The sequence below is a fragment of the Benincasa hispida genome, chromosome 3 (assembly GCF_027475165.1).
Source record: "Benincasa hispida cultivar pf3 chromosome 3, pf3_genome.v1.1, whole genome shotgun sequence".
In the NCBI taxonomy this organism is placed as follows: Eukaryota; Viridiplantae; Streptophyta; class Magnoliopsida; order Cucurbitales; family Cucurbitaceae; genus Benincasa; species Benincasa hispida.
In genome coordinates, this window is record NC_143480.1 from 52,751,873 (window position 1) to 52,823,961 (window position 72,089).

Genomic DNA, 72,089 nt, shown 5'->3' on the forward strand with positions numbered 1-72,089 from the left:
TATTGTAATTTCATACACTTTCCCCCTACAATATATATCAAATATACACTTGAATATATGTATATATATTATAGAGGAAAAAGATTACTAACATTTCAGAATTCTAACTTAAGAAATTAAACTCCATGAATTTTGTTTATTTCTTTTTAAATAATTTGATCTAATTTATACCATACTATATGAGGTATATATTTACAAAATAACTAAATGCACATGGGTATATATGAAAAAGTATGTAGAATATTTTGCTCAATAGAAACAAGACTAATTTATATGATATATTTTATTTTCTAACATATATTTAAAAATAACCATAAATTTAAACTATGGTATAAATGAGATAAAAACGCAAAATATAAACAAACTAAAAATAAACAATGGACCATAATAGATAAACTCAAATAAATTAGACTATCATCTAAAAATTGCATTACAATGACATACATATCGAACATCGGGGGAATATATTAGAAATGCATACATATAAAAATACTTGAGAGATATATACCAAATAAACAGTAAAATATATTACATAAAAATATTTAATACTCAAAATAAAAATGGAATATATCACATAATATAAAAAATCATGAAAAATGAAGAAGACACCAAATATGTGAAATGAAAAATAAAATCATATTACATGTATTTTCTCTCTCCAATTGAAAATTAAGAAAATATATTAAATTGCATTTTCTCTCTCCAATTAAAAATGAGAAAAAAATGGTATTAAATACATTTTCTCTCTCCATATAATAAATGTATTTTCTCTCTTCAACATTAAGTGAGGTTTGTAAATAGGGAAATATATATGAAAATCCGATATAAATAAATGGAAATAAATGTAAAATTGTCCAAATTAACAATAAAAGTCTTTGAAAAAATTCAAATTTAAAAATATTTATGAAGCATATGTGATGTAAAAATCCTTTTAAAAAATCTAGCTGGCTCATTTTAGGTCTATCTTTAGTTCAATTCAGTGGACTGGTAAGTAGATTTATCATTGGGCCACCCAAATATATATATATATATATATAAATTATTCATGTATTATATTTTATATATTAACAAAAGTAAAAAAAAATCAATATTATTTTAAATATCTCTAAATATATCCTAATTTCTAGTTAACGTAAATCTTTTTAAAGTGTTAAAAATAAATAAAAGAATACTCAATAAAACTTTACAATATCAATAGTTTTATAGAAAAAAATAAAAGAAAAATACAAAATAAATTTAATAAAAATAAGAAATGAATAAAATTTAAGAAAACTTCCCGAAGAAATCTAAAATATACATATATATTTTTAAAATCCTAAAACATTAATATATAATGGACTATTATAATGGGCCGGCCCAAGCTCAATCTCTAGGGTTAAGCCATGGTCTTGGAAATTGAAGGTTAGGCCAGCCTAATCCTAACAATGATTTGAGGTCCAAGGCTTGGGCCTTCATCTTTTAAAGTCGCAATTTTAGAGGAGAAAATAATGGAGAGAGAAAGAATGGAAGAGAAGATTAAAAAGGAAAAAAATTTCACGTGAATAAAACAATATAAAATCAATGCCTAGTCATTTAAAATTGGCCACCTCATCAGTTCTATGTCATTTTTCTTTAGTTGTCAACTTTTTATCCAAATACCATTTAGACCCATCTTCAAATTTTGGAGATTAAAGTATCTATATCAAAATACCAAGTGCTAAATAAACAATAATCTCAAACTTCAAAAACTAGAAGTATAATTTAATATTTAACTTTACATTTTTAATTGTAATTTTTATATCAACCAAAAGTTTATTTTGAATTATTAAAAATATGTTTCATAGCAATTATAAAAATGACAAAAATGATTTTAACTATTTCAGAATCACTCTCAAACATGCTCTTAGGAATCGTTTGGTTTAAGATTTGTAAATGTTTGGAAATCAGATTGCTGGACATAAGAGATTGTCGTGTTTGATTGTGCATAGAAATATTGTAAGACTAAAAACTTGTAGGGAATAAAATTTATTTATATTTATTGTATGAAATTAATCATGTAACCTCATAATTTTAATATGTTAATCGATAAAAAAATCAATCAATTAATAACATAATAATCATTTTTTAGAAAGCAATATAATCAATTTAATTGGATAGTTAATTATAAGTACTATTCAAAAATAACACTTATACTAAATTAATTTAACTGATACTAAAATTAATTTTATTTTGGTTGAAACTAATACTAAATTAACTAATTAATATTTTAAATGAATATTCTTAATCACATTAGTTTAATAGTATATTTTTACCAATAAAAAGGATTAAAGAAGTATACATTTATTTATTTACTACAATCAATTATTCAACTTTAATAAATTAGAATTCAAATATTATTAATTATAAATTATTTGAATCAATAAATTTTAATTTAAAGAAGTATATTTTAATAAACAATATACCAAAAAAAAAAAAAAATGAAGCTGAGAAAAAGAGAATAGAATATGATAGGTTAATGATGAAAGTTAAAAAGAAATATTAGAAAAATGCTTTAAAATTATGGTATGTTAATATTGAAGGATCTACATTCTTCTAAACAAAGAATAATCTAAAGAAAATAATTACTTGATTATAAAAAATCAATAAGTAATTATTGAAAAATGAATTTCTACTTAACTTAATTTAACTAACCTTAATTAACTAATTAAATATGTTTAATATATTGTTAGGTAATTAATTAATTTTTGTAATTAAATATATCTAATATATTGTTAGGTAGTTAATTAATTTGTGTACATAAATATTTGCATTCATTTAAAAAAAATTATTTGTATTAAAAATTGGGTAAATATTTTAATAAATTATTTTTTATTTATTAAAATAAATAAGTATATTCATTTTTTAAAATTAATATCAATTAGTTAATTGATTAATTAACTACTTTCAATATAAAGTTATGTATAAAATGGAAAATAGAGTGGATAGATAGAAAACTCATCTTGAAAGGGTATAGAAGACCCTCGTCTGGGGAAAAAGAGAATGCTTGAAAATAAATTATTTTAAGACGAAATATTGAAAATTGTGTGACAAACATGAGTTAAATTTATTTGTGGCAATTTCTATCCGAACAAATTTTCAATTAAAAGTTTGTTTAGAAGTTTCTTTTCTTTCTCCGATTTTTGCTTCTTCCATTTTTTTTCTTTCCTTTCTCTTGATCATAAGTGACTTAACATCAACAAGCTAATCATCAAGTTTGATTATTATAACGAAACATTAAATATAAATAGCAAATGAAAATGGATTTGAAAGAAACTACCTTTTTTTAGTCCACAAATTTTGCACCATTTTAAGAAACATTTCTGAAAAGTTTGAAATAAGAAACGTGACTAGTTATTAAACAAGTTTATTTCTCAAAAAATGAGAAATACGAATGATATCATATAGGCTATCATTTTTTTTTTCTTTTTATAGGATTTTAACAATATGATGTCTATCAGAAATAAACTTGAAAAAATGACATAGATGACCCAAAATGTAAGACACAAATTGAAATATTTATGTATTTTTGTACTGTAATATTTGTGTGTTGATAATATCAATTATTAGTGATATTAGTGATAGAACTTAGATAGATATCAGTCATATTCATGTATTGGTGATATCGAATTTAGATAGATATCAGTGGTAGAAGTCTATTATTGATAATCATGATAAAAGTTTCTCAATAATAGCCAACAATAGCTTTGAGTGTTAATCTTTCAAAATTGATAGTCACTAATGAAAGTCTATTAGTGATAGTCACTAATATTTTCTATCATTGATAGCTTAATCTTTGATGATTTTTTTCACAGTCAATAGCCACTTACAGAAGTCTATCATTGATAGTCAACTTAGTGAATTTAACTAATAAAATTGAATCTCGAATTTTATAAGTGGAACGCGTAGAAATTATCACTAATAGTATGTTATTAGTGATAGAAGCTATCAACAATAACATATTATTTGATGGTAAAAAGAGATGACAAAAGTTATCTCTAACAACATGTTATCAATAATAGAAGCTATCATCGATAACTACGATATAAGTGATATAAGTGATATTAGTGATAGAACTTAAGTAATATTCATATATGGATGATATCAATGATATAAAAGTCAACTCCATTTGATGAACGTCTATCATTGATAGCTACTGCTAAAGGCTATTAGAGAGATAACCACTAATTGAAGCTATCAGTGACATCGATATATTAGTGATATGACTTAGGTATATGCCAACAAAATGAATGATATTAATGATATTGGTGATGTGACTTAGGTATATCAGAGATAGTCACTTATAGACCTCTTATTAATAGACTTCTATCATTTATAATTTTAAGTGTTAATATTTGAAAGATGATAGTTTACTTTCAAAAGCTGACAACTACTTATAAAAGTCTATCATTAATATTCACCGATAGCCTTAGGTCTTAATATTTCAAATTTGATTCTAATTTATCATAGTGTATTAATAATAGCCATTAAAAACGGAAAGCAAATTGAAAGGTGATATTTCAAGTGTTACTATTTTAAGGTTGTATTAATATTTCTCAAATTGAAAGCTATCACTGATAGCAACTATCAATGATAGCAACTATAGTAGCTATCAGTAGCTACCACTGATAGCTATTATCAGTTACTATCATTGATAGTAGCTATCAATGATAGTTTTCAATTTGATAAAACTAGAAGAAAAAGCACGAAATGGTGGACTTTGTGTGGGTTTTTTAGTCATTTATCTATATAGCTATCATTGATAACTGCTATCAGTGATATCTGGTGCTAATTTTGTGTTATATCTCTAATATGTTTATCCTTGTTCTACATCTTTTATTATTTTGGATCTGATTGTTATTTGTGCAACCCTAAAAGATTAATAATTTAACTTTTTTTGAAATAAAAAATAAAAACATTTTACCATATGAGGTGAACTATACAAAAATAGGTGTAGCCCAACTATTTTTTGGGAAAAAAAGTCTAGTCATACATTAGTATGGAAGGAGTCCATACCTCCGTCTTTCCATATATGACATGTGTCCCCATCATATTTTTTTATATTAATTTTTTATAGGGCCTACTAATAATTTTAAACAACTATTGCTCTTTTTTTTTCCAACTAACTTTCTTTCTCCATCTTTAATTTATATGTCTACTTTTAATTTATTCCATTTTATCTTTCTTATATTTGTTTTCTAACTCTTCACATTCCATTTTATTTTTAATTTTCTTTTTTCACTACTCACTACCTTATTTTTAACTTTTATTTTCAAAGTAATTTCACTTCCCATCTCTCTTCCTAGTTTTATTTTTTTACCATTCTTTTAATTTCTTTTGTGTATTTTTAAAATAAAACAAACAAGAATAATGATTTATTTCAATTTATTTATTATATTTATGTTATATTTATATCTACGATTATCTATTATGATAAATTTTATTTGTAACTTTATATTTGAATATTTGAATAATTAAATAATTCTTTTCACAAACTAATTCACAATTCATTAAAAAAAGACTTTAATGTCTGAATAATAAATTCATATCAAGAGAAAACAATAAGCAATGTTGAAATCATAATTGAAATTCTACTCCCACATCATATCTCCACACATCAAAATCATTTGATTTTAACCATCTTGGCACTTCTCATTTAGAAATGGAGTTTTTTTTTTGCTTGAGTGAATTGCGTGCCGTTGTAATTTGGAGCGTGTTGATTAGGAATCCAATTCGGGTAGAATACCTATATATATCCAATATTTAAACATCAATAACAAATATAAACTAATTTTACAGTATAGAATATTAAAATAATAATATAATATAGCTTTATTTGAAAATAAAAATGCTATTGGACTATAGTTGGAGTGAGTATTGAAAAAAGAAAAAGAAAACGAAAATGAAAAATAAAAGAGAATGTGGAGAGTTAGAAATCAAATATTAAAAAGATAAAATGAAAAAAAATTAAATTTATTCATATGAAAAAAATAATATAAATTAGAGCAAATATCAATTTATACCCCTGAAACTTTGGGGTTTATATCCATTCGCATGATCGTGTAGTGCCATCGCATAACAAAATAACGCATCGTTTAGCTCCCGAGGTAGACGATCGTCTAGCGCACAACACCTAAACGATTAATGCCTGAAGCTACACGATCATTTAGCTTTTCCTTCATATCGTCTAACGCATGAAGCTAAATGATCGTTTAACTACTGAAGCTCAACGACGATATGAACAGAGGCTGATCGTCTGGAATCTGCAACTCGACCCCTTCGCTTGTTTCTTCGAATTACAGCTTAATTTCAACTCTAATGACTCCAAATAAATTATAGACCCTTTGGAAGACATTAAAGCTCATCAAGCAAGAGCTAAGTACAAATTTAAACGGGAAATCAAAGAGAAATTAAAGGCCAAAACTCAGAAAACTATATCATTATATCAGATTCATATTTTCATACAATACACCCACCAAACCAGAATTAATCCGAACTGAATACTTATAAGATGCTCTAATACCAATTGTTGGATGGACACCATCACACAACGGAAAAAATCAGGATCCATAAGCATCTAATTCATTAATTTTAGTTGAAAAGAAACATGCTAAAAACAGAGTATAATGGGTTTCATGAACATATCTTGGCCGAACCAACAAAATCTCCATTTTCAGCTGCAAAATCCTTTGAATCCTTATGTAGACCACCACAAGATCTTCCCTACTATCCTCTTGGTACTCTAGGTTGAGTTGTGGGACTCAAAATAAGTTGGAATGAAAGGGAATATGGAGAAAGCTCACTGAACAGAACCCATTGAAAAACACCTTCTTCATCCGATTTTTTCAACAAAAATTCAGTCGGTTCTCCACACCTTTCTTCACTCCAATCTCTTCAATATATTGCAGACTATCATGCAAAGAGATGTGCTGCATGGGATGTAGCTCATGCTTGGAGTAAAGGAAAAGTGGTGGGTTATTTGTAAGCTACTTGAAGATGACTTGAAAAAACCCATTTTTTCAAGTTTGTGTGATTTTTCAATTTTCAAAAATCTATTTTTGATTTTAAAATCATATTTTATTTCTAAAATCAAAATTTATTAATTTTACAAATTAATTTCAAAAATTAATTTTCTAATAAAATTAATAAATAATTATTTAAATAATTTAAATAATTCTAATTAATAAATTTTTACATAAATTCATCTTCATATATTTAAATCATATTTAAATATATTTTCTTCAATTTCGTTTGATTCTAATTTGAACGTTTCAAATTAACTTATCATGCTACACTAGAGCAATTCCATTTCTGAGCTAGTAGGGGGACCTCATGGACCTACGGATCATGGGCTCCAACGATCTGAGATTAATCGGCTAAACTCATTAGACCGATCTAATTCCCATTCGTTAACTAATGAGTCACTCCACTAAAGCCCATATTAGAACTCCCTTCACTGTAGATATATTATGTCCACTCGATATAACCATGATTAGTAAGTTAACCCTTCACAAGTTGTTCGTAATAACGACTGGGTCAAATCTCTGTTTTACCCTTGAAATTACCTCTTGCTCCTTAAGTCCCCACTGATCCCCTAATGAAAAATTGTTTTGTGATCCAATCACAAAACCGAGTCACTCTCTTGCCAAATGAGAGGGTGGCATCCCTTGTTCAAGCCTCATAATCAACGGGAACAACCTCTCTACTATCCTTAAAGCGGATAGGAGTGATTCCCTCTTGCACCCTATGTCCCCAGCTATCTATCCAGTCTTAACCCTAAAATGGCAGTCATATTGAGCCGGCACTGTTGAGCCAACCCTCACCTATGCAAATCTAAGGGCAATCTCAGGTAAACAGGATTCATAGTTAGCTCAGGATTAAGGTCATGTTACCTAGGTCATCGCTTTTAAATAGTCAGTCTTAAACAGTAAACAACATTATAAAGTAAGAGTGACTCATTTCGTGGTCCGATCTTGTACAAACTCTTTTGCACAAGGACACCCCCATTCTTCATGTCCAACATGAACGAATTAGGATCACTTCGTTTATAGTACTTTACAACTCCTTATAACAACTATAGAGCAGACTGTATCCAATAGTGTTACCAGAATAGGGTACCCAACCTTATCCATGTACTATAAATCATTTTGACTATTTACTCGAACCTGATCCACCTTCATGCCTCCACATACTCATCCAATAGTCAAGGAACTTTTAGGTTTATTGGATTTCTATTCAAGCAATAGATCTATTCTATAACATTATTGAATTTTCAGAATAAGCTCCATTGTTTACATACCATGAGTTTTAGGACATAAAACCCAACAATATCAATTTAAATCATAAACTTTTTGGGTAGTATCAATTTAAACTCGAACTTAATAATGATATCAATTTAAACCCTAAACTTTCATAAGCATATCAATTTAAAACTTGAACTTTCATAAATATATTAATTTAAACTAACTTTTATAAGTATATCCAAATAAAATATAATAGATGGCTTAAATTGACACACTTAAAAAATTCAAGAGTTAAATTGATATAGTTATAACAGTTCAAGGTTTAATTTGGTACAATTATTATTTGTGATTTAAATTGATATTTATGAAAGTTTAGGATTTAAATTGATCAAATGATTAGTTTAGGATTTAAATTGATACAATCACCAAAGTTCAAGAGTGTAAATTGATATTTGCCCTATAAATTAAAAATGGAGAGAGAAAATTATTAGTTGAAAAAAAAAAAAAGAACAATGATTGTTTCAAAATATTAGTGAAGCCCGTAAAAATTTAATATAAAAAATATGATGGTGACACGTGTCACATATGGAGATGGGAGGTATAGACTCCTTCCATAATATTGTAGGATTAGATTTTTTTCCCTATTTTTTTTTTGTTATATATATACATTTATTATGCCAAACAAGTATACGTCATAAAATCTGGTAGGCATTTATACACTAAAGTTTGATCCAGCGTACATAAAAATTCTCTGTGGAAGATTGGTGAAAAAACTTTAATTGATGCCTCGGTGCAATTAATACGAGAGGGTATGGTCACACATTACATAAATATACATTGTCTTAATATATATATATATATATATAACCACCATTAATTAAGATAAGCAGTTTGAATCTCAATCTTCAGTTTTTTTTTTTCAACTAAAAAAACCTATGAATAAAAAACAATGCGATTGATTTGATTGAATATGTATATTATGTTAAAAGTTAGTGTGGATAGTAAATGCATTATTAATGCTTCAAATCTATGTGGATTAAACTCACAAAGAAATTCACATAAGTGTAATGTTGTGTCTTAACACATTTCCAATGTTTAAGCGAAAGGTGTCGAATTGAGCAAAGATGGACTCGTGTACCTGCATATGAATTATGCTCCACTCTTTACAAAGTCCACTTTCATTAATTGACAAGTCACACCTGAAGCTATATAGCAGAGATTCCACTTGAATAGAAAGTGTGGCATCAATTATTCATACAACCTGGTACTTTCATAAAAATGGTAGAAATTTAGCTTTCACTTTTCATATGATCCCAAAGCTTTCTATGAATAAAATGACAACCTATGAAACAAGTTCATTTACTTATTATCAATTTGAGTATATCTCAAACTTTTTACGGTCTTTGTTGGCTGTTGTTCCGATCGAGCGTCTTCGAACCTCTCCCTCAGTGTCTTTCCACTCCCCTCGTGATGGAGTAACTACGGTTGTTTGGTGTCTCAAGTTTGTACCGAAGAAGAGAACTTGCTCACGCGTTCTAGGCCCTAGAGCGATTCCTGTGATTACCAAAACAAAGAAAAGGAAAAGAAGACGGATGCTTTCTTCGTTCGGCCCTCATTCTCTTCCTATTCGATAAAGAAGGTTCTTCAAGGCAGGAAAGACTAAAAGAGGAGAGTAGTCGTCTCATTATATAAGGTCGCTCAACCTCTAAAGTCGCGCACGCATGTGGGACATCCAACGAACCCATATTGGTTTATCTCCTCACTCCCTCCAAAACATGGGTACCCCTTAGGACCCAAACTCATAGCCTAAAGTTAGAGTACAAAAACGAGACTCCCTTTTCAAAATTTATCAATGTGAAATTCTCAACCAAAGATTGGTTCCATTAAATTTTCACCCGACACAACTTCAAGCTTTTGTAAAGTAAAAGTACTAAAATAGACATTGGTCTCATAAAGTATTTAATATTTAACAAAATTTTTTATTTTTATTCTATTTAATTCGTAAATATAATGTGTCAGAGAGAAAAAAAAGTCGTGCATAAGGACTCTATTTATTTTTGTGCGTAGCTGAGGCACATTCAAAGCTCAAAAAAGGGAGAGGGACTTATAATGGAAAATGGAAAAACTTATCACTTTTTTATGATTCAGAATCCACTAAGCTGCTAATGTAAATTATGTAATGTAACATTATTGACCTCTGCAAAATGCATTTCAAAATTGGGAAAACTTATTGCAAAATAGGACCAAACTTTTCAATGCCTTACAAAGACCCCACAAATCTTCCTCTATCTTTGCAATCTACAGCTACACAATACTGTCTTTCTTTGTTTGTTTTATATCCATCACTACTTTTTCTCTCATAAATCCAACTTTCCGTACATTTGGGAAAAAGCTTTCCTTTTATACAACTCTTTATTTATTTGCGATTCAATTCTCTAACCTCTTAATTATAAGACATATGTCTTTAGCTTCAGATATCTCGTTTAAGCATTGGTGAACTTGACATATGTGTTGGTATATGTAGGAAATTCGCACACATTTGTCGTCGTCATGTCTTCTGTAGCCTTGTCCACCGATCTGCTAGCTTTTCCTAATCTTCTCTCGCTCTCTGAGCTGACCTACACGAGAATTATTCCTTGCACTGTGAGGTATAAAGCCTACCAACCAATGCCTTAGTTAGTACATAGATTGTATAGTTAAGCTAAAACTATGACTTTCTTTTAGTGATTACTTACTCTTTTCTTTTGGGGTAGTCCAACGAGATTATTTATAATGCCCTTCCTCTAACACGCCTGTAATTACATGTAACTTTGAGGATATTAAGGTAGTTGTAGCGCTTAAGGCTACAGGGTGCTAGGTCGAATTCAACTCGGTTATTTCCTTATTAATATATATTTTCCAACTCAACTGATCAACCTAAAATTCAAGGCTTTGACATTTTCCTATCGAGACACACATTTTTCCATCGTCGCCTTTCCCAGGCAACAAGGCAACCCTCAACATACACAACATATGTTTGGCGAGTATGAGGGAGCAATTGATATCTTTGATATCTTGAGATAGATATGATCATCTATGGTCAAATTCTTGATTCCTAAGTTCGCTAATCTTCGCATGCAGTAAAATTACATTAATTAATTGACTTCGGCTTCTAGTTTATAAACAACGCTTCTAGTTTATAAACAACCAAAACCCTACTTTTTTAATTAATATAATTTGATTATTACCCTCAATTAGTTAAAATTTTGATCAATCTGAGCATTGTAACATTGGGTTCTAGCCTCTTATTCAATAACTTGCTTGATTTCATGGATATAACAATCTTTACAAAGAGATGATATTATCTCCATTTTAAGTCTAAGCTTTTGTTAGTTTACTTTTTTCTAATTTCATCAAAAAGAACTCTTTATAAATATAGATATAGTCCTATATTTTACATATTATAAAATTTACTTTTCCATTTCTAATGTGAGACATTTGTTTGCATTTTCAAAATTAGAACCACGATTAGAAAAGTAAAAATGAAAATTTATTTTTTATGTGGCCTTTATATCATGTAGTCTAATTTCTTTTAATAGAATCATTTGAAACCAAATGTAAAGATCTAAATTCCTAACTTTAAAAGGAAAAAAACAAATCAATTATGGCTAAACTATATTTATGGTTGTTATGATATGACAGAGGAATACAAACAATTTCAAAAGTTACTGCATAAAGAGAAAAAGAAACTAAAAGAAAATATTGGTATATTTTATGTGTAACCCAACGAAGAGGGCAAGAAAAGTCAGGTGTTGAAAGGATGGAGCTTTTAACATTTATTTTGGTACCAAACCATGCCCACTCCTACCTCTTGATTTGACCTTTACTGTATATGCCCACAACTTTCATGCAGAAATCTGACCCTCCCAAATAGAGATCATTTGACCACTTTATTTTAGTTTTTTTTATAAAAAAAAAAAAACAATAAAACATTTTGATTACGTTTAGCCCATCTCTAATGAAAATTGATGTAATTGTAATATAATTTCATTAATAGATCGTAGTGAATAATAAAAGACTTTATTTGTTTTGTTGAAGGCCCAAAGAATATAATGACAAAAAAGAAATGAAAGAAGTTGGACTGATGAGTGATTTTAATGAAGCCACGTAGCAGGGCAGATTATCACACGTTGAGGTGAAGTTATTCTCCTTATTGAGTTTTTCAGTTCATTCAGTATTAGCAAAAACGTTTTCTGTCTCTCAGATCTCAAGTTGCTTCTCTAATGGTGATGTACGTTCTCAGTCTTTGAATGGAAGAAGAAGAGAAAGAAGAAGAAGGAGCGTGAATTTTATTTCATGGAGCTTTTTGAAGAGGAAATCAAATATAAATAAACATTTAACTCTCTAATTCTTTTTTCTCTAAGCTTTTTGATATTTAATGGAGCTTTATATATAGGAGAGAATTAGTTACGAATAAGTTTTTATTATGTTTTTCTTACATGTTACTTTCATATAGTCTTAAGACTTCAATAATCTCCACCTTGAAAGTATCGTAAGAAATAATTGCTCCCTTTCCTGATGGTGTTCATCCCTTTTCAGGAAAATTGAAGCCTATCAGCTTCAAATACTTCAGAAATTTGAGCTGAGATGTAGGGTTTGTCAATATATCTGTTGCGTTATCATCGATATGAATCTTTTCAACCCTGATTTTACCGTATTCAATTTGATTTCTCACGGAATGATACTTTACATCTATGTGCTTGGTTCTGTTATGAAATTGATATATATTTTTTTTGTAGATAGATGGTGCTTTGATTGTCACAAAAAATAGTAACATTATTTTATTCAATGCCAAAGTCTTGTAGAAGTCCTTTTAATCATAAAGCTTCTTTAACTGCTTCAGATAAGGCTATGAACTCTGCTTCTGTTGTTGAAAGAGCAACAACAGATTGAAGAGTGGCCTTCTAGCTCAATAGGTTCTGACCCAATAGGAAGAAATATCTCGATAGTGATCTTCTTTTATCTAGATCACCTGCATAATCTGCATCAACATAGCCAATAAGTGTAGGATTAGTAGAGTTGTTGGGGTTGATACCCAAAATCTCGTAGGTTCTATAGTTTGTAATTGTAATGTATAAACAATTTTATTTATTTAATAAAATATGAGATGTTTTATTCGATATTTAGTAGCGTTAACCCACAAACCAATAAACTAACATCCAAGGTTATCTTCTGTTGCTTAAACATGTATGTAGAGACATACAGGTGAATCGTATTTAAGTGATAACATAAATGGTTTATTGTAGATGGATAAGGCTGGGTACCTTATTCTGGTGACACTACGAATACGACCCGCTTTGTAGATGTTACAATTGTTGTAAAATGCTATAAATGATCTAATCTTGATCATTCATGTAGAGACATGTGAGTGGAGGTATTCTATACAAAGAAGTTTATATAAGACCGGGCCATGAAATGAATAGTCTCATTATATAACAATATTAATAATAGAGACTTACATTTCATCATGATGACCATATGTGACATGACCTGAATCCTAAGTGAGACGTGAACTTATGCCTATGAAGACGGTCTTTTGATTTGTTTGGGTGAGAGGGGCCAGATCACCGACCCAATAAGCCTACCATTTTACAGATTCGTCTGATTAGGGAGCTAAGAACACAACTATACAAGACGAAATTCACTTATTCGCTAATGTTGGAGTAAGTAGATAAATTTCTCCTTTAAGGGTTGTTTTCGGGGCTTGAACAACGTGACACTACACCTTTTTTTGGCCCAAGAGTGGTTTAATCATAGTTGGACTATGAGTTATTCGTCATTAAAAGGATCAGTGATACTTAAGGAGTTAGATGCAACTACAGGGTAAAATAGTAATTTTGGCCCAGCTGTACTTACGAGAAATTTATGAAGGGTCATTACACTATTGACTAGTTATATCCAATGAACAAAAAAATATATTTGTAGTGCGAAGAGTACAGCTGTTGGTCTTTAGTGGAGTGATCAACAGTTAATGGATATTGAATAATTTAATTAAAGAAGTTTAATTAATATTCAAGCACCATTGGAACTTCAATCTATAGGTTTATAAGGTCCCATTTGCAGCTCAACATAGATTATTAAGAATTAATTTTGGATTAATTTGAATGGTTCAAATTAATTGAGAGAATTAATTATATGTGATATAATTAAATAAATTAGTTATGTGTGATAAATACATTATAATATAAAGTTCATTTTGAGAGGGATTAAATATTTGAATGTGATTCAAATACTAATTATATGGATGAGATTCATATAATTAAATTTAGTATAAATGTGATTTATATTAAATACCATGTATTATTGAGAGAAATAAAACTATAAGTTATATTGTATTTGATAAAATATCAAAACTATAGGTTATATTGTATTTGATACAATAATTATACATATAATTAACTATATGTTATATCAATAATTAATATATATATATATATATATATATATATATATATATATAATTATTATTTAAATGAAACTTTTTTAATTTAAATTTAAATTACAAAATTAAAGGGAGGGAGTTACAACTTCCTCCCCTTAATTATCTCTCGATGAATTGTGGTAGGGAAAGTTTTATTTAGTAATGTAATCTTCCCCTACTCTTTGAAGGTGATAGATAGTTCTCTCTGTGATTTTGAAAAAGAATACACAGAAGAAAATTCTTCTCTCAAACTTTCTCTCTTTCCCAAAAGAACACATAAACCACACTGTTAAGATTGGTGTCCTAAATCTCCTTGTAATCTCGTAGTTTGTAAACTTTGTATAAACATATTGTTGTTAATAAAAATAATTATTATTTTACAAGTATATACTCAATCCAATAAACTAGGATCCTAGGTTATTTTATGTAATTTAAACAAGTATGTAGAGATATACAAGTGGATCTTGTTTAAATAATAATATAAACGGTCTGTAGTAGATGGATAAGGCCGTGTGCCTTATCCTGGTGATATTATAGATATGACCCGCTTTGTAGGTGTTACAAGTATTGTAACTGCTACAAATGATTTGATCCTGATCAACCATGTAGAGATATGTGAGCGAATGTATCCTATACAAAGTGTTTGTATAAGATCGAACCACGAAATGATTAGTCTCTTTATATAACGCTGTTAATAATAGAGACTTACATTTCACTAGGATGATCGTAGGTGACATGACCTGAATCTTGAGTGAGTTGTGAACTCCTGCTCATGAAGGCAGTTCTTTGATTTGTATAGGTGAGAGTGGCCAGATTGCCAACTCAATAAGCATACCATTTTGAGGATTGGTTTGACTAGGGAACTGAAAACACAGTTACACGAGACGAAATTCACTCTTTCCTCGATGCAAGTAGATAAATTTCTCCCTTAAAGGCTGATTCCGGGGCTTGAACATAGTGGCCACACCCTCTCCTGGTCCGAGAGGGACTTGGTCATAGTTGGACTATGACTTATTATTCATTAAAGGGAGTGGTACTTAAGGAGTTAGATGTAACTATAGGGACAAAACGATAATTTTGGCCCAACTATACTTACGAGCAATTTTAAAGGGTCATCGTACTGTTGGTTATATCCAATGGACATAGAAATTTATCTATAGCACGAAGAGTGTAGTTGTCGGTCTTTAGTGGAATGACCAACAGTTAACGAATGTTGGGTAATTTAATTAAAGAGTTTAATTAATTATCCAAGTACCATTGAATCTTCAATCTAAAGGTCCATAAGGCCCCCTCTATAGCTCAACAGGGATTTAATTGAGAATTATTTTTGGATTAATTTGAAGTGTTCAAATTAATTGAGAGAATTAATTATGATATAATTAATTAAGTTAATTATATATGATATAATTAATTAAATTAATTATATATGTGATATAACTAATATAATTTATTTGATACATTATAATATAAGGTAATATGAGAAGAATTTGAATATGATTCAAATACTAATTATATGAATGAGATTCATGTAATTAATTTAACAAAAATATGATTTATATTAAATACCATGAATAAATTTAGAGAAATTAAATATTTGAATATGATTCAAATATTAATTATATGAATTAGCTTCATATAGTTGAATTTAATATAAATGTGATTTATATTAAATGTCATGTACTATTGAGAGAAATTAAAACTATAGGTTATATTGTATTTGATACAATATAAAACTATAGGTTATGTGTTATATGGGATATAACATATAGTTTATATATACAATAAGGTTGTTATTATATATAATAATAATAATAATAAAAATAAATTTTATTTTATTAAAGGGAGTAACTCCATCCCCTCTCCCCCCATCTTTTCTCTCATAATGATCGTGTAATGAAAGGGTGATCTTCTTCTTCCACATTTGGTGGATCTAACTCTACAGACTCTCTGGATTCACCCTGCACAGAAAAGTACAAAGAAGAAAAATTTCTTCTCCTCCCTCTCCTCCTCTCCATCTTCTTCCCTCTTCCAAAACTCTAAGGCAGAGCCCACACCCCTTGCCATTCTCAATCCATAAGGAGAATGCAGGAGGCTCCGTTTAGTTGGGGTCCCTTTTGGAGAAGAAGATCCGTTCGTGATTTTGTTCGAGGGAGTTCTTGAAGAAAGGGTTTTTCAAAGGTGAGTTTTTTCTTTCTCCCTTTCTTATAGAAAAGCATGTTGTAAGTTTTATTTAGAATGCATAATCTTTCTTTCTTTTAATTCTGTAATTTTGGTTTTTTTAAAAAATAAAAATTAGGACGATCCTCGCATTCCGTTGCGTAAACCTTCAATGGTTCTTCCTTCACACACCTCCTGTGATTCTCATCCCCTACAGAGAATACAAAGGAAATTCTTGTGGTGGTGGCCATTGTGGTTTCTTGTTCGTGATTATTCGTGAAGAAGGGGGATTACGTGAAGAATGGTTCTTCAAGGGTAAGCACTTTCTAACCCTAATTCTTTTCATCTTGCATGCTGTAAAATTATTTATGTTGATGTATAGTCTTTTTTGTTCTGTAAAATTTGCACTTATGTGTAAATTATGAATTGGAAACGATCTCCGCTTCCACTGTGAACCTTAGGGTTCCTACAGTCATTTCTTTTGTAAATAAGTCTAGCCTTTCTAGTACCATTAAGGTATCTGAGGATCCAATTAGCGAATTCCTAGTGTCTTATCCCATGATTTGATATATAACGGCTGACTAGGCTAGCTTTAAAGGAACCCTGAGGTCTGTAGCGAAAGCGGGATCGGTCCTAAATGTTATTTTCATAGAAATCCATATTTATAGTACATAAATTGAATATTAACAGTGAAATTTATAGCATGCTAATTAATAGAGGAAATTAAGGAAAAGGGAAATCTTACCCTTGAAAAATCAATTCTTCGCGTATTCCCTCCCAATTGATCATGAATACTTCAAACCAAGAACTGTCAATAAGGATACCACCACAAGATTTTCCTCTGTATTCTCTGTAGGGGTAGAGAATCTTCAGGATTTGTGAGATCTTTTTGGGAGAGGGAGAAAGTTTTGTGAAAAGAGGAAATTTTTTTTTGGAGAACACACACTGGAAATTGAATTATACAACAAACCTTATGTATCTTTTTATCGTGAAGAAGAAGAAGATAAAAAACCAATTCCCAACTCCCATCCCACATTTATGAGTTTTGAGAGATTTAAGGGGAGAGAGTTAGAAATAACTCCCTCCATTTTAAAATTTCAATAAATTTAAATTCAATTTATTTAATATATGTATATATATAATTATAAATTAACTACCTTACTATAAAACACACACACACACAGACATATATATATATATATCCAATATAACATATAACCTATGGTTTACGTTGTATCAAATACAATATAATATATAGTTTGAATTCTCTCAATCATTTGTGGTGTTTAATATAAATCACATTTATATTAGATTTAATTATATGAATATCATCCATATAATTAATATTTGAATCATATTCAAATATTTAATTCCTCTCAAGATAAACTTTATATTATAATGCACCAAATATATTATATTAATTATATCATATATAATTAATTTGAACAATTTAAATTAATCCAAAATTGATTCTCAATAATCCCTGTTGAGCTATAAAGGGGACCTCATAGACTTGTAGATTGAAACTCCAATGGTATTTGAATAATTAATTAAACTTCTTTAATTAAATTATTCAACATCCATTAAATGTCAGTCGCTCCACTAAAGATCGACAGCTACACTCTTCGCACTACCGATATATTCCTGTGTCCATTGAATATAATCAGTCAACAGTGCGACGACCCTTTAAAAATTGCTTGTAAGTACAGATGGACAAAATTACCATTTTGCTCTTATAGTTACATCTAACTCCTTAATTACCATTAATCCCTCTAATGAACAATAAGTCATAGTCTAACTATGACCACTCTTCTTGGGTCAAGGGAGGGTATGGTGCCACATTGTTCAAGCCCCAAAATTAGCTATTAAGGGAGCAATTTATCTACTTACCTCGACATTAGGGAATGAATGAATTCTGTCTTGTGTAGTTATGTTTCCAGCTCCCTAATCAGATAAATCTCCAAAATGGTAGGCTTATTGAGTTGGCGATCTGGCCACTTTCACCCATACAAATCAAGGACCGCCTTTATAGGCAGGAGTTCACAACTCACTTAGGATTCAGGTCATGTAACCTATAGTCATCCTGATGAAATGTAAGTCTCTACTATTAACGAGGTATATAACGAGACTAATCATTTTGTGGTTCAATCTTATACAAACTCCTTTTTTTAGAATACCTCCACTCATATGTCTCTACATGAATAATCAGGGTCAGATCATTTTTAGTACTTTACAACAATTGTAACATCTATAAAGTGGGTCGTATTCGTAGTGTCATCAGGATAAAGTATCCAGATTTATCCATTTACTATAGACCATTTAGGTTATCACTTAAACATGATCCACCTATATGTCTACATACATGTTTAAGCTACAGAAAATAACCTTGGATGTTAGTTTATTGGTTTGTTGGTTAATGCTACTAAATGTCGAATAAAATATCTCATACTTTATTAAATAAATAAAATTATTTGTACATTACAATAAAAAACTACAGGACCCACGAGATTTAGGGCATCAACCCTAACAAACTCCATAGGCTATGTCAGGTGTGGTTGAAATTATCAAGTACATCAAAATTTTTACTGCTTGGGAATAAGGAACTCTGACATATAGTCTGATTTGCTGTCGACAATTTGAAGTGATGAGCTATTAGAGTGGTGACTGGTTTTGCCTCTTCCTTACAGAATTTCTTTAGGACTTTCTCATAATAGCTGTGTTGGCTAATAGGTAGTTCATCCTTATTTCTATTTCTAACAATTTCCACTCTAAGAATCTTCTTCGATTCTCACAAATCTTTCATTTCAAATTTCCTTTCAACATAGCTTTGATTTCATTCAAGTCACTTTTAGAATTCCCTACTAGGAGCATGCCATCTATATATAAGAGTAAGTAGACTTTGTCTTTGAAAGAGTTTGAATTGATGTAAATACAACTTTCATAGTTGTTTCTCAGGAATCCAATATTTAATATGAACTCATCAGATCTCTGATACCAGAACCTAGGAGCTTGCTTCAGTCCGTATATGGATTTATTTAATTGAAAAATTAGGTCCTCTTCAACTTGTTTGATGTAGCCTAGGGGTTGTTCCATATTGATCTTTTTTGTTAAGTGGCCACGTAGAAAAGTTTTTGTCACATCCAACTGATCAAGTTCTAAGTTATTTTGAACCACCAAAGACATAAACATTCTTATAAAAGTTTGCTTGGCAATAGAAGAGAAGATCTCTGTGTAATCTATTCCATCTTTTTGAGAAAACCCTTGGCTATTAGCATTGTTTTGAATCTAGGTTGTCCAACCCCTGGTATTTCTTCTTTATATCTATATATCCATTCAGAAGGAATTGTTTTGAACCCCTTAGGGATAGATGTTAAAGTCCAGGTTTCATTCACTTTAGTAAATGCATTTCATCATTCATTGCTTCAATCCAATTGTGAGCATTAGGTAAATTAATAGTTTTATCAAAGGTGCTTGGTTCCATATCATTAGTCTCATCAGCTATGCAAGCAAAATCTGCTTCTCCATAAGAAAAGACAACCTAATTATATCTCATAAGAGGTGTTATTGTTCTTCTTTATCTGTCATTGGCCAATTGGTAATTTTGTAGGTTATTAGTATCAGAGATGCCCTCTGATTCATTCTCCTCAGTTGTATGAGTAGGTGACTCTTCTTTAGGATCTTCTTGAGTCACTGAACCCTTTATTTCTAAGGGTAACTCCACCTCAAAATTAGTATTATGACCTTGAAATATCTGGTCTATGCTGTCATTTTTAAGCATGAACATTTCATCTTCCTTGAAAATTACATCTTTACTGTGAACACATCTCTTCTCAATAAGATGCCTTAGCCTGTAACCTTTAATACCTTCTGTGAAGCCACAAACATATACTTTACTGCCCTTGCCTTCAATTTTCCTTTGGACTGATGTACGTAACCCACATTGCCAAAGACCTTAAGCATGTTTAAGTTTGGAGGGTGATTAGACCACTTTTCTTCTGGGGTTATGGAATTTAGAGAAGAGCATGGGCATTTATTTAAGGTGAAGATTGTGAAGGAGGCAACTTTAGCCTACCATTTTTCAGACAATAAGGCATATGATAAGAGGCATCTAACATGCTCCATAATTGTTTTATCAAGTCTTTCTACAACACCATTTTCTTGTGGGGTATATCTCACAGTCTGCTGTCTTGTAATGCCATTTTTCTATAAAATTTATTAAACTCTTCTCAACAAAACTCCAAACCATTGTCAATTCTAAGAAATTTAATTTCTCTAGAAGATTGTTTTTCAATCATAAGCTTCCATTCTTTAAATTTTTCTAGAACTAGATCTTTATTTTTAGGAAAAATATCCAACTTTTTCTAGAAAAGTCATTAGTAAAGGTTAAGAAATACATTGATCCACTCAAAGATGGAGTTGAAGATGGTCCCCATAGGTCAAAGTGTATATAATCAAGTACTCCCTTAGTTGTATGTTGAGATTTAATGAAGCTTCGTCTTACTACCTTGCTAAGTATGCAATGTTCGTAAAAATTCAGTTTTTCACAAATATTTTTAGGCATCACACCTTGCTTAGACCGTATTTGCAGACCCTTTTGACTGATATGAGGCAGTCTTTTGTGCCATAATTCTCCTACTGTAGGATTTGCATATGTAGCCATAAGAGTAGTGTGAGAAATCTCCACATCACTAATGATGTAAACACCATTCCTTTTCTTTCCAGTTAGCACAACTTTGGAGTCTTTTATGATTTGAAGAGTGCCCCCTATTCCTTTGTATTCATAGCCTATAACATCTAGCATACTCAATGAGAGTAAATTTCTTTTTTCGGCAGGGATATGTCTTACATTTCTTATAAGCTATTCTGTCCCATCTTTCATTTTAAGACAGATTGACCTAATGCTTATGATTTTGCAAGTATTGTTATAGCCCATATAGACAGATCCTCTTTTATAGGGCTTGTAAGTTGAAAACCAGCCCTCAGAGAGTGTCATGTGAAATGACCACCTTAAGTCTAAGACCTAATCTTGAATTCTTTCTTCAGTGTTCTGAGTTCCCTTATCATTTGAGGTTGCAAGAGCATCTCTAAGGTCAAACCATTTTCTCCTACTGCAGCTTCTCCTTGTTGATGGTTTTTATTTTTCTGGTTTTGTTTCTTTTTCAGAAACTAGCAATCTTTCTTGCTATGCTCATCTTTTTTGCAGTAGTCACACTTTAATTTATGTTTTCCGTTATCATTAGGTTGTGTTTTGTTGTCCTTCCCACTGTTTTTTGATTTCCCTTTTGAAAATATTCCTTCACCATTAATATTTTCTTTCTTTTGAACATTTAATTCAAGTTCCTTGATTCTTAAGGTAGAAATGATAGAGTTTGAGTGATTGTTTCTCTACCATATTTAAGAGTAACTTTCACATCTTTGTAACTCTTTGGTAATGAATTCAAAAGTATAAATGCCTCATTTTCTTCTCCAATTATATATCTTCAATTTTCTTGAATTCTGAGGAAATTCTTCTGAATTCATCTAGATTCCTAGAAAGAGTTTTGGAGACATCCATCTCATATGTGAAAAAACGTTCTCTTAGAAAGACTTTATTGGGTGGATCTTTAAACTGGTACAAAGATTCTAATTTTTTCCAAATGGTATAAGGAGTACCTTCATCTAGAACTTGTCTCAGGACATTATCATTGAGATCTAGAATGATTGTACCATAAGCAACTCCATTCATTATCTCCTTATGATCTGTCGTAATTTCTGGTGGAATTTTTTTGAATCAAGAATTGCCTTGGTTGCTTTTTGCTGTCCAAGAAGATCTTTGATTTTTGCTTTCCAGAGCTCAAAATCTCTCTTACCATCAAACTTTTCAATATAAAATCTTGCTACTACCATCATTCAGTCAAGAACTTGAATCTTGATCTTTTAAGAACTGATTTCTTGAATTTCTCTGCTCTGATACCAATTTAATAGGCTTTATTTGTTTTGTTGAAGGCCAAAAGAATATAATGACCCAAAATAAATGAAAGAAGTTGGACTGATGTGTGATTTTAATGAAGCCACTTAGCAACACAAATTCTCACATGTTGAGATGAAGTTAATCTCCTTATTGAGTTCTCAGTTCATTCAATATTAGCAAAAGCATTTTGTTTCTCTCAGATCTCAAGCTGCTTCTCTAATGGTGATGTTCTCAGTCTTGAAGGGGAAATCAAATACAGATAAATATCTAACTCTCTAATTCTTTTTTCTCTAAGCTTTTTGATATTTAATGGAGCTTTATATACAAGAGAGAATTAGTTACAAATCAATTTTTATTTTGTTTTTCTTACATGTTACTTTTATATAGTCTTTTGACTTCAACAAATCACAGTCGGAAATGTAATTGGATTGTTTTTTATCACATTTACTTAGAATTATGAATCTGCCACATTTACTGTTACTGTTACCATTACTATTACCAGTTAAAATCAAATGATAACGGTAACAATAACAGTAAATGTGACAAATTCATAATTCTCAAGTTGTAATAGTAACAATAACGATAATTATAACGGTAACGATAACAATATCAATATAATTTTTCAAATGCATTTGGATTGAGCACCCTCCATTCGTCAATCAATTTACGTTTCTTATTACAGATTTGGAAGTGAGCTCTAGATGTCAGTATGTGTACGAAATACAAGTAAACAACACTAAATATAATCAAACTAACCCACTTTTCAGATTTACTATTGATTTATTACGTTTTCCCTGCCGTAAACATAACCTCATTTCATTAAGATAAAAAAGCATAAAGGTTAGAGATTGCAAAATCTAAAGATCTTGGTCAACCAACTAAAAGGGTGTTTGGAGCTGAATTGGACATCTAAAGTTTGAGAATGTTAAGACCTGCACGAATGGTGTAACGACTGCCCCGTTGTCTCTGACATGGACCCGGTGAAATTTAATTCTCAATGAGATTAGGGTTAAAAAAAAAAAGAGTGAGAAGGTGAGATTGGATGGAGTAGATTTGTCTAACGAAACCCTAGACTAGATGAGGATAACACAAAACAAGTATAGTTTTTGACATCTTGAGTCAAACTGTATATACATTTCCATCAATTTCTAATTCCTTTTTATATATAATAGCTTAAACTCTCAACAACTTTGGAACTAATAATATCAATTTCTAGCTCGAATAATTAAGCATGTATAGTTAGGTAGAATAAGTAATTTTTAATCTAATCTCCTTATTAATGATGTAATATACGTATTCTTATATTAATAAACCACATTTCCTTTTCTTTTATTTATGTATTTTAGGTTAAATTTCTTTTTTTTAACCATTATTAAGTACTTGGTCACACATCAAAAGAGTATCAATTTTGAGATAGTATTAATAATTATTTCATACTTTTGATTACTTCAAAATTATATATTTTTAAAATAATATTAAATTTTAAAATAATAATTAAATGCTACAATATTAATTTATTCTAATAATTTAATTAACTAGAATAAAACTATTAGATAATAATCAATTCTTAACAAAATGTAATAATGAATTAATAAAAAAAACGTTGGGTCCTTTTCTTCTTTTTAATGCATTTTCCTTAAAAAAAAAAAAAAATACAGAGTTTAAACCTGTTTGCTAACTAAAAATTAATCAATAAAAATATAATATGAGTTTGATTTTAAAAACGCCCCTAAATTGTGACAATAAAACATAGAAAGTAATAGATGAAATCTATATTTATAAACTTAATTAATTTTCAAAAACAAGAAGTCAAAAATCAAATTATTATTATCAAATGAGGCTTTAATTATAATTTTGAAGGTGACAATTCGATATCTACCAATATGTTTGTTGTATTCCCAAAAAGAATTTATCAAGATGAAAATTAGAAATCAAGCCTCGTCCTCCATGAGGATAATAAAACCAAAATCTACCATCACTTTTTCACCCGTTGTTACTTTGGGGTGTTTGGGGTGCTGAGATGATATAGAATGTGGGGAGCTCTGATGTCTGGAGAGTTCTGATGTATGGAGAGTTCTGATCGAGTTTGAACGATCGAGTATGATCGAGTATGTTCAAGCACTGAGATGATATACGATACATGGAAGGAAAATGATGGTGAGATACGAAACACGTTCCGAAAATGGGCCCACAAACAATTAAAATCGGTGAGATAGGATAATGAGCCTCCAAGCACCGAAATAATATAGGATGTGGGATATACCATCTTATATTGGGCCCCCAAACAACCTCAAATGGATAATAATTGTCCATGCAAGAACCCATCTTATCTATAATGAAACAAGTAGGTAAGAATGGAAGTATCCTTGATATATAAATATATCCGTCAATATACCTATAAATCAATGGGTTTGATATCGATATTAAATATTCATGAATATCTTCAACATTTTTTTCATTAACGTTGGTAAAACATAAACAAAGTGTCATCTATTCAGTCCAATATGAACAAGAATATAAATAACAATATCTATTACTTAGTTGAGGAATAAAAACAACTTAATTATTAATCTACATAAATTCTATAAAATTTGTGATTTACATAAATATTCGTCAATATCAATATTTTGTCGATATATCCGTAAAATTGAAATGTTGATAGCAATATCGACATCGGTATTTTAATCATTACAAGCAGGTACTTACCAACATGAACATACCTCAAATGATATATATGAACTATCGATTAAGAAGTCAGAATTTCAGATCCTCCACCTAACATACCTCAACTGATATATTCAAACTTGACTATTTGAGGTAGGCAAAAAATTCAGAGTTTCATCACTTGGCAAACTTGCATTTATTATGATAAGGGGTGGGGTGAGAAATGTATTAAATTTTTATCGATATTTTCATATATTAATATATTCAATATAGACATAAGGTTGAATCGATATTTTTATTATAGCGTAAAAAAATGATAAAACGTAAAAAAAAAAAAAAAAAAAACTAACTGTTATTAATGTGAATGTAATATAAATTATAAGCAATTTTGCTCTTAATAAAATATAAAATATTTATTTATTTATTAAAATATATTATTTTGAATTTTTTGTTTTTAAAATTTTCTTTAAAAAAATTTATTGATTACACCAACATTTTAAATCTCCACAACCAAAAAGAGGAGATCACTGTTAAAACTTAAAATAGAAATTAAAACAAATCCACACCTTAAACAACTTTTATCTATATATGTATGTATATGTATATATGTATGTCTGTATGTATGTATATATGTGTGTATATATATATATATATGTATGTATATATACACAAAAGTCTCAAACAATAATATTAAAAATAAATAAAAAGTGGAGGCTAAAAGTAAAATGCACAAACTTTGTCCCAAAAAAAAAAAAAAACTTTTGTAATGCTATTCTCATTAGTTTAAATATGGACCATTTATGTAAGTAATCCATCAATCAATTTCATCATATTATCTAGAATAAAAAAGAGAAAAAAGAAAAGAAAAAAAAAGAAAGAGTAGTTAAAAACCATCCTCACAAATGCAACACTTATAATGGATCCCAACCTCCTATCAAATTTGGAATAAAAATTGGGATAGGTTCAACCCTGTGTCCAATCACCCCACTTTCTCTCTCTATAGGCCACATTTATTAAGGATTGGAACATAAATATTATAGTTTAAAACGTCGATGTTGACAAAAAAAAAAAAAAATCGAAATTTTAATTTTATGAAAATGTCAATAAAAATATAAATAAAATAACATCTGAAAAAGTATAAAAACATAAAAAAAAAATTAAATTAAATTAGTAAATAAACATTCAATTATTTTTAAACAAATTTACATTTCTATTATTTATATTATATTTACATTATTCACATCGTGTTGTTTATATTTTATTTTTTTTTTAGATTTTTTTACAATATAATAGAATCATCTATTTATTTCTCACATCAATATCAAATCTATGGAAATGTGAAAATACTAATAAAAATATCCACGTGTTGAGGCTATAGTTGTAGACAGAGATGTTCATATTCTCATGGAAATTCTCAATTTAGACATGAAGTTGAGGAGAGTGAGAAAAATAATTTCCAACAAAAGCGAGGATGGTTCTCACTGTCCCGTTTGCTTTTTTTATTAGTATATATATATATATATATATATATATATATATATATATATATTATTAATAGTTATTATATTATAATAATTGTTGTTATGTTATTATTATTGTTATATAAATATTATATTTGAATTTCAAATTTTATTTTTTACTCATCAAGATAATGTATATGTTTCAGCTCAAAGATAATCAATATGTTTGAATTAAGAACATTAATATTTATATAAAATATATAAATAATTTGGTAGGTAATTATCTCATTCTACGAAGAAATTTGGGTAATTTCTCTTTAAATTCAAAATTTTCTTGTCAAATTAAATCATCAAAATCATCAAAAAATTAGTGAAAAATTTAACTATTTAATTAAAAAATTTCAATAGTAATTAAATTAATTAAAAAAATGAAAAATTTTCCGATAAGAAATCTGATCTATGCAAATTTCCAGAGAGAAATCCCCCTTCCTATGGACATCTATAGTACTAGGGGAATATCATGCTTACTATACTATTACTAGAACTTTGTTTTCTGTAAATAATTTTGAAAATATTAGTAGACTCTCCACACTATTTTTAAAAATATTCTACCATGGCAGACAATAAATCGAGATAGTATGAGAATTCTTTTCTTTTGACTCTAGTAGGATGAAATGTGTCCTCATTAGGCCCCTTAGGTGTAATATGAGTTCTGTTCTAAAACAAAAGAAATAAAAGGTTATTATATTAAATTTACTTCGACTTTTGAGCTTAAGCTTTTGGGTTAATCAGTGATCTAAGAGAGTATCAAAATCGGTAGTTTTAGAAGACCTTTTGTTCAAACTTTTGTAATGTTATTTCTTTTTCAATTACTATTGATTTGTACCTAGCTTAAACTTTGTAGCTTTTGAAGCAATGGATGTCTGATGTATTTTTTCACTTGTAATTTAAAGAAAATTAGTGTTCACTCAATTTTAGTTTTTAATTTAAACTTGAAAAAGGAAGCAACAACACTACTCGGTAAATAAATGCTAAGATATTGGGATTTAGGTATATTCACTAAAATATATATATTTGATCTTAAAATTTTAGGAACCAAAATATACTATTTAAAATTTAGGGATTAAAAATGTCTAATTTTTCTAACTGGAAGGAAAATATCTAAATACGGATTCTTGGATTGTGTGTCAAGTAATAATTTAGTAATACATCAAATTTTGTAAAATAATTTTATGGACGAGCAGAATGCTAAGACAAAGCAGCTGCCTAAGTCAGTCAGGTATGGCTTTGCTCCATCTGATATGATTCCCAACAGTCAGCCTTAGACTAAACTCCCTTGAATAAGAACCTAATAGAGGTCGACCGATAGGGAGAGAAGCGAAGCATTAAAAAAAGCTCTTTTTTTTTTTCGTCAGCGGATTTCGCTCATCAAGTTCTTGTTTGATCTGCCACTCTTAGAACACCACAATATTCGTTCTTTTGGGGCTAAATAAAGAATTGCTTAGAAAAATTAAGATAATGAGAGCAATACTTGGTTGCACTTCATTATGTGCATTCCTTTCATTATAAAAGAAACAATATTTAAAAAGTATCTTTTTTAAAAAATAAAAGTTTACTACATGAAAATTTATGATTGAGCACTTTAGTGGATTGTCATATTTCAGTATTTTTCTTAGAACAATTTAGTATATCTCAAAAAAAAAAAAAAAAAAAAAGAGTAATTATTAACTGGATTTAAAAGTTAGAGAAAATTATAATTTCAAATTTTGAATTTCCTTTTCCTAATGTTTAAAAGATATTGGGAAAAATATTAATTTTCACCCTTCACTTGTCTAAGTTATAGCAATGTTAACCAAAAATTCTCAATTTTATTAAATTACAACAAGTATTATATTTTTAACTTAAACTTTAAAGTGTGTTTCAATTCTAACTCTCTAATAAATTCTTGCACAAAATATCGTTAATTTTTTTATTATGTATTGAATGAATTATAATATATATATATATATATATATATATATATATATAATATGAAATTAATAAAATTTTAGATAGAAAGACATGTTAGAGTTCTTTTTCGTTGGTTGAATTATGAATTTTGATTAATAGGAACATAACTCAAATAGGATAAAATATATACCCTAACCAAAAGGTAAGGAGTTTGAGTCCTTCCCTTTACATCATGTTTAATGCAAAAAGGAAAAGGGAGAGAGAATAGGAACGAACCAGAGCACAAACAAGACTAACGAAGGGAAAGAAGAACCAATTTTTTATTTTTTAAATTTGAAAATTAAACTTGTAAACTCACACATCTATCTTTATCAATATGTTTAAAGATCAAGTCAGAATTTGAAAACTAAAAGGAGTAGTTTTTAAAAATTCTTTTCTATTTTAGGAATTTAGTTACAAATTCAACTATTGTACCTAAAAAAGATGCATGTTATTTTAAGAAATTGAAAGGAAATAGGTTTAATTTTCAAAAATAAAAAACAAAAAACGAAATGATTACCAAACGAGGTCTAAAAGTTCGACCACTAAAATTGATTTTGAATCATTGTACTTATGAAAATATTTTAAATATAACAAAAGTAAATTTTAATTACTTTCAAATATGGCCAACAAAAAGAACACATAATCGAAAAGATGGATGTATAGTTATTACCTTGAGAATCCTATCATCTCTTTATTTAAAAGTTCATTATTCTTCATCCAATCAATTGAGCTAGGATGAATATCTTCCTCAATCAAGCTTCACCAATAGCCAACTTGATCCCATCCTTCTCTACTAGACAAATACCAATGAGATGCCACATTAATACTCTCTTTCCAACCATTCAAATATATATATACTCTTTCCAAGTCTTTTACTTTATTTATTTATTTATTTTACTTTTCTTAAATACCAAGTTATAATATTATTTTGGTTATTATATTTTGAAATTTATTTGAATTTAATCTTTATAAATCTTTATATTTTCAATCAGTTTTCAATTCAGTCTTTTGAAGTTAATATTGGTCAAAATTGGTGAAATGATAACAATATTTTTCATTTAAGAAAATATACATGTAAATATAATTCTAAAATTTAGAACAAAAATATTAATAAATAATAATTTTTTTAAAAAATATCATCAATGAACTATCATTAGAAATTAAATTTAAGATTTATCAGAAATACATGTCTAAAATTGAATTATTTCTAAATTATAGATATCACGATGATGTTTTAACCAAATATATTTTTTTTTCAACTTATGGGGGTGTAAGTACACACTAGTGTTGGCTATATTGTTTTTACTTCTACCAGCAATGATGTTGTCCATTATGTTCTACAACTTCTTCTCTATGATGTCAAGTATGATGTTCCACCCTCCACTAGTTTTGTTTGGAAATGCTTTTATTTTGTATTTTTGTCTACACAATCTTATTTTTCTAGATTCTTTCTTTTCTTGATTGATGGTTGATCTTAGTCCATATTTGCTACTTTACTAAAGAAGTGAGTAATTAGTTGGACGTTCTCGATGCTTTTAGGCTAACACTTATTGTGAGAAGAATAGTTGTGGTTCGAAGGCAAGTTTTTGTGTAAGTTGTGTGTATATCTCTCTGTACGAGATTGTGCTCAACAAACTATACTTTTCATCTGTGCTTGAGTCTTTTGAGAAGCTCATTTACCTACTTGTCAAGAGGTGATCTCTACACTTCTTGTCGTGAAACAGTCTTTTATGAGAGAAATTTTTATAATTTTTTTCTTTTATCTTAATTTTAAAAACTTATTTTGTTAGATTTTTCCAACCCTATCTTGACATTTTATTTCTTTCTATTTAATAAAAAAAATTCAGAAAGAGGCCATCATAAGGTTTATACATTCTCTCTTATCCCAAATTTACATTCTCTCTATATCCAAATGACTTTTTTTTTTTTTTTTTTTCCTTTTTAAGAATATTACATCACATTAAAGATAGAGAATTAAATTTGCTATGATTTCTTAAAGAAGTAGGAATGCTTAAGTGTCTTAAGATTCTAAGTCAACAGATGTCTCCATGCACGACCATGAATACTTTAATAAATTTATATTCTAAAATGTTTATCACACGTGTATAAGACTTTTATTTTAGAAGAATATTACATTAAAGATAGAGAATTAAATTTGCTATGATTTATTAAATAAGAATAGATGCTTAAATATTTTAGATGGGTTTAGAATATATTTTCAAGTGTTTAATTTAAAAAATAATTAATTTTGAAAGAAATCAGAGTGTTTAATAATTCATTGAAATAAATTTTTAACACGAAGTTTTTTTTGAAAAACATTTCTACACAGCCCTTTCTTCTATGCTCAATCGAAAAGTCAATTTATATCATAGAACTTTTTTACACATGTATAAGATTTTCTTTTCTTAAATACTATATATATTATTTGGAAATAATAATTTATATCATTAAAAAAAAAAAAGGAAAACCTTTTATGGCAGTTTGGTCTTTAAAGCTGAAAAGTACAATCAAACGTTACTACCATTCGTTTTCAATTCTTATTTGGAAATCATTAGCTATTTCATTGGGAGAGGAAAAAAAACCTCTGAACAACTTCAAACACCACACCCACTCTTCTAAGTTCTCCTCCCATGGCGGCGGAGACGGCGGCGGCTCTACCACCACCACCGACGCAACAGAATCCATCTCTCCCGACCCGGCTTAACTCTTTTGTCGCCACCACCCGCATTGGACAGCGATTCAAACTCGCCGAACGAAACACAACCTTCACAACGGAGCTCCGTGCTGGCACCGCCACTTTCCTCACCATGGCCTACATTCTCGCCGTGAACGCCAGCATCCTAACTGACTCCGGCGGCACATGCACTGTGTCCGACTGCACACCCCTCTGTTCCGACTCGACCATCCCACTCGCCACCTGCACCGGTCCGATTCACCACGTCGTCAAACCGGACAACTCGTGCAAATTCCGACCTGTGAACCCGGGTTACGCTGCCTGCCTTGAAACCACCCGGAAAGATCTAATCATCGCCACCGTCGCCTCCTCCCTAATCGGCAGTTTCGTAATGGGCGTTTTTGCAAATCTCCCTTTAGCCTTAGCGCCGGGAATGGGAATTAACGCTTATTTCGCTTACGCCGTCGTCGGGTTTCACGGCTCCGGTCAATTACCATACAGAAGCGCACTAACCGCCATTTTCATGGAGGGATTAATCTTCCTTCTGATCTCCGCCGTCGGATTACGAGCGAAAATCGCTAAATTAATTCCAAAACCGATCAGAATCGCTTCCTCGGCCGGAATCGGATTATTCCTCGCCTTCATCGGATTACAGAGCAATGAAGGAATTGGGCTCGTCGGATTCAGCGCCTCGACGCTCGTCACAATCGGAGCCTGCCCAAAAGATTCCCGGGCAGCGTTAGCTGCAGTTGTAACTGCCCCAAATGGAACGGTCAGTCTGGTCCCAAACGGCGCCGTTTCAGATCAGATTCTCTGCCTTAACAACCGAATGGAAAGCCCCACGTTCTGGCTCGGCGCGGTGGGATTCGTGATAATTGCGTATTGTTTGGTGAAAAACGTGAAAGGCGCGATGATTTACGGTGTCGTTTTTGTCACGGCCGTTTCTTGGTTTCGCAAAACGACCGTTACAGTGTTTCCCGACACGGCGGTCGGCGACGCGGCATTTGGGTATTTCAAGAAAGTCGTCGACGTACATTTGATTAAAACCACCGCCGGAGCTTTGAGTTTTGTGGATTTAGGAAAACCCCATTTCTGGGAAGCTCTGTTTACGTTTCTTTACGTCGACATTCTCGACACTACCGGAACTCTGTATTCCGTCGCCCGTTTCGCCGGATTCGTCGACGCAGCCGGGAATTTCGAGGGGCAATATTTCGCTTTCATGTCGGACGCTTTCGCCATTGTGGTTGGGTCTCTGCTCGGAACGTCGCCAGTGTCGGCATATATAGAATCATCAACGGGAATCAGGGAGGGGGGAAGAACAGGACTGACAGCAGTGACGGTGGCGGGATACTTTATGATGGCGTTTTGGTTTACGCCGCTTCTAGCGTCGATCCCGGCGTGGGCCGTGGGGCCGCCGTTGATTCTGGTGGGAGTTTTGATGGCGAAATCGATGGTGGAGATTGAATGGGGAGATATGAGAGAAGCAATTCCGGCATTTTTGACGATGATTTTGATGCCGTTGACATATTCGATTGCTTATGGATTGATCGGAGGGATTGGGACGTTCGTGGTGCTGCATCTTTGGGATTGGTGTGCCGTCGTTTTGAACAACCTCCGATCTGCTAAAAGTTCTTCATCTTCTTCTAACACAAGTAATGCTCCAAAGCACAACCAATTCCCCAATGGTAATTCCAGTGCTTCATCTAGTGGACGTCCAAAAATAGTTGAAGTTTGATTTTTTTTTCAAGGCTACAGAATTTTGTGAATAGTACATATGCTAGTTCATCTAATATTTTTTAGTTCAACGATTGTCGGGTATGAATATTGTTAACCCAGGGTGTTGGATCCAAGAAGTTGAAGTTGTGAGTACAATCGTGAACTTCGCCCACTAATTTGATAAGAAGAGTTCACCAATCCCACAACTAAAATATCATCATTTCTATATGCTTCATTAACACATTAAGTTGTTGTGAACCCACGATTTTACAATGTAACTCTTTTACTTCAAACACCCCTTTATTAGTCTTTGGGAGTAATATTAAAATAGTTAAAATTACTTTTACTATTTATGGTTAAAATCATTTTCAAATATGTAATCCCCTAAAATTATTTTTATGTTGGTACTATAACTTTCTTTTAAATACAATTTTTATAATTAAAATTGATTTGGAAGGATTAAATACATGTTTAACAAACAGATTAGGTTTTGAAATGGAATGTTAGGAACATTAACGAATGGAATAGGAACTAAACTTGTTTTTTTAGAATTATCTATGTCAATTGTATATTTATTTTTAAAATAGTTCATGGTCCTGATTTTTATTTTATTCCATAGAAAGAAGACCTATAATATTGTAAATCACGTAGGAAGGGACTTACAATATTGTAAAATAGAGGTAGATAATCATCATTTGTATCCAATCTAATGCTCTCTTTTTTTTTTTTAACATAGTAAAAATAAGATAAAATAAATCAATTTAAAATACTTTTGTCACATGACACATTTTGATTGAGTACATATATAGTGTATAAAAGATGGGTTGCACCCAATTTTTTTCTCATCTTTGTTGATGTGAATTCTTTTTTAAAAAGAGAATATATATATATATATATATATATATTAAACGACTTAAGTTTTATGACAGTGCCTTAAAAAGTCTAGGTTTTAGTCATAAATAATTCTAAAGATAGAGAAATAAATAATAAAAAAACTAAATATACATAAGACAGATATGAAATATGAGAATTTTAACATTTAACTTGAAGATAAAGAATAAATATTTTCATGTTAGGTTATTAAAAAAAATAACTAATATAGTAATTTTATTTGTAAGAAATGATGTAATAGTTTTGTTTCATTTCCTTACTTTCATGTGATGCATGAGGTTAGCAAACAAAAAGTTAGATGATAAAATATTGTAAATTGAATTTGCATCTTATATAATGGACCACATGAGATGGCATAATATATTTTAGGGTTACGAATGTATCTCTTGTTTTCAAATAGGTTTTCAAACATTTAACTTGAAGATAAAGAATAAATATTTTCATGTTAGTTTATTAAAAAAATAACTAATATAGTAATTTTATTTCAATCATATGCGTTTTACATGTTATATAAATATATGAGATATGAATAGAGTTGAATCATCAATCTTAATTCGTTAATGAGTAGATATTAATTACCATCGAACTACACTGATATTGGCATGCAATAAATAAACATATATATATATATATACATTATTCCTTCCAAACAAGGCATGTCTACGATCAGATTTTATCTGCTAAGGTTTTTGTACGTATGACTGTCTCAGGAGGATTTTTATGATTAATGACCCGCCTCTCACAAACTTATGATTTATCACCTTTTGCTTACATCATAATCCACTATCACATTTTTTAATGTATCACGTTAGGGATAAGCATGTGTATCATCCTAACGCAATGGAGCCATCCCTATCGCGATATCTTTTTTTAAAAAAAATGTAACAAACTTTGAGAAAATAGGAAAATACAACAAACATTTTATAACATATCGCGTTAGGGGTAACCACGTAGCTCGATGACCATCTATATGGAAATATTCATTTTTCTCGATCAAATAACTAACGGTGAGAAAAAAGGAAAACACAATGGAAAAATACAAATTGTGTTAAAAATGGTTATCTCGTTAGGGCTACAATACATATAGCCATCCCTAATGTTATATATTAAAAAGATGCGATAGTAAGTTATGATGTAAGCAAAAGGTTATATATCATAAGTTTGTAAGGGGCGAGTCATCAATCATAAACACCCTCCGCAGCCATGGTAGAAGAAACCATAAGGGTTTATTTAACACTTTTCCAAGATACAGCTCCTCCAGCCAATATAAAGATATAGCCTAAAGTGGATCGCAAAGTGTCTTGACATCTAACATAATCAGAATCAGAATACCCAATGATCTCCAAAACTTCTGATCTCCGATAAGTGAGCATATAGTCTTTTGTTCTCTGTAAATACCTCATAACCCGTTTGGCTGCTTTCCAATGATCCATCCCTGGGTTACTCAAATATTTGGCTAACACTCCAACTATGAACGCAATATATGGATGCATACATACTTGAGCATACATTAGACTTCCAATGGCCGATGCATAGGGAACCTTTTGCATCTCCTTAGTCTCGAGTGTGGTCTTGGGGCATTGGCCTAAATGAAATTTATCACCTTTAGTGATTGGAGTATCTCTTGGTCTACAATCTTTCATGCCAAATCTACTCAAGGTCTTTTCAATGTAGTTCTTTTGTGACAATCTTAAAATACCTTGAGAACGATTTCGCAATATTTCAATTCCTAATACAAAAGAAACATCACCGAGATCCTTCATCACAAGATTCCTTTTGAGAAATCTCTTAGTGTCTTGCAATAAACCTACATCATTACTAGCTATGAGTATGTCATCGACATATAACACCATAAAGATTGATTTACTCTACTGAACTTGTGACATACACAATCTTCCACTATATTCACCTTAAAACCAAAGGAGGTTATCACTTCATGAAATTTGTTATACCATTGATAAGAAGCTTGCTTGAGACCGTAGATGAATTTCTTCAATTTGCACACCATAGACTTTGAATTACCAAACACAAAGTTTTCTTATTGCACCATATAAATCGTCTCATCAATGTTCCCATTGAGAAACGCAGTTTTTACATCCATCTGGTGTTACTCTAAATCAAAGTGAATACCAGTACCATGATTACCCTAAAAGAGTCTTTCGATGAAACCGGAGAGAAAGTCTCTTTGTAATCGATGCCTTCTTTTTTAGTAAAACCCTTTGCAACAAGACGAGCCTTATATCTTTCGATATTTCCATGTATGAATCCCTTTTGATTTTAAATATCCATTTACAACCTATGGGTTTCACTCCTGATGGCAGTTCGACAAGTTCCCAAACGTCATTGTCTTTCGTGGATTTTATTTCCTCTTCCATAACATTTATCCACTTTTGAGAGTTAGAACTTTGTAAAGCTTATTGGAAGTTGATTGGATCATCTTCCATTACGCCCACATCATCCTGATGTTCTCGAAGAAACACAATAAAATCATCTGGAATTGCACTTCTTCTCTCTTTAATAGATCTTCTTAGTGGCACTTCTTGAGGTTGTTGAGTTTGAACTTCAGGTTCAACAATGAGGACTTCAATGTTGTTTTGTTCAATAATTGGTTCAATAATGAAGTCAGGAATTGGAGCCTGAACATCATTTATAACCACATGAGGAAAAGAAACCAATTTTTCTTCAAAGAAAACTTTCCTTATATTTTCTTCCCCCCAAACTCAACATCCTCAAGGAATCTAGCATTTTCTGTCTCAAACAATGATCTAAAAGTGGGATCATAAAACTTGAAACCCCGAGAGTGCTCAAAATACCCAACAAAATAGCAGCTAATAGTTCTTGAGTTCAATTTTCTTTCATTAGGCCTATAAGACCTAGCCTCAACTGGACAACACCAGATGTGAAGATGTCTAATACTAGGCTTCTTTCCTGTCCACAGCTCATAAGGGATTTTGGCTACTGTTTTACTAGGTACTCTATTAAGATATGCTGTAGTCTTTAGTGCCTCACCCCAAAGGGATTCTGGTAGAGAAGAATGACTAATCATACTTCTTAGCATATCTTTAAGTGTTCTATTTCCTCTCTCTGCTACACCATTCATGCTGGGTTTACCTAGCATAGTGTATTGTGGGACGATTCCACATTCCTCTAGGTATTTGGTAAAGGGCCCTGAACGTTGTTCACCTGATCCATCATATCTACCGTATTATTCACCACCACGATTAGATTTGACAGCTTTAATTTTCTTTCCAAGTTGAAGTTCAACTTTAGCTTTGAAAAACTTGAGAACTTCCAAGGATTGAGACTTCTCATGAATTAAGTATAGGCACCCATATCTTGAATAGTCATCTATGAACTTAATAAAATATTGTTGTCAATTCCAAGAAGCCATAGGGAATGGACCATAAATGTCTGTATGTATTAGTTCTAAGACATCTGAGCATCTGTTGACACCTAATTTTCTTATGTTTGTCTGCTTTTCCTTAATATATTCCACACAAACATTGAAGTTACTTAAATCAAGGGAATCAAGAATTCCATCTAACACAAGTCTCTGAATTCTCTGTTTAGATATGTGACCTAGTGCCATAACATAGTGGAATTCTCATTTAATTTACGCTTTATACCACATGAATTAGATAACAAGATCTTGTTAAATGAAGCAAAAGAATCAAGCATATATAGACTATCAATTAAAGAATCGGTACCAATAAGCTTAGAATCTTGAAAAAGACTAACTTTATTATTTCCAAAAGAACAAGAAAAACCAAATTTGTCCAAACTGGAAATAGAAACTAAATTCCGTCTAAATGATAGTACAACAAAAGTCTCATTAAGATCCAAATAACATCTAGTTTTTAAAAGTAATCTAAAATTTTCAATAGCTTCAATTGGAACTGCTTTGTCATCGCCTACATAGATGAATCTTTTAGCATCACATGGCGGCCAACTCCACAGGCAACCCTGCATTGATATACTTATGTGAGTAGTAGCACCAGAATCTACCCACCAAGTATCTGTAGGAACAGAAGCTAAATTAAATTCAGAACAAACCAAAGTAAAAAGTTTACCCTTCTTTACACGCCACTTGGCATACTTGGGACAATCTTTCTTGAAGTGATATTTTCTTTTACAGGAAAAACAAGGATTTTCAGTAGCTTTTTCTTGTTTTTATTATGCTGAGATATCCTTTCAGCATCCACAAATTTCCTTTTCTTCTTATCACGAGAGTCTGTTGCCAAATGGGCACTTTTTGTCCTTTCTCTCTTAATTCTATCTTCTTCTTGTACACATTGTGAGATAAGCTCATTAATACTCCATTTATCCTTCTAAGTATTATAGCTTACCTTAAACTGAGTGAATTGTGCAAGAAGAGAGATAAGTACCATATGCACAAGTAAATTTTCATTTATCTCGATATCAAGTGTATTTAATTTACCTGCGAGATTGGACATTTCCATAATGTACTCCCTTATATTTCCATTGTCCTTATACCTCATAGAAGTTAAAGAAATCAAAAGACTAATTAATTCCCCTTTTTCATTTTTAGCAAAATATTTCTCAATTTGAGCGAGGAACTTATTGACATTTTCACTTTCCGTGATAGAGCCCCAAAAAGACTCCGGAATGGAGTGCCTAATGATTATCAGACACATGCGATTTCACTATTCCTACTTATCTATATTAGTCGTATTTGGTTGTTCCTCAGTAGAAGTAGGTTTATCGGTCCTTAATGCAAGGTCCAAATCCATACACCGAGAAGTATCTCTAGGCTTTCCTTCCAAATCTTGAAGTTCGATCCATTCAACTTAGGGATTGAACACAAATTTTCATATATTTAGTAAGATCAACTGTAAATGGTACTCTCAACGTAGTAATTAAGTACTAACAATTAACTCTGTAAAAAATAGCATTTTTTTGGACCGACTATTTTTCACATGAGCAATCCTTATAAATGTCACATACTCATTACCACATGCATACCTAAATTTGGCCAAATAATTATCTTCCTTTGGGCCGATAATTATCTGCATAAATTCATGAATATGCACATCTTATATTTTAGAATTAAATTAATCTAGATAACAGAGGCTACTTTGGTAACATATTATTTTGACCAATTCAATCAAAAATATAAGACACAATAATATAATAATATTATTGTATAAAAATAAAAGAGGAAGAACACCAAATAGTCTTGACCAATATTCACTTAATAATTGTATACACATAATACAATTAAAGCGGCATAAACATGTGAATATCGCCAAATATCATCAATCAAATTTAAATTTAAATTCACCAAATATCAATCAAATTTAAATTTAGTCCACAACATGATCAATAAATCTTGAATCAACAACATGATTAATCACATTTAACTTAAATTGACAATATTTTCACCCAAGTTAAAACCAAATTCACAAAATTATCAATTAAAAATCTTGATTTTAAATTCACTAAATTATCAATAATTAAAATCAAGAATCATCGGCAAGATCAAAGAATAACCGCCGGTAAAATCAAATAGATTTATTCCCAATAGATGTTGGATTGGAAAAATTGGATCAATTAATTATTAACAAAATTGATTAATCAGTTCTTTGGACTTGAGTCTACCACACTCATCGATTAAAAGAAAAAAAAAAACTGTGTAAGAACACAAACTGCCTACCCAAGAACTTGCACAACTTGCGAAAAACATTAAAAAAATTTGAAATAAAAATTGTGTTCTTGCCAATTTTCAATCACATTAAAATGCTAAAGAACACAAATCAGATTGTAAAAAAACACAAATCCACATGAAAAAAATATGAACATTCATAAAATTGTATTCAACCTTTTTTTTTTCCTTTTAAATAATCTTTAAATTCTTTAACAAAAAATTAAAATCTCAATGGAAAACAAACCTAAACCAACCATCCAACATAAAATTCATGATCTGATACCACTTATTAGCATAAATTCTTAATATCTATATTGAATAAATAAACCCTAGGATCATTGATGCCAAATTGTCAAGAATAACATACCGGATTCCATTGCAAAATTGATGATAGCTTCAAGCTGATGATGGATGACTATGGTCTTCCTCAACCAAAACTCCGAATACCCTTAGTAGGATCTCTCTAGATGAGATTCAAGAAAGGCTGAGTGCTTATTGTTTTGGTATATTGGGGGCTATAGCCTAAGGTCTCTTTATATACTAGTTCAATTAGGGTTCCCATTAATTGAACTAGGAATAGGCTTCTACCCACTAAGACCATACTCAATTAGGAATCTAGAACCTTAATTAATTAGATCACATAATAGGGCCAATCTAATAAAATAAGCCAATGTGATAAATTATTAATCCACATACATAGCCCATACTTTAATTAAACATATTATTATTTAAATATGTCTAACAATTGGTTGATGAAATTATAGATCTGAAACTCGAATTCAACATTGAAAATCTAGAAAAATAACAATAATCTCGCTCTACAATCTTAAACCAAATCGAAAAGTATCTAGTGAGTTTGGTTTTGGCCCTAGAGCAAGAGCGAGAGCAAACATAAAAGAGAGCCACATCAAACATGAGGTAGAGATAAAAAAAAAAATGCAGAAAAAAAGTGAGGGATTCAGAAAAAGGGCTAGGATTGAGTGTATAAACTTTGTTAAGTTTGAGTTTTTCTGGTCTTAGAGGAAGAGTAGTGTACACCTGAGTTTTTTTCGAAAGAGAGGATAGAGCAAGATACATACTTCCGGATAACGTAAATATCTTTGATTGCTAAGTAGAATGTGTGAGCTGTAAACGGTGAGGATGAAGAAGAAGCTTAAACCAAAGGTGTAGAGGCCCGAGTCCCATGTAATTCAACAAAAGTAATCAAATTCCCACCTCAAATGGAAGTAATTGATTGCAGAATTAGAGATAATGTAATTACAGAAGCCCACAACTCCTTTCCTTCACAGAATTGTGTAAAAACTACAAAAATAATGAGGTGGGATTCGCTTGCCTAAATTGCGTTATATTCACTACGATTGTGAGAATAGTAAATGCACCGTGCATTTTGTTTCTAAAAAGTTTTTTTATTGAAACACAATTTTGGTCCTTGAGATTTGTTCTACTTAATCTATGTATTTTCAAATGTCCAAAATTTGTCCCTATAGGTAAATCTTAAAGTTGGTCCTTATTATTAATTTGAAGTTAACTTTTACCAAACAATTTTTATTAAAAAAAAAAGATACAATATGAATATATTTCATAAAGTTAATAGGGAAGACTAATGGAGATTATTTTCTTTTTGAAATAGTCACCAATTTCATAGTATATACTATAAGATCTATTGAATCACTAAATTTGAATATTTGAAAGTATTAAAATAGAAATAATCAAAAAATATAAAAGTACGATAATCAAAATTGTATTTTTATCCTTTATTTTTAAGATGTGGGTATAAATAAATGATGTCTTAGACATAATTTTAGTGGAAGACCAATAAAAATGTAATGGTTTGATGTTACACATTGAAAATAACAATTAGGGTACTAGAAAAAATTGTGTTATTGGTGATTCTAGTTGGGTCTATCAAATTTGGAGAAATTAAAGTATGGTAAAGTTGAGATAGTCTTGTTGACCATAATGAAAAATGGATATACTAAAAAGTGAGATTGTCCCCCTTTTAAAACTAATATGATGTGTCTCTACTAAAGGAAGCAAGCAAGATACAATCTTTTTCACAAGCAATTGGATTTTGAGTAGAAAAGGTTTTTTTTTTTTTTTTTTTTTTTTTAGAGTGGGAGAGGTTTTTTTAGAAGTTTGAGTTTGAAATGAGGGAGGGGTGCCATTAAAAAAAACATAATGAAGATAAAACAAAAGGCTGTGTCCATCTAAAATGACAAGAGGCTTGTTTTGGTCTGCCTTAGACAGATATCATGAGAATTTGAAGAAGACCAAGGTCCAAGAACTTTTAGACAGTGATCTTTTTTCACATGAAAATGGATTTTTTTTTTCTAAAAAAGTTTTATTGAAAAGAGGACTAAGATACACTTTAAATAATAAAGAAAGTATGCTCTGTTTACTCTTTTTTTGTTTTTGGTTTTCTATTTTGTGATATTTTTTTTAGGGTTTCATTACTATTTTTTAGAACTATTTTTTTGTTTTCTATTATTTTACAATTAGAGAGAGAAAAGAGATATTTTATAGAGAAAAGAGATATTTTATAGAGAAAAACATATGAAGGAACAAGAAAAATAAAAATTTAGAAACGTAGAGATAAATGTTTTAAAGAGAAAAAAAAAATTAAACATGGTAAATTTAGAAATGTGAATGAAAAGTATTTCAATAGTAATTAGACTTCATAAAAAAAAAACATTAGATAGAAAGAAAAAAAAAAAGACAAGTTAAGGGGAGGAGATAATATGTTAAATAAACAAAATATAAATGAAAAGAAAAGTTGTGAGAAAATTTAGAGGAATAGGTTTCTAAAGAGAAATGTTAGACATGAGTTTAAGAGCAAGAAATGTTAGGGAAATTTTTTTGAAATAGATACGTAAGACAGAAATACAAAGTTTAGACGAAATTTTAGAAAAGTATTTAATTTTTATAGAGAAATGGGAGAGGTATGCTAGGGGGAAAAAAAAAGAGAAATAAAAGTTAAATAAAGATCGACAATTTTATTCAAAATAATGTTAGACATTTGGTGTTAACAATATTTTTTAAGGATGTTGTGGTAGTTGTCCCCTGAGATATTAGTCTATCTTGTCCCTTAGATTGTTCTTCAAGATGTTCCTACGAGTGATGTTCTACACACAATATAAAAGTTATGAGCGATTTTTCTCAAAGTTTTATGGGTTTGGTTCTCATTTTCTATTGTGCATATATTTAAGTGGGTATTGTACTCTTTTTAGGGTTTGAAGAAACATTGTACCATTGTCTTGTGTTTGAGTCGTAAAACACAAGTGCATCAATACATGTGATTGTAAATCTTTTGCTATTGTCGACCTTGAGGGGTTCTTTAGACAATATTAAAACGTTCTATCACATCTTGAGATAGGATTCTCACACTTAAAGGGAGTCTAAGGTTTCCAAGTGAAGTGGTCTTCATTTAAAGATGAAAAGATAGAAGTTCTTGTTGAGAGAAAATCTCACACTTAGGGGAAGCCTAAGTTTCATTGAGGGGAGCCTAAGTAATATTTCACTAAGTTAGGTTATTCATGTTGTTAGGTTGTATGTCTTAAAACTCGCAGTTTGTAATATTAAATGTTTCTAGTATCAATAAAGATGTTATTGACATTTATTCAATAAAAACTGTTATTGAATATGTGAATTGCACTTGTAAAGTCTAAATCCGATAAACTAAAGTTCCATGGTTATTATATGAATACATAAACTTTATGTGGAGACATAAGAGTGGATCAAGTTCAATAATAGCCAAAATGGTTTATAATATATGAATAAGGTTGGGTACCTTATTTTGGCAATACTATTGGATGCAACCCACTCTGTAGTTGTTACAATTTATTGTAAAGTGCTACAAACGAAGTGATCTTGATTTATTCATATATTGACTGAGGAGTGGGGGTGTTCTATGCAATGAGTTTGCATAAAATGGGACAAAAAATTAAGTAACTCTTACTTTATAATGTTGTTTACTATTTAAGACTGACTATTTCAAAGCAATGACCTAGGTAACTTGACCTTAATCCTAAGCTAACTATGAACTCCTGTTTAATCGGAATTATCCTTAGATTTGTATGGGTGAGGGTTGACTCAACAGCACTGACTCAATAGGCCTCCTATTTCAAGGGTAAGACCGGGTAGATAGCTGGGGACATAGGGTGCAAGACGGAATTCATTCCTACTCACTTTTAGGGATTGTAGAGAGGTTGTTCCCCTAAGTGCTGATTTCGGATCTTGAATAAGGGGCCCCACCCTCTCATTGGCCCGAGAGGGATTCGGTTTAGTGATTGGATCACAAACCAATTTTTCATTAGAGGATCAGTGGGGCTTAAGGAACAAGATGTAATCTCGGGGGTAAAACAACTTTTGATCCAACCATTATTACGAACAACCTGTGAAGGGTTAACTTTCTAATCATGGTTATATCGAGTGGACATAATATATCTATAGTGAGGGGAGTGTAACTATTGGGCTTTAGTGGAGTGACCCAGTAGTAACAAATGGTAGTTAATTAGGTTAAAGAGTTTAGCCGGTTAATCGTGGATCGTTGGAGCCCATAATCTGTAGGTCCATGAAGTCCCCCTACTAGCTCATAACGGACTAAACCTTAGAACAGTGTGACAACGAATTTGAAGTATTCAAATTCGATTTTTGGAGCAAAGCGTTAAATATATACGATATATTTAACCTAATGTTTAATTGTGAATTAAACATAAAGAGAGAGAAAATAAGAGATATTTAAATAAGATTTAAATATCAATATTATGAATAGGGATCATATAAATTGGGATAAGTGTTGGATTTAATATTAAATTAAATTAATTATTTAATATTAATTTAGTTTTTAAATTTGATTATTAGAATTAATTTTGGAATTAAATGGGTTTGGTCAAGATTTCATTATGATTTAATTTGTTGACTAGGTAAACATGCAATGAAAGTCAAATTGTTGACTTTTGATTTTTGAAAGTCAAAAAGTCAAATTTGTTGACTTTGGACTTTGAGAGTCAAACTTTGACCAAATTAGTGGAAAGATTCAACATTTATGAGTGGGAAATACCAACTTTTGTATGGCTAAGTGTTGTCTTCATTTGAAGACACTTGTCCCACTAAATCCCACATTTTGAGTTAGTGGAATTTTGAGTGTGAAATTATCATCAAACTAAAAGTTGCATGTTTGCATGTAGTGGTCTTTAAAAGGAGTGTTTAATGCTTTTGAATACTTTTGAAGACTTCTTGGCCAGAGTGGGTTTAGATGAGATTATGTGATAATCTCATCCTTTTTCTCGCAAAGCTTTTGCTTTTTCTACTCCAAATAAGTCGCTCACCGGATACCACCACCCCGTTCTAAGGCCGGAGAATAGTCGAGAAGACTCTCGTGGTAGTCTATGAACCGTTCGCGAGGAGATTGGAGCTGATTTGGAAGAAGATTCAAAGACTACAAAGGTTGTATTCTTTTCCCTTTTTACTTGTTTGATTCCTTGCATGCTTATCTTTATAATTAATCTAATTAGAGTACTTTAGATCCGTTTTTCTTCCACTATGCATATGTTCGTTCCATCACATGTGTCACTGTCATATATTTATAGATAAGCATAATATTGTAATCACTTGATTTTATATTAATGAAATTATCTTTTCTAGACACACTACCCCCAAATGTAGATGGTATTGTATTCAACTGGGTATGTTGTATGTTTCACTATTTTTATTTGCATTTTATTATATGTCTTTAGAATTGATGTAACATTGTGCATAACAAATTTTATCGTGTATCAGATAACCCTTCTTTCAAATAATATAGATTTAAAAAATTTAGGGAGAATTTAAACTTAAAATTACATAGAGGTAGAAAGTTTTTTTTCTTGGAGAATAAACCTTGTATTTTATTTAGAGTAGAACGTTTTAGGGAAGTGTTAGAGAAGTAAATTTGTTGGAGAGACAGGTAGAGATGTCCACGGGATGAGGCAAGGCCGGGGATGCCATTCCCCATCCTCATCCCCATTCCCCATTTCATTCCCACGGGGATCGGTGCGGGGATTTCCCGCGAGGATTTCGTGGGGATCGGGTTTCCCGCGGGAAATTTTTCCTGTTACATTTTTTTTTTTTTTTTTGTAAAAAACCAATAAATTTAAATCACTAATGTGAGCAAATTTTAATTAAATAATTAACATTATCACTAAATTGTTTATTATGGTTAGTTTTATATGAAAATTTGAATTTAAAGATAAAATAATGAAATTTTGGCTTAAAAAAGATATTGATTTTTTTAGTAGAAAGAAATAAATATAAATCAAATTATTCACATATATAATCTAAAGTTAAACATTCCATTGAAACATATTCATTCTCTTTCCCAATAATTAATCAAATTAAATTTAAATGTAATGTTTATATAATAATAATAATAACATAACATTAGATAACTATACTAAATAAATATGTAAAAGCTAACTGGGGCGGGGCCTAGGCCGGGGGCAGAGATGGGGAATGCATTCCTTATCCCCGTTTAGCTTATGGGAAATTTTTTCCCCACTCCCTCCCCCATCCCCGCCTAATTGGGGAATCTCATCCTGTCGGAAAATTGGACATCTGTAGAGACAGGTCAAGGAAAAAGATCAGCATAAGAAATATAATAAGTTTTTGAAAAACAGAAATTTCCTTTTATTAAATATCTATTTTAAGCTTCGTTTCTTCATCATTTGATTTTTAGTTTTTAAAAATTAAATTAGTTTTTCTAATTTTCTTAAAAAAGTGAAATTTGAAATTTTGTTAAGAATTTAAATATTTAATTAGGAAAGATGAAATTCATGGTAAATAAGTTATAAGAAAACAAACACAATTAAACAAAAAACATCAAGATAGTTATAAAATTCATCGAATTTTCCTTACTTGATTGTTATTTCAACTATATCACTTGATCTTTTCAAATTAATAAAGATTCTCTAGTTTATGGTCTCCATAGTACTAGTTGTTACTTCATTGGTAGTTTTTGATTCAACTTTAATCGTTATGGATTCTAAGTTCTAGTCCTAGACATGTAGACTTAATTTTAATAGCAGGCGCGATAACAATGAAAATGGGTCCATAATAGCGAGTCTGGTAACAATTGAAATAAGCATAATCTCTCCAAAAAGAAGAAAGAAATGAAAAGAAAGCAAACACAACTTTCCAAAAAAAAAAAAAAAAAGACTCCGTTTGGCAACCTTTTGGTTTTTTGTTTTTGAAACTTAAGTTTATTTTCTCTTGATTTTTTACATTTTTCTTAAGTACAATGGTTGAATTCTTACTCATATTCCAAAACCAAAAATAATTTTTTAAAAACTATTTTTTTTTCAAAGTTTGACATGGTTTTTTAAAATATTGATAAGAAGCATATAAAAACGCAAGAAATTAAAAGGTCGAAGACATGTTTATAGGCTTAATTTTCAAAAATATAAAAAACTAAATGGTCACCAAACGAGACCTAAGGATCTAATTATCATTTGACTTCGGTTTGATAATCATTTGATTTTTATTTTTGATTTCTTGAGAAGTAAGCATTTAAGCACTACTTCTACCCATAAGTTTTCATGTTATGTTGTTAAAAAAAAAAAAAAAACCAAAATTTTAAAACGAAAAAAAATAGTTTTCATTTTCTAAATTATTTTTTTTCTTTTAGTTTACTTAAGGTTGTTTATTTGGTAACTATTTCATTTTTTGTTTTTAATTTTTGAAAAATGGGTATATTTGATATCTAATTATTATGTTTTTTCAAATTTAAAAACATTTTTAAAGTTGAGAAGGAATTTTGAAAATGAAAAATTGTAGCTTGTTTCCGTTAACGAGGTAAAGGTGCTTGCCATCTCGAATTCTTGGTTTTGATCCCTATGATTTACAATTTTTTTTTCTCTTTTTGTTGTTTATGACTTTTTAGAGGTTGTTTAATAGTCCAAAAGAGTTGGGTTAGGGGAGCTTAAAAAGTCCACCCAATGTTTGTTGCGTGTTTAAAAGAAGACGGTGGGTTATAAACCCACTATTTTACTCTACCCCTTTTCTCTCCCTGTTTCACACCGTTTTTCCAGGCATTTATATTACTCTCCCCCTTTTTAATGAAATGTACATATGCCTAACGAAAGCAATTAAGGATCTTTAGTACTCTAATTAGGTTAATTTCATAAGAATAAACATGCATTTTAACATAAATTAAAGGGTTTAAGAGTACAACCTTCGTAGCTCCAAATCGACTGCCAATTCCGCTCCAATCTCCTCATAAATGGGTTGTGAACCACCATCAGAGCTTTCCCAACTATTCAACGGCCTTAGAATGGGATGGTTGGATCTGATGAGTGACTAAATTAGGGATGAATTTAGAATAAGAATTGAGAGAGAATTGAGGACTTAAATTCTAAAATTCTTTTAGAATCTCTAAGTTGCCAAGAAGAAGAAGTTTTTTCAACTAACTTGAAAATCATCAAAATGGCCAAGAAATTTAAAATTCACATAATCACTCAATTTATAGAGCTATTATATGCAATTCATGCAAAACTGAGTTAACTATATTTTGCACTTCAAAATGCGCTCAATTTAGTGGGATTAGTGGCTTATTGTAGAGTCAAAATTGTTAGAGTGTAATAACATGCAGCGGAAGTATCAAAGATCCATAAGTATTCAAATTCAATAATTTTGGCAGAAACTAAAGCATGCTCATCTAAATAAGAGGGTTTTAGATTATACCTTTGTAGAACTCTTCAAGATCTGATCAAACAGCAGCAGTCTTCTCCAAAGATAATCGTGAACCACCTCAAGATCTTTCCACTATCCTCTTGGAGCTTTAGACCAAGTTGTGGGACTCAAGAACAGCTTGAAGCAACATAAAACAGAAGAAGAAGCTGATAACACTCAATTTTGAAGAACTTTTCTTCAGCCGAAATTTTCTCTCAAAATTTCTGTGGAATGCATGCCTCCAAATCACTCCATTCTTCTTTATTTATTGCAGATGAACTGCAAAGCAGAAATGTGCATGGCTTACAGCTCATGCTTGGAGTTTAGTGAAGAAGAGAAAGTGGTTTTTATGTGAGCATGAAGAAGATGATAATGGAAAATCTCATATTTCCATTTGTGCATGTAATCCCAATTTTCCAATTTTTCTCTAAAACCAAAACCAATTTAAAAATTCAATTTTGATTTCAAAAACTGAAAAATCAAATTTCTAAAATTAATTTCATAAATTAATTTAGAAAATATTAATTAATTTAATATCAAATATTAAATTAATTTTTTTGCACAAAACCATCTTCATATATTTAAATTATATTTAAATATACATTCTCATATTCCGTTTAATTTTAATTTGAATGTTTCAAATTAATTTCTCAAGCTACTCTTAAGCTTAACCATTTATGAGTTAGTAGGGGGACCTCGCGGACCTACAGATCATGGGCTCCAACGATTCAAGATTAATCAGCTAAACTCATGGGACACTCCGCTATGGCCCATAGTTGAATTCCTCTCACTGTAGATATATTATGTTCATTTTATAACCATAATCAGTAAGTTGATCCTTCATAAGTTGTTCGTAGTCATAGCTGGGTCAAAATAACCATTTTACCCCTGTGAATATATCTTGTTCCTTAAGTTCTCACTGACCCTCTAATGAACAATTCTGATTTATAATCCCTACGAATCAATTATTTTCTCTATCATGAGAAGGCAGGACCCCAATTGTTCAATTTCTAGAATCAGTACTTACGAGAATAACCTATCTTCTAACCCTAAATCAGGTAGGAGTGAATTCCATCTTGCAAGACTATGTCCTCAGCTATTCATTCGGTCTTATCCCCAAAATGGGAAGCTTATTGAGCAGTGCTGTTGGACTACTCTCACCATTTACAGATCAAAGGATAATCCCGAACAAAAAGAAGTTCATAGCTAGCTCAGGATTAAGATCGAGTTAACCTAGGTTATTTGAAAAATGAAATAGTCAGTTTTAATAGTAAACAGTCGTTATAAAGAAAAGTGACTATTTTCGTGGTCCAGTCTATATGCAAACTCATTGCATAGGACACCCTCACTCACATGTCTCAACATGAACGATCTTTAGATCACATCGTTTGTGGAACTTTACAACTTCTTGTAACAACTACAGAGTGGGACGTATCCAATAGTATTACCAGGATGAGATATCCAATTTCATCCATTTACTTATTAGACCATTTAAGCTATATACTGTTAACTTGATCCTATTTATGTCACAACATAATGTTACAATATTCAGACTATAGCCATGGATATATTTATTGGATTTTCATAATAAGATGCAAAATCAAGAAGTCATTATTATTGATAAATAGAATGTTTAACATGAACTGCGAGTTCTAGAACATTCCCAACAATCTCCCACTTGGACTAAAACTCCAGTGAGAACAAATATATCCAATATAATGTTGAGAAACATAATGGGAAAAATACAATAAACTAGGGAATCTCTAATACCATAGACATTCTCCCACTTGCCCTAGATTACACTACTCGGAGTCCTAATCCAACTAGGTGGCCCTCGAACATTTTTGCCGAGAGGGCCTTTGCGAATGGATCAACAAGGTTGTATTTAGAGATAATCTTTGTGACAATCACATCTCCTCTGTGCACTATCTCTTGAATGAGATGGTACATTCTTTCAATGTGTTTTCCACGTTTGTGACTCTTAGGTTTCTTTGAGTTGCCAACAACACCACTATTGTCACAATACAGTGTGATAGGCAGGTGCATATATGGAACGACTTTCAAATCAGCCAAGAATTTGCATAGCCATACTGCTTATTTAGCAGCTTCGCATGCAGCCACGTATTTCGCTTCCATTGTGGAGTCAGCGATACAACTTTGCTTAATGCTTCTCCAAACTATAGCTCATTCGTTAAGAGTGAAAACTAATCCTGAGGTAGATTTCCTGGATTCTATGTCAGTCTGAAAATCAGAATCAGTGTATCCTGTAAGAATCAAATCCTTAGGTCCATACACAAGCATATAGTCCCTCGTTCTCCTTAGATACTTGAGGATGTTTTTGACAGCAGTCCAATGACTGTCCTAGATTGGATTGGAACCTACTGACGATTCCAACTGCAAAGCATATGTCAGAGCGTGTACACAACATAGCGTACATCAAACTCCCATCTACAGATGCGTATGGAATTCTGTTCATCTCCTCAACTTCTTGAGGTGTCTTAGAACACTGTTCCTTTGACAAATGAATTCCATGCCTAAAAGGTAATAAACCTTTCTCGGAATTTTTCATATTATACCTTGACAATATCTTGTCAATATAAGATGCCTAAGATAGTGTCAATGTTCTTTTCTTTCGGTTCCGAAAGATCTGTATTCCTATAACATACTGAGCATCACCTAAATCTTTCATTTGGAACTGTGTTGCTAACCATCTCTTTACATCAGCAAGAAAACTTGTCTCATTCCCAATGAGCAAGATATCATCAACATAAAGAACTAAGAATGCTACAATTTTGTTGACTATCTTCTTGTGCACACAAGCTTCATCAAAATTCTGTTCAAAGCCATAAGATTTGATCACTGTGTCAAACCTTATATTCCAGGATCTGGACGCTTATTTCAATCCATAAATGGATCGATTAAGTTTACAAAATTTCTGTGTCTATCCTTTTTCGATGAACCCTTCTTGTTGAGACATAAAAATACTTTCATCAAGATAACCATTCAGAAAAGCTGTCTTGCCATCCATTTGTCATATCTCATAGTCATAATATGTGGCAATGAAAAGAAGTATTCTTATTGATTTTATCATGGCAACGAGAGAAAAAGTTTCTTCATATTCAACTCATTCTCTTTGGGTGAAACCCTTTGCCACAAATCTGGCTTTATAGGTATGTACCTTGCCAGTTTGGTCTTGTTTTCTCTTGTAGATCCATTTACAACCTATAGATGTAACTCCATGTGGTTGATCTACAAATTCTCAGACAGAGTTGAAGTACATAAACTCCATTTCATCATTCATGGCTTTTATCCATTGTTCCCTGGCGACATCTTCCATTGCCTTTTTAAATATTAATGGATCCTCTAAACCATCATCTTGAATGATCTTTTGAGTTTCTATTAAACCCATGTAGCGTTCAGGTTGTTGAATAACCCTTCCACTACGCCGAGGCATCCCCAACTCTTGGGATAGACGTGACGAGACAACAACTGTTGTTGATGGACCAACTTGATCAACAACTCTTGTTGATCTTTCTATAGTATCTTTAGTTCGTTCTTGCAATATTAGCTTACTGCGAGGTAGATGATTTTTAATATGATCCTTTTCCAAGAACGTAATATTTTTCAATACAAATATTTTATCTTCTTGGGGATCATAAAATAATCCTCCTTTTGTTTCTTTGGGGTATGCTACAAATAAGCACAATTTCGAACGTGTGTCCAACTTCTTAGGATTCTGTACCAACACGTATGTTGGACAACCCCAAATACGAAAATAACGTAAACTCGTTTTGTGTCCTTTCCATAATTCATATGGATTTTCTGAAACACTTTTTTATGGAACAACGTTAAAATATAAACTGCAGTATGTACTGCATACCCCCAAAAGGATTGAAATAAGTGAGCATAATTCATCATAGACCAACCCATATCCAACAAGGTTCGATTTTTCCTTTCTGCAACATTGTTTTGTTGTGGTGTTCCAGGTGCTGTGAGTTAGGATTGAATTCCATGATCTACTAGATAGTTCTGGAATTGCAAATCCATATACTCACCACATCGATCTGATCGAAATATTTTAATTCTTTAAAAGATTTTCAATCTCAACCTTAAATTCTTTGAACTTTTAAGGAGTTTCAGACTTATGACTGATTAAGTAAATGTAATCATATCGAGAGTAATCGTCAATAAAACTAATGAAATACTGATATCCTCCTTGTACTTTAACATTCATCGGACCACATAGGTCTGAATGAATAAGTTCAAGAGGTTCTTTGGCACGAAGACATTTTTCACAAAAAGATCTTTTAGTCATTTTTTCCTCAAAACATGATTCACATGGAGGCAAAGAACTGTCTTCTAACTTATTTAGATGACCGTTTTTAACCAATCTCTCAATCCTGTTGAGATTACTATGACCAAGCCTGAGGTGCCAAAGATAGGCGTGAGAAATTTTCCGCTTCTTATTATGAGTCTCAGCCGTTTTAACATCTCTATATTTAAAATGGCTTTTTCTTTAGTTGGTTTTAATATGTATAAGTTTCCATCAAGTCTTGCAGAACAAATATGAGCATCTTTTGAATAAACAAACATTTCATTACATTCAAAAGATACACTGTACATATTTTCTAATAGACAAAAAATGGAGATAAGATTTCTTTTCATCTTTGGTACATAGAACACGTTCTTAAGAAAGATAAAAGAATCTCCAAAAAACAACTTTACATCTCCCACTGCTTCAGTTGAAATGATTTCACCCGTTCCCACCTTGAAAGTCATCTCAAGTTCAGAAAGTCTTCTCCAAGAACTAGTTTCCTATAGAAAAGTGCAAACATGATTAGCAGCGCCTAAATCAATATCCAAGTAAGGTGAGAATTCTCCACTAAACATGTTTCAATAACTAGTAAATTAAATTTACCTTGTTTTGCCTTTTGTGCTTTCTTCTCAGCCAAAAATTTTGGGCAGTTTCGTTTCCAGTGCCCAATTTCTCCCCAATGGAAACATTTTTCTTTGGGAGTTTTATTTTTCTTTGCAGTGGCTTTCTTTTTCCCTTTTCCTTGCTTCTTTATTTGTACAGTTTTATCCTTAGAAGAAGAAGGACCAACTTTCTTATCATTAGTAGGTTTCGTACCTGACGCAAACCCCTTATAAAACTTTTTTGGTTTAGAAATAATGTTTATTTATTTTTCCTTCAGTTTTATCATTCATTGATAAATCTGCAACTAATTCAATTGCGTCGTCAAATTATAAGTGATTTTGTTCAGGACAACATTTGTCCTGAATGGCAGATAACTCTCTGGGAGAGATTTCAGTATCATGCTAACTTAACTTGTCTCGTCTATCATCGCCCCATGAGCCTCCGCAATATTAAAATGAATCATCATGTCGAGAACATGTTCTCTTACATTGGTTCCATCTTTCATGCGTGTTACATAGACATACTTGATGACTTCATGTCTAACAAAAGATGACGGTTGCCCGAACATCTCCTATAATGATGTCATAATCTCATAGGTGGTGGGCATGACCTCATGTTTCTTGTTGAGTACATCAAATATACTTGCCAAGATATAAGCACGGGCTTTCTCATTTGCCCTCACCCACCTATCATAGACGTCCCGAACAATACGGGTGGCTGTTGAACTGGGAATTGGAGGACACTCCTCCGTCAACACAAACCTCAGATCGTCTACAACTAATATCGTATTGATGTTTGACTTCCAGTTCGAATAACCCACTCCATTAAATTTATTAGAAGCAAGCAATTGTATGATTGAGTTCGACATTGTTGAAACATTTTAAACAACCTCTATTAAATATGCATCTAAATCTATTTTTAGTAAAACTAATAAAGTACCCAATAAATCTTTATTTATTTGCAACGATACTTAAGTGATTTAGAACAATTGCTACCGAGGGGCAGTCAAGAATTCCTTCACAGAAGCAAGACAGTTCTTGACCAAATACTATTTCTAGAATAACTCATATTCCAATAGTTTTTTTTGTTATCGCTTTCGGTCAAGATCTTTACTATCAATTAGTAATTCTTGGAAGTGTGACCCGCCATTTTCAAATCTTATAGAACGGTATGAATATGCCTAAAAAATAGAAGACAATACCCAAGACGAAACTATAAGACATTATTCATTTTACTGAAGCCTAGGTTGTTTCGAATCCTATGTTACAACCCTTCGTGGGGATCGCCGCAGTTAACGGCTAGCTTGTGCTGCCTAAAAACAACGGTAGGCGCAACATAGGAATCTCATGGTTCAAACTAATGAAGGATACCCTAGCACAATGTTGACACATTTCCTTCATACACTTACTATGAACTACCTCCCTCATTCATCTTATTATTGACCCATGCAAACACTTTCTGAATGGAGTAGTCGAGGTAAAATCAACATGAAATCGAGCATGGATCTCACGGTGTGAACTCTTGAGGACATGAGAGCTAATAACTATATATCAAATATATTGTTAATCTCCCATTGAAGTGTTCTAAAAGTTTGGGTATTTTACTTAGGTATGACGGCTAATTTCATACAACCTAAGTCTAAGTGGTTTTGTCCAAGTATAATGCTTCTAATTGAATTTAACCTATAATGTCTAGGTAATAAACCAATTTATTACCTCACATCACTCACGCGAGCTTATAAAATCAGTTAACAACTCTCAATATTTCGGTCATAATCCCCAGGTAGAAGGTGTTCCGTAAACTGTCAACTTAAGTACCCACAGCATTAGACAGGTTCATGAATCGATATGAGTTTGTAACCGTATTTTATAAGGTAACAATCTATTTTAATGTTTATAACTAGTTGTTAACCTAAGTGAGCATGCAACTATTCTTTGTTATGGATTTTAAACGTCTAACCAATTTTATAACAACTTACAAAATTTTAGACATTCTAAACATCCACAACATTCAACAAAGGCATCTAATATACTATTATATTAAATATAACCCTAGCATGCATACTATATATTATAACAATTATAACATACTTTCAATGCATGTACCATGCTTCCTACGGTGGGGTTTTAAATCTACATGGCATACTGTATGCATATACATTAATTATTTAATTATCATATACATCACATACATAAAAAATTAAACTCTAACTGATATGGTTTTAGTTTTGGTATAAACAAGCAAACAGATGCCTAACTATTAAAAACAGCTTCAAAACCGTCTTTGAACCGTTCGAACCGCTCCAAACCGAACCTAATCATCTTGAACCGGACTGGATGAGTCTGAACCGGACCAACAAAGTCTGAACCAAACCAGCCAAAACCTTTTGAGTCTAAACTGGATTGGACCTCAAGAAAACCGAGAATCGGCTGCTTTTGGTCCAACCGTAATGTCTCGCTGGGCCGATCGTGTAGCACTGATGCCAATTGTCTAACACCATCGCCTTGCGTTGAAAAGAGGTACACGATCGCTTTATGTCTTCTATCTATCACATGCAATTGCTTAGCTCTCGGGTAGAACCACACAATCGCTTAAAACCATCACCTAGCGCTTCATGTCATCGTTTAGTGACCGCCACAACTAAACGATCACTTAGTTCCATCGCATAGAACATCATCACGTCGTTCAGTGCTGTAGCTAAACGATCGTTTAGTTCCATCGCATAGAAACTTCAACGCATCGCTTAATGCTGCATATAGACGATCGTTTAGCGCCGCTTCTAGACGATCGCTTAGCACTATCGCATAGCACTTCATCGCATCTCTTAGCGTACGTCGTAGCTACACGATCGTGTAGTGCCATCGTATAACACCTCCAACGTATCGTTTAGTTCCCACGCAAAAGCTAAACGATGACGTAGTGCTATCATATAGCATTTCAACGCATCGTTTAGCTCCCGTAGGTATACGATCGTTCAGTGTCCAACACCCTCACTCACATGTCTCAACATGAACAATCTGTGGATTACATCGTTTGTAGCACTTTACAACTTCTTGTAACAACTACAAAGTGGGTTGTATTAATAGTGTTACTAGGATGAGATACCCAATTTAATCCATATATTTATTAGATCATTTAAGCTATGTACTGTTAACTTGATCCTATTTTTGTCACTACATAAAGTTACAGTATTCAGACTATAGCCATGAATATGTTTATTGGATTTTCATAATAAGATGCAAAATCAAGACGTCATTATTATTGATAAATAGAATGTTTAACATGAACTGCGAGTTCTAGGACATTCCCAACAAAAACCTAGTAAATAGAATTACTTATAATTCCACTTAAAATAGGATTTTCTCACTCAATAAAATTGTTGGTTTTTTACATTAAGTAAGGTCAACTTTTGACCTTTGACCTTTGACTTTAGGAGTCAACTTTTGACTTTAGTCAAATTTAAATTAGATACAATTTTAATTGAAAATTAATTCAAAAAGAATTTTGGAATGTCCCACTTAGTGTAGTCAACCTTTGACTTTTGACTTTCAAAACTTGGTGAAGTCAATATTTTGACTCTTAACCTACTTTGACTAATTCGATTTAATTTCAAATTAATTCTACTAATTAATTTAAAATTAATTTGATATTAAATAATTAATTAATTTAATTTAATATTAAATCCAATGTAATCCCTATCAATATGAATCCCTATTCATAGTTTTGATATTTAAATATCTCCAACTTTCTCTTTAACATTCAATTCTCAATTGAATGATACATCATTAAATATATCACACACATTTAATACTTATTCCCTAAATCGAATTCATTTGTCACACCGTTCTAAGGTTTAGTACGATATAAGCTAGTAGAGGGACTTCATGGATCTACAGATTAAGGGCTCCAATGACCCGAGATTAACCAGCTAAAATCTTTAACCCAATTAACCAATATTCGTTAACTACTGGGTCACTCCACTAAAGTCCAGTAGTTGCACTTCCCTAACTTTAGATATATTTTTGTCCACTCGATATAACCATAACTAGTAAATCAACTATTCACAGGTTGTTCATAATATGGTTGGGTCAAAAGATGTTTTATCTCCGAGATAACATCTTGCTTCTTAACTCTAAGTGATCCTCTAATGGGCAATTGGTTTGTGATCTAGTCATCAAACCGAGTTCCTCTCGGGCCAATGAGAGGATGTGACCCCTTGTTTAAGACTCAAAGTCAGGACTTAAGGGCAAAATCTCTCTACTATTCCTAAAAGCGGGTATGAGTGAATTTTGTCTTACACCCTATGTCTCTTGCTATCTATCCGGTCTTACACATGAAATGGGGGGCTTATTGAGCCAACATTGATGAGTCAACCCTCACCCATGCAAATCTAAGGATAATCCCGAATAAATTGGAGTTCATAGTTAACTTAGGATTAAAGTCAATTTACCTAGATCATTGCTTTGAAATAGTCAATCTTAAACAGTAAACAGCGTCATAAAGTAAGTGTGACTTATTTCTTGGTTCGGTCATATACAAACTCTTTGCACAGGACACCTCTACTCGCATGTCTCCACATGAACGATTGAGAATCACATCGTTTTTAGCACTTATCTGTATACTATAGACCGTTTTGGATATCTGCTCGAACTTGATTCATTCTTATTTCTCCACGTAAAGTCCAAGTATTCATGTAGTAGCTATGGATCTTAATTTATTGGATTTATGTTCTTTATGAAACAAAGTGAGCAATTCATACATTCAAAAACAACTTTATCTTATAAACCTCAATAACATCTTTATTGATAACATAATAAGTTTATTGTTTACAAACCACGAGTTTTAGGACATAAAGCCCAATATTTTTTTTCTCTCTCTTTCTATCACGCGTTTTCATTACTCACCTCTCTCTTTCTTCTCATCTTCTCTCTTCTTTCGCCATTCAGTTTGACTTCCTTCATCTCGTATATTATTTCTCTCTCTAGCTCGTAAGAGTTGTATTCTCCTCGGACTTCATTCTATATTTGCATTTTCTTGCTGAACACTGCATTTTCTCTTATTCAGTTTTCTTTATATGGCTATTTTTTTTTATCAAGTAGATATGGTAGATCTAACTATTTTTTTCTTGTTGTTCTAACTAATTTTTTTTTGGTAGATCTAACTATTTTTTTTAGTAGATATGAACGATTTTTTTTGGTAAATTTAACTTTTTTTAGATCTAAAATCTTTTCGAATATTTGGTTCTTGGCTTAAGATTTGTACGTTTTTATCTGGATTCTCTCATATACCAATTCGTCCTTACATGTTTGATTTTTCTATTGCAGTTGGCTCTGTACTTCATCAATTTTTTTTGTTCTCATTTAGCTTCCCATCATTCTGGGCATCTATTTTTATTTATACAAAGAATAGTTGTAAATACATAAAATTAATTTTTATATAAATAGCTGTAAATACCAAAATAAAAAAATAAAGTATTCCCTAATTTTTAATTTATGAATTTCAATTTATAATTCCATTTATAATTTTAAATTGGTTCAATTTTTATTCATTTTATTTTGTCTTACAATTTTTCTATAAAATTAAAAAGAAAAATGCAAATGGGTATAAAAAAAACTGTTTTTATTTATACAAAGAATAGTTGTAATATGGCATAAATTCCATGACAAAGAAAGTATAAGCATAGGAACGAAAGTTAGTACGTTTTTGTTACAATTTTTCTAATTACATATTTCTTTTGTTCAGATGATAAGAGGGTGCACATGGTCAATGATGGCAGCCACTCATCAACAAAAGAAGAAGAAAAATTGCATGTATTCAATGAACCAAAATGTTACATCCTCTCCCGTGCTCACCTCTTTAACCCAAAATGAGGCATCAGATTGACAGATATCACCCTTTTGTGATACCTGCTGCATATCTAAATCTTTTTAGCTTACTAAACTTTAAGGTCAAGGTCTGCCACGCCACAACCACACTTTTGGATTTAAGTTGTTTTTAAAAAAGTGATCCAAAAATGGATTTGACCTAAAGTTTCAGGGGAACAGAAGTTTTTCCATTATAAATTCGTACGGAGCTAAGCATTTGTAGATAAGTCTGGAAGTTGTATAAGTGTTATAATGTTTGTAATAAAAGAAGTTTAGTCAAACAGTGGTATCTGTCGTCCTCATGCCTTCTTTCGGGTTAAAGAGGTGAGCTTAAGAGAGGGTGTGACAGAAAACTTGTTCACACAATCTTAGAAACGAGAGACACAGAAGAGGAAAAATGAAGAGAGAAAGAAGAAGAAGGGGATGTAAGGAAGAAGAAAAAGAAGAAGAAGGAGAAGAAACAGGAGAACACACTCAATTGATATTGGTTCGACAGAAATTTGCTTACATCCACTTTGAAGGGAGAAATCAGCTTTATTAATCTTGAAGGATTCGAATGAAAGGAGAAGGTTATTACAGATAAGTTTCTTTTCCATTATCTTATAATCTAAATCTCTCTTGTATAAAATGAGTCATAAGTGATTCTGTTTATACTTGATATGTACAGAGAATTTGTTATAATTTGGAGGATACAATTGTAAGCATAACATTCTCCACCTTTGAATCTTTAAAATTTACATCAGATTCCTCCTTCTAATGCTCTTTGCAACCCTTTTCTAGAAGAACGAACCTGATTGAGTCAAGACAGAGTTTCAATTTATGCTTGGTCATCGGTTTTGTTAGCATATCGAAGCGTTCTGAGGTGTATGTATCTTGAAAACCTCAATTTCTCCATTCTCGATTTAATCTCGAACGAAAAGATATTTAATGTCAATGTGTTTCATTCGATGGTGAAATTGATGGTTCCTTGAAAGGTAGATCGTGCTTTGGTTATCACAAAAAATTCTAATCTTCTTTAGATCGATACCAAAGTCCTTTAGCAATTTTTTAAGTCACAGTCCTTCTTTAATTTCTTCTGATAAAGCAATAAATTCGACTTCTGTTGTTGAAAAAGCAATTACAGTTTGTAGTGAGCCTCTCCAGCTTACGATGTTGTTACTGAGTAGAAATATGTAACCTGTGAAAGATCTCCGTTTATCCAAGTCACCTAAAAAATTTGAATCTACAAAACCATGGAGTTCATTGTTCGATGAATCATTAATTTTATAGATTAGTTTAGAATCCTATGAGTGTTTGAGGTATCTTAAGATCCATTTAGTAGCTCCTCAATGCCTTTTTCCCAGCTTGGACATGTACTTGCTAATAAAACTCACTGCGTATGAAAAATCTAGCCTAGTTGAGATCATGAGATACATTAGGTTTCCTATGACTTGAGTATAGGGAATGCTATGTTGGCATTGGTGTCCTAATTCTACCGAAGTCTCGTTGTTTGTAATTATACACATTGTTTATGAATAAAATAATTATTATTTCATTATGGCATTTAATCATATCCAATAAACAAAGCTCTATGGTTATCTTATGTAAACTTAAGCATATATATGGGATATACAAGTGGATCATGCCTTAAGTGATAACCTAAATAGATCTGTAGTATAAGGATTAAGGAGGGATTCCTGATCCTGGTGACACTACAAATACGACTTGCTTTGTAGAGGTTTGCGAGCGTTGTAAACTACTAAAGATGGTAGATCCTGACCATTCATGTGGAGACATGCAAGCGAGGGTATCCTATACAAAGAGTTTGTATAAGACTGGACCACGAGATGACTAGACTCTTTATATAACGATGTTGATATTGGAGATTTATATCTCACCTAAACGACCATAGGTGACACAACCTCAATCTTGAGTGTTTTGGAAACTTCTGCCTTTAAGGGCGATCCTTTGATTAGTATAGGTGAGAGTAGCCAGATTGCCAACTCAACATGCCTACCTTTTTGGAGACTTGTTTGATTTGGGAGCTGAGAACTCACTTACACAAGATGGAATTCACTTCTTCCCAGAAGTAGAGGCAAGTAGATAGATTGCTCCTTGAGGGCTAATTTCGGGGCTTGAACATAATGCCCACAACTTCTCTTTGGAAGAGAGGACTCAATCATAGTAGGACTATAACTTATGTTCATTAGAGGGATCAGGGGTATTAAAGAGTTAGATGCAACTACATGGGCATAACGATTATTGGCCGAGCTATTCTTACGAGCGATCTGTTAAGTGTTGTCGCACTGTTGATTGGTTAAGATGGACACATAATATATCTGTAGTAAGGAGAGTTCAACTATCGATCTTTAGTAGAATGGATGGTGGATCCTGTGACTAAAGAGTTTAGTCAGTTATTCATGTACCGTTGCAGCTTCGAGCTATAGGTCCATAAGGTCCCTTTAGTAGCTCAATGGATTTAAGTTGAGGATCAGTTCTTGGTGTTGATTTGAATTGTTCAAATTGACAAGAGGTAATTCGATTATATATGATATGATCAGTGTAGTGTATGAGATACATCTAGTGGAGGATTAATGTGAATGAGATTTACATTAAGTGCCATGGAATAGAAAAAGAGATACGGTTTATATGTTTTATGAGATGAAATATTAAAACAATAGGTTATAAATATATTATGGTAAGTTAGTTATCATTTATATTTATAATAATATTAATTATTGGATAATTATGTCTTTTTCTCTAATAACCAATTGTGTGGAAGGTTATTGGTGGTTTCATGGTAACCGTGAGATAAAAGGAAAAATGTTTTCCTAATTTTAGGAAGATTTGCTAAGTTGTTCATTTGAGATTTCCAATCTTGGAAATTACTCAAAGAGAGGTATCAAGTAAATTAGATTTACTAAATGATAACTTGGAGTTAGCTAAACGATCATGAAGTGTTCTTACACGATAGACACTCAGCTAGACGATCACATAGCTTTTGCTAGACGAACGCATAACTTTTACTAAACGATTGGGCATCGACCTATACAATAGGTTGTTTCATTTCCCACTTGCTCAATCGTTTACATGATTGTTCTTCCTCCAGCTTTCTGCCTCTAACAAAGTCCACACAGAGCCCACCCTCTAGATTCTCACACCGAGAATACCGAGGTAACCTTCTTGGTGGTGTCATACTCTAACTCAACACAGTCGAGGTTCTGTGGAGGTCATTTGCAGTGTTCGGGGTGTTCGTGACCGTGGTGATCACTTTGTTCGAGTTCTCTGTGTTCGTGCACTGTAGCGGTCGTGTTGGACGAATGTTCATGTGTTGCTATGTTGCTGTGATCGACAATTCGTGATCAAGGAACTTGAAGATGAGTCTTCAAAGGTTTACTAGTTCCTTCCCTTGATCATGTAATAAAACATACTGTAATTTCTGTTTTATGCATAACCGAATGTTTCCGTTTGTGATTGAAATTGTAATGTTCATATACAATTGAAATTTGGAAAGATCCTTCCGTTGCTCATAGAAATTCTCTTGTCCAATTTCCTTCATGCTAGACATATAGGTCAGTTGATCAAAGTCCTCTTTCTTTGGGCAGTTGTCTGCTGCAAGTTTGAAGTGATGAGCTAGGGGTAGGGTGACTAGTTTGGCATCAAACATCTTAAATCTTTTAAGGATCTTAAATCCTTGACTTTAAATTTATTTTTGAGAAAAGACTTGACATCATTCACTATATCTTTTGATCTAAAAGCTAATAACATGTCATCCATGTATAATAACAAGAAAACTTCTTCATTGTAAGACTGATTGTTACATAGACACAGCTATCAAAATAGCTTCTCTTAAAGCCAATTTTAGACATGTAGTTCTCAAATCTCTTATACCAACACCGTGGTGATTTTTTAAGACCATAGATTGACCTTTTAAGAAGAATATAGGTCCTTTTTACCTTGTTCAATATAGCCTTGAGGCTAATCCATATAGATGGTTTCATCTATGTTGCCATTAAGAAATGCAATTTTAACATCTAGTTGGTTAAACTAAAGGTTGTATTCAACACCTAAGGATAAGAGGAGCCTTACTGAGGTTTTCTTAATGAGAGAGGAGAAAATCTCATTATAATCGATTCCTTCCTTCTATGTAAATCCCTTAGCTACAAGTCTTGTCTTGAATCTAGGTTGTTGAGAGCTTAGAATTCCTTCTTTAATCTTATAGATCCATTTAGAGACAATAGGTTTGTAGCCTGTTGGTAGAGGTTTAAGGTGAAAGATCCCTTTATAGGATCCTTGAGTGGAAGTAATGGATCTTCCCAATCTTCAAAATTTTATTGAATATAAATATTTACAGAGACATACAAAATCATGCCTTTAATTTAGAAACATGGCATTCTTAATAAAATAGAAGAGAAAAAAAAAAGGAATAGGAAGCTTACCCTTGAAGACTCAAAACTTTACGTTTCCTCTTCCCTGTGTAAATCACGAAACATAATTGAAATGACCAATTGGACACCATCACTTGAAAACCATGATATTCTCAGGTGGAGAACCACCCCGAATGGTTAGCCAACATAGTTCCTATCCCGAAAAAGGACGGCAGAGTCCGCATGTGCATTGACTTTCGTGACCTCAACAAAGCCGGTCCCAAGGATGATTTCCCTTTGCCAGGTCCCAAGGATGATTTCCCTTTGTCATACATTGACATCTTGGTTGACAATAAAGCGGGAAATTATTAGATGGGTTCTCAGAGTACAATCAAATAAAGATGGTGCCAGAAGATATGCATAAATCCTTAGTATTCCCCAGTGGGGAACATTTTACTGTGTGGGCTCTGACTATTTTGGTGAAGAAAGAGTAAATCTTTTGAGATTAGAGAGAAAGAGATCAGAGATTAAGAAGAAACTCAAAACCTTTATGTATTTCTTTTCTTCTTTTTGCAAGTTCTCTAACCAAAAACGGAGAAAAGGAAGATCATCCATCTCCCTATGTTAACCACCCACATAATACATGGGTGGAGAAAAAATTGGGGAGGGAAGTTATTGCCCTCCCAATAATTCAAAAACAATTAATTTAAAAAATTAATTAAATTTTAATTAATTAATATAATATATGTATATATATAATAACTAATTTATTATATATATATATATATATATATATATATGTTATATCACATATAACATATCATTTATAGTTTCTTTATTGTATCAAATACAATATAGCCCATAGTTTCAATTTTTTTTCACCAATGGCTTTTAATATAAATCACATTTACATTAAATTTAATTATATGAATCCAATTCATACAATTAATATTTGAATCATATTCAAACATTTATTTCTTCTCTAATAAACTTTATATTGTAATGTATCAAATACATTATAGTAATTATATGATATATAATTAAAATTAAATTAATTATATCATATGTAATTGACCCCCTTAATTAATTTGAATAATTTAAATTAATCCAAAAACTGATTCTCATTAAATCATGTTGAGCTATCGAGGGGTCCTCATGGACCTGTAGCTTGAAGCTCCAACGGTACGTGTATAATTAATTAAACTCTTTAATTAAATTATTCACTATCGGTTAATTGTCAAACACTCCACTAAAGATCGACAGCTGCACTTTTCACACTACAGATATATTTCTGTGTCTATTGGATATAACCAATCAACAGTACGATGATCCTTCACAAATTGCTCGCAAGTACAACTAGGCCAAAATTACCGTTTTGCCCCTGTAGTTACTTCTAACTCCTTAAGTACCATTGATCCCTCTAATGAATAATAAATCATAGTCCAACTATGACCAAACCCCTATTGGGCAAGGAGAGGGTGTGGCACCATATTGTTCAAGCCTCTAAATCAGCCCTTAAGGGAGCAATTTATCTATTTGCCCCGACATTGGGGAATGAGTGAATTCCTTATAGTGTCGTTGTGTTCCTAGCTCCCTAATCATACGAATTCTCAAAATGGTAGGCTTGTTGAGTCGGCAATCTGACCACTCTCATCCATACAAATCAAAATACTACCTTCATAGATAGGAGTTCACAACTTACTGAGGATTCAGATCATCTTACCTACGATCATCCTCTGAAATATAAGTCTCTATTATGAACGACGTTATATAATGAGACTAAACATTTCGTAGTCTAGTCTTATACTGTCACACCCCGCTCCAGATTACCCTCTTTACCTGGATGGAGTGGTGACTGCAGCAGTTACCAGCCCTCTTGCTGGCACATACTGCCTATCTAACCTGTTAAATTTGCTCAAACCCTGAATACGTACATTTCATTAATATACTGAACTAATTAACTCAGAACTTAACACATTTACATTACAAGGTTTCATAGCACTGTTTTACATGAATATTACAACTTAGTGAACCCAATCTAGAATACTAGTCCCTATATGACAAACACATGTGTACTAACTAATACAGGTCTTCAATTTAGCTTTCTTCAACATGACTCTTTGAGTGGCAAAGCAACAACAGAGAAGTCTTTTGGGAGCTGACTGCTACCTTAAAGGAAAACATTTGAAAACATGAGCTAGAAGCCTAGTGAATGACTAACATTTAAAGTATAACATTCATACATAAATTTGATATTAAAACTGAAAGCTTTAATTGAAAACATAAACTTGGAAACTATTATTCATGTCATCATCAACGTCATATAGCACTATTTTATGCTTTGCTGGACTATGCCTTAGTCTATCAGTCTAGAGTGGCCCTCTTGCTCACTCTCATCATTTACTACATTACTACTTAAGTAGGAAGGAACCCTTTTGTTCTCTTCCTAAAAACATAATTTGCAACCTTAGTTGAGAGAGAACATTTACTCAACTCCTCAACGTCAATCCATAATTAGTATGGAGTGATCCCTACACTACCAATAACAACTTTTCTTACATTCATGTGATTCTAGTTTAAGTACCGCCATACCTTAGGTACTACTGCTTAGATACTTTCTCTGTGTACTTCAATATCGAGCTGCTCGGATACCTTCTTCGTGTCCTTCAGTATCGAGCTATTCAAATTCTAGGACAAAGCTTCAATACCTTCACATCTAGTTCTTCAGTACTGAGCTATTCAAATTCTAAGACAAAGCTTCAGTACCTTCTCATCTAGTTCTTCAGTACTGAGCTATTCAAATTTTTGGACTAAGCTTCAGTACCTTCTCATCTAGTCCTTCAGTACTGAGCTACTCACACTGAACTTGCTTATTCTTATCTCTTAATGACTTAGTTGCCCAAAAGCTTTCTATACTAACGCATCCTCTTGTTCATTGAAAAGCATAGCATAAACATATCATTAATGTGAGATGCGTTGCCTGGTAACTATTTGAGAATAGTTGTCATAAATAGCTTTTAGTAAGCATACATTGTTGGACATTCATAAGCATTAGCAATTTATGTAAAACATATAAAGCATTTAGAGTTATTCACTGCTCGTTGGGGCTCTTAATGATTTATATGCCTCTCCTAGCTCCTCTTGGCCACATTCTTCTCAAGCAGCTGCCTGCTTATGCACTGATTCCCTGTTCAAACTTAAAAAATTCATAACTCAAAATCCAGAATTCCTTTTAAGAAACTTTCTTCTACAAACTTATTTAGAATTGTATTCTTACCTTAAAATCTCGGCCCCAAATTCTGTGTAATTTGGCTTGGAACTCCCAATCTTCACTTTGGGCCCCGATTAATCCGAGGATTCTGCCCCTTCTGCAAATTCTTCACTTTTTTCTTCTCCCCGTGAGATCTTTCTCTGACAAAACAACCTTAAAATCTAGGTTCTCCCAGCTTTCAAATGGCACAGATCTCACTTAATTTGCTCAATTCGTTTGTGACAACCTAGCTTCTGAAGTTACTCTTTCTTTTATACTTCCTGCCGCCTCCCCTGTTAAATGATCAAACCGTGATCTCATCTAGTAGTTAGTGCTTCCGGCCAATTCCAATTAGTGAGTTTCTTCAATTAATTTGTTTTTCCTTCCCTTCCTTCATAACCCATGTTAGGCCTTCGCCTCATAATATAAATTTAGCGTGCATCGAGTTTCAACGCCTTACGTACATCGCATACTCCATCGTCTAACGCCCAGCGCCTATCGTCTAGCACCCAACATCCATCGTCTAGTGCCCAACGTCTATCGTCTAGCACCCAACGTCCATCGTCTAGTTCCCAACGTCTATCGTCTAGCACCCAACGTCCATCGTCTAGTGCCCAACGTCTATCGTCTAGTACCCAATGCCCCATCACTTAGCGCTATCGTCCAAAGTATAGCACTATCGTTTAGCGAGATCCTTCGTATCGTCTAGTGCATCATTCAGCTCTGCGCAATTACTACACGATCGCTCAACGGCCGCCTACACGATCGCCTACTTCATCGTGTAGTGTCATTCACTTACTAGACGATAGCATACCCAATCGTATAATGCCACTCATCTCCTACACGATCATCTAGCGCCTTTGCTCGCACACACTTGAGGCTGCCACAAGCCTTATCAACGCATCATGCCTTTCAACCCATACGTTCATCCTTAATACCAACACATAGTTTATCCTTGCCTTCAACACTTAACCTCTACAAGCCTTAGTTGCTACAGACGCAACCCCATGTGACCACACTTCTCCATCAATGCATGCTTACACTTTGCTTCCATACTTAGCCAATTTTCACTTGTTATATTATCTAAAATACACCATTGACTAAGTATTTCTAACACTTAGAATTTTCTTCCTCCATCTGCCTACTTTTTTTACCTCCTTTCATAATTTTACTTAACACGCTTGTTACTCACTTATGTAGGAAAAATGGAGTACGGGCTTGACATATACAAACTTTGTTATATAGAATATCCCCGCTCACATGTCTCCACATGAATGATAAGGATCAAGTCATTTATAGCACTTTACAACAATTATAACATTTACAAAGTTGGCCATACTCGTAGTGTCGTCAGGATAATGTATCCAGCCTTATCCATCTACAACAGACCATTTAGGTTATCACTTAAACATGATCCACCTGTATGTCTCTACATACATGTTGAAGCTACAAGATAACCTTGGATGTTAGTTTATTGGTTTGTGGTTAATGCAACTAATTTTGAAATAAAACATCAAATATTTTATTACATAAATAAAATGTTTGTACATTACAACTACTATGGGACCCTACAAGATTTAGGCATCAACCCCAACAATCTCCCACATGACTTAAAGTTAGTGGGGCGTATGATGTAAAAGTCATACTAAAATACAAAGTACACAAATCAATAAACTAGGGCACAAACCGCCCAGTACATATCTCCCGCTTGCCCTAGTCTAAATGGGGACTTTCCCATAGACCCATACCTTGCAAGTGACCCTCAAATACCTTAGCCGTGAGGGCTTTTGTAAATGGATCTACAACATTGTGCTCTGAAGCTATCTGCGTGACAATCATGTCCCCTTGATGTACAATCTCCCATATAAGATAACATTTTCACTCTATGTGTTTTCGCACTTGTGACTCCTAGAGTCTCGAAAATTAGCCATAACACCACTATTATCACAATAAAATGTGATGGGCTTTGACATATCTGGAACGACTTCAGATCAGTCAAGAATTTCTTGAGCTAAATAATTTCCTTAGCAGCTTCACATTCCATTACATACTCAACCTCCATAGTGGAGCTAGTAATGCACCCATGATTGGTGCTCCTTCAGACTACTGCTCCTTCGTTAAGAGTGAACACTGATGCTGATATGGATTTCTTAGAATCCTTATTAGTCTGGAAATCAGAGTCCGTGTATCCAGTAAGGATCAGATCCTTAGAACCATACACAAGCATGTAGTCCCTCATTTTCTGTAGATACTTGAGGATGTTCTTAACGACGGTCCAGTGATCAAATCTTGGATTATATTGATATCTACTGACTATCCCCACCGCATAGGAAATATCAGGTGTTGTACATAACATTGCATACATCGGGCTCCCAACAGTCGTTGCATAGGGGATCCGTCTCATTTCCTCAACCTCTTGAGGTGTCTTAGAACACTGCTCCTTAGACAATATCACTCCATGCCTGAAAGGTAGTAAGCCTTTTTTGGATTTCTACATCAAATACTTGACAAGCATTTCGTTAATGTACGATGCTTGAGACAAAACTAGCATTTTGTTCTTTCGATCTCTTAAAATCTGGATTCCTATAATAAACTGAGCCTCTCCCAAATCTTTCATTTAACTTCAGTCAGTAAACCTACATCATTCTCAATGAGTAGAATATCGTTTACATATAACACAAGAAAGCTACTGAGCTGTTGATGATTCTCTTGTATACACAAGGCTCATCAACATTTTGATCAAAGCCATAAGAATTGATCGTAGTATCAAACATTATGTTCCAAGATTGAGAAGCCTTCTTTAGCCCATAAATGGACCGATTAAGCCTGCAAACTTTTTTCTCTTTACCTTAGGTAATGAATCCCTCAAACTGCTCCATGTAGATGGTCTCCTCAAGATTGCCATTCAGAAAGGTGGTCTTGTCAAATCGACTTGTCAAATCTCAAAGTCATAATATGAGGCAATGGATAGGAGGATCTGGATAGACTTTAACATGGCAAAAGATGAGAAAGTCTTCTTATAGTCGACTCCCTCAACTTGGGTATAATCCTCTACCACTAGTATAGTCTTAAAGGTTTGCACTTTCCCATCAGCACCCTGTTTTCTCTTGTAGATACATTTGCAAACCATATGTTTAACCCCATAAGGTAGATCTATAAGATCCCAAACCGAATTGAAGTACATTTACTCCATTTCAAGATCTATAACTTTGATCCACTCATCTTTGTCAACATTCTCCATTTCCTTCTTGTAAGACAATGGATCCTCAACATCTTCGTCAGCTACCATAGTTAGAATTTATGTTAAACCCATGCAACGGTCAGGTGGGTTCGTAACCCTCTCACTGCATCGAGGTTCCCTCACCACTTAAGGTGGATTTGACCTACTCGATAATCCAACTTCAACAAATTTTGTTGAGGTGTTGGGTTCTTCAACAACTTTTGTTGAAGGTATAGTAGTTTCTTTGGAAAGTTCATTCAACATAACTTTACTGCGAGGCTTTTGCTCCCTTATGTGGTCTTTTTCAAGAAAAGTAGCATTTTTCGATATAAACATTTTCTTTTCTTTAGGGTTGAAGAAGAAACCACCTCTCGTTCTTTTGGGATAGCCTATAAATAGGCACAATTTTTCAAATGATTTCAGTTTCTTAGGATTTTCCTCAAGCACATGTGCTAGGGAACCCTAGATTCTTAAATGACGTAAACTAGCTTTACGACCATTCCATAACTCTAAAGTGTTCTGGTAACACTTTTGGATGGAACACAGTTCAAAATATGAACTATAGTCTCTACTGCATAACCCAAAAACGAGTCAGGTAAGGAAGTGTAACTCATCATAGACCGAACCATGTCCAACAGGGTTTGATTTCTCCCTTCTGATACACTTTTTGCTGAGATGTACCAAGTGCTGAGAGTTGGGATACAATTACATGTTTTATCAAATAGTTTTGGAATGTCAGATCCATAAACTCTCCACCTCGATCAGATCGAAATATCTTAATAGTTCTATTTAATACATTTTCAACTTCAGCCTTGAATTCTTTGAACTTTTCAAAAGATTCAGACTTATGTTGCATTAAATAAACATACCTATATCTTGAATAATCATCTGTAAAGGTAATGAAATATTCAAAACCTCCTCTTGCTTTCAAATTCAATGGACCATAAAGGTCTGAATGTACCAGCTCTAGAGGTTCTTTAGCCTTTAAGACATGACTCACACACAGGTAAAGAATTTTCTTTTAACTCGCTTAGAAGTCTATTCTTCACCAATCTCTCAATTCTATTGAGATTGATGTGTCCTAATCTTATATGCCAAAGTTGGGCATTTTCTTTAGGAGAAATTTTAAGTCTTTTATGTTGAGTTACCGCAGTTTTAAATATTTCAGTGTTATGGAGGGCTTTAGTTGCTAACGGTCTTAGCACATAAAGGTTGTTTTCCAGTTTCGCAGAACAAATATCAACATCATTTTTGGAAATAAATACTTTATTTAGATGGAAGTTGATACAATAAGATTGTTCAAATGAACACTTTACAAAAATTAGGTTCCTTTTTAAACCAGGAACTACATATATATTTTCTAGTAAAATGATTTTATTTTGTAAAGTTAACTGGAGGCCTCCCACTACCACAGCCGAGATGATGTACCCAGTTCCAACCCGCATCGTCATCTCACTTGCTTCTAGTTGTCGTTAGGAACTAATTCTCTGAAATGAAGAACAAACATGGTTTGTGGCACCATAATCTATAATCTAGGCAAAATCATCATTCTCCACTAAACATGTTTCCAAAACCAGAAAATCACATTTACCTTGCTTGGCCTTTTTCTTTTCTGCCAAGTACTTAGGACAGTTCCTTTTCCAATGTCCTTCCTGGTTGCAACGGAAACAGATTCCTTTTGCAATCTTGGCTTTCTTGCCCTTTTAGGCAATAGTTGATGGGTTAGCTTTCCCCTTTCCACCTTTCTTCTTATCCCACTTTTTGGTGCCGGAGGAAGAAGATACAGACTTTGTCCTAGAGGTCGAACATCTATGAAACTTCTTAGAGAATGAAGTAATATTTGCCTCACCCTTCTGTTCCTTGCTTTTCATCAAGGACTGGAAGGTCTGTAGCTCATTAAG

The 72,089-nt window shown here is 32.1% G+C and overlaps 1 pseudogene across 1 annotated transcript; it reads left to right on the top strand.

Moving 5' to 3' along the window:
• The first annotated feature begins 31,470 nt into the window (after positions 1–31,470).
• On the top strand, positions 31,471–33,498 carry LOC120074147 (adenine/guanine permease AZG1 pseudogene; annotated as a pseudogene). The gene has a single exon (XR_016528643.1). The product of XR_016528643.1 is annotated as an adenine/guanine permease AZG1 pseudogene (transcript).
• The last annotated feature ends 38,591 nt before the right edge of the window (positions 33,499–72,089 follow it).